The sequence below is a fragment of the Leucoraja erinacea genome, unplaced genomic scaffold (genome assembly GCF_028641065.1).
Source record: "Leucoraja erinacea ecotype New England unplaced genomic scaffold, Leri_hhj_1 Leri_862S, whole genome shotgun sequence".
Classification (NCBI taxonomy): domain Eukaryota; kingdom Metazoa; phylum Chordata; class Chondrichthyes; order Rajiformes; family Rajidae; genus Leucoraja; species Leucoraja erinaceus.
This window is the reverse complement of record NW_026576798.1, coordinates 1-68,843: the sequence shown is the minus strand read 5'-3', so window position 1 is coordinate 68,843 and position 68,843 is coordinate 1. Positions and strand designations below refer to the sequence as shown.

The 68,843-nt window shown below is 43.9% G+C and overlaps 1 protein-coding gene across 1 annotated transcript; it reads left to right on the top strand.

Annotated features, from left to right (window-relative positions):
- Positions 1-24,272: 24,272 nt before the first annotated feature.
- Positions 24,273-55,893, top strand: LOC129694925 (single-stranded DNA-binding protein 3-like). The gene is made up of 7 exons (XM_055631679.1): positions 24,273-24,285; positions 25,508-25,562; positions 44,882-44,952; positions 46,645-46,723; positions 46,987-47,015; positions 50,838-50,939; positions 55,772-55,893. The coding sequence occupies exons 2-7, from the start codon at positions 25,547-25,549 to the stop codon at positions 55,799-55,801; spliced, it is 327 nt and encodes a 108-aa protein (XP_055487654.1). The 5' UTR covers positions 24,273-24,285; positions 25,508-25,546; the 3' UTR covers positions 55,802-55,893.
- Positions 55,894-68,843: the final 12,950 nt, after the last annotated feature.

Genomic DNA, 68,843 nt, shown 5'->3' with positions numbered 1-68,843 from the left:
ATCACCGAAAAATAAATAAGGCCATTCGAACCTGATCAAATGCCTTTTTTCAGCACCGTCTACAAGTGAGATTATTGCTCTAAATCTTCATTAATAATTCTCTTGGAATATATAGATATTAAATAATACTTCTTCTTCGATTATAATATCTGATACGTACCGCTTCGCTGAAATAAAAGCCTGTTATTGGTCAGCCCAGGCTGTATACAACTTATTCCATCACTGCGACTTTAATGTCTGCCCAGCGCTAGACGTCAATTTAGTTAGTAAGCTTTTTGTCTGTGTGGTATTCAGACTCACGAGTGCAATTGCCTCTCGTTTATCGAATCACGGATCGGTCCGACCTCGAATCCCGGGTCTTTACATCAGCTTTAGGAATAAGCAGTTAATTATAGATTCATTTAAGGTGTCTGGAAGTTTCTGTTGGATGTGTAGATAGTAAACTTCATAGTAGTCTTTGCAAGCGTTTGGCGGCACAGCAAATCATGTTTTTGTAGTCGTTTTGATAAATTCGGAACCCTAAACCATCATAGGCCTCTACTATCTGCAATTTTACCATTTTTTTTATAGAGAGCCAATAGTAGATCCTCAATATCCTTTATCGTAATTTCCCTTTCTAATAATGATCTCTATCGTTTGATCCTAAACCTTTTAACGTACCATTTTATTAAAAAATCTGCTATTCCTGTCTTGATTGCGTGCTACATGTTTTAGTTGAAGTAAAGGTTTGTGAGATAGTATTGTGAAAGCTATCATATTTATATCCGTTGGGCCCATCTTTTAATAAGCTCTCCCTTTCCTCTTGTGTCTTGAATTTTATGATTATTTTTTTCCCTTGAGCGCATTTTTTCCGCGAACTGGCCGTGTCTAATAGTTTTTGACGTGGTAGTGGTTTGTCTCGCAAATTCACAACAAACGTAATTGTTTGGTTTTATTTAATCTGACATCAAAGTTTTCTACTGTACTTCTGAAGTACATTTTTATTAATTCTATATTTCAGTACTACATCAATTGTTGCTTATGATTTTACCGTCGTGGCAGTTCATCCTTCTTGCCTTTTCTATAATCTAGGTGGCTTGCTATTTAAGCTTGTCCAGTGCTTGTTGGCTTTAATCCTTGTTTTCTTTATATTAGAACCTGCTATGGGCAAGAAGATTAATGTGACACTCGAACATCCACGCCTTTGAACGTTTCCGTACATAAGAGACATAGCACGCAGAAGCTGTAGTCAAGCGGTGTCATTTACCTCAAAAAAATATTTGGATTGTTTTCGATAATATATTCCTGGCTGATCTTTCGTGCAAGATTTGTTAGGCCGTTTTAAGTCTCCAATAGCTTTGCATTTCTCGCGACATTCCATTTAATTTAATCATGAATGTTAACGGATGCGGGATACTGAGATTTGATGTTATGATATTTGAATTATAAGTAATGGAATAAATGTAGAGTCCACTAAAAAGTAATTATTCTGAGCTATGTTTTGCTGTTACTGGTGAATCAAATGAATGATAGTACCGTCGCGTTGGTGTTTCTATTCTCCAGAATCCATAATAGTTAGTGCGTATTAATTAATGAATTTAAAAATACACTTGAATTGGATGTCTGCCCACTTTTTTTTGCCCTGAATCGATATATCTAAGTATGGACCGTAATAAATGCTACATGAAGTCTCCTCCAATTATTATTTGTATTGTGCAAATTCAGCGAATTTTATTAAATGTTTTAGTTTAAAAAAAGTGGCGTTATCGAAGTTAGGCCCCATAAACAATTTAGGAAGGATCACTTGTTCTCCCATGTAACTCTCCAACCCACTAAATATATTGCCATCCATATCCAGATATTATTGAAGAGACGACTCGCAAAGCCGTTATTCTTACGAATTACTATTGTGATATCTCCTCTTGACTTGTGGGAATGGACTTGCGATGCCACGAACGAAAAAGAGGAATGATATGACGTTCAGCAGATCCACTTAGCCTTTAAGTCTGTAGTTGAGCATTCCTTTGAAGATTGTGTCTCTTGAAGAAATATTATACTTTGTTAATTAGCTTTAGTGGATGTGCAAAACTTATACTTTCTCTTAATGGAGCTTCATTGATTCCCTATGACATTCAATACAAAATGTTCTTCCCGACCCCTGCTTGTCATGTAGCATCTATGCATATTTGCATCTGAGGTGTCTATAACCCCTGAGGCAGAGAGACGAACACACATAAATCTGACCCTTGCCTCCCAAACCTCAATAGTAATGAATTTAATTCGAATACATCATTCTTGCGATCATATCTCCTTAGCCTTGCAGCTCTGTTTTTCGCATTCAACCTTGAGTTAGAGTAATGAAATATTGAAGAAACGAAAAGTGATAGGTAGTTGGTTAGTTGTAGGGGTGAGCGAAAAAAAGAAGAAGGCTACATCTAGCAGCGATAGTGTAGTTAGTGAATAGCCACACGTAACGTGGACTGAGAAATCTAAGGACTTCCGTATAGCCCTTTGTAAAACAGAAAACAAATATCCGCCCTCGGCCGCCCGCAAGAAAGAAGGACAAGAAAGAAAAAAAAAAAAAAAAAAAAAAAGAAGGAAATTATAATTTAAATACAACAAACTTCTTTGAGACGAGTACTCAAATCGGATTTACCTAGTCACGTATTGTATACGACCACACTAATATATTTGGCCCCCGCCTACCTACGTACAGATATATATATATATATGGAACATACCCCACATTGCCATACTAGTATCAACATTAACCCTGCAGAAAGGATCTCAAGCCAGCAAAATGATATTAAATGGAAAAGACTACTAAGAGCCCCGAAACAAAGAGAAAGGCAACCGTCTATCTTACTTATGACTATGGCTATTGTACCTCTCTTACATAATCTTTTATCATACTATCGATTATGTGGATTCCTTCTCATATTATCAGCAAGACTATTTAACGTATTGATATGTTATACATTCGCTGTTTATACATCCGGGTTACCTTTTTATAAGAATTTATAAATGTTAATAATGTAGTGGAAGCTAAGCGATAGATTAATAAGTATATAGTTGGTATACCTATATAAGTTAGATATGAATTTACATATAATAGTATTGTTGTTTACATTGTAAAAGCCCGCAAAAGAGCAGAAACAAAAATGAGAAAAAAGAGTCGAAAAACCCTCGAAAAATCACGAGTTTTATCCAATGCTCCCCAGCATTTCGCGCCGGTTCCAAGTGTCTTTAACGTCTGAACGAATTTTAAAGGTCCTTTTCGATCCTGCACGGTCATGCTAGTCCATGCGCTCCTAAGCGAACTGTGCCAGGATGATAGATTCTTCAGTCTGTGGGAACCGTTAATGACTCCTTGGGATCATTCGAGTAATGCTTTTCTATGGTCGATAAAAAGATAACTAATGGGAATTGTAGCGTATGAACTCTTAGTACTTAGCGGGGATAGAGCAGTGCTGTATTTCAAATCCCGCCGATACACTCTATCAATATTATTTTTGCGTGTATCATTGCCCAACAGCTTCTTATTGCTTGAAGACCTACTGATCGACGTATCTCCGGGTAAATGAATTCCTAAATCTACGCCTTCAAAATAAGTGAACGCTAGCCCCCGAAGCCCTGCGCACACTTTTCCTTCATTATACTCATCAAATCATGATCCTGTAGCGACTTTTACGGATAATTTGTCTTGGTGAATGGGCAACATCTTGCTGTACGACCGCCGCTGAAGCTCTAATAGGGCTCGGCCGAGTAGAGGGTGTGATCCACATATTTTAAGAATTTATATAGAAGCGGCTCGCCGCACGAAATCCCACCAAGGAAGGCCCATTTTCCCTCTCGTTCCTTCTTTCACCCCCTAACATTCTTAGATTCTATACGTCTTTGACGCCCCCCCACCATCACGATCAATACATTACATTTAATTTGCCCCTCACCATGATTTGTGAGGGTTGCCGTTTCAGTAAGGAGCCTGACCCTGACTGTATTCCGCACTTGCTCGCAGACCCATTTACTCAAGCACTCGGGTTACGCCCTATTCTCTGTTGAGTCAAGTTGCTGGCAGAATGGGAGTCCACATCTGCTTGCAACCTTTGTTCTCTTGGTTTTTTTGTTTTTTGTTTTTTTTTTTTTCACCGAAAACGAATCTAGCTGCATCATTCTTCTCCTTTCCCCTTCCTAATTCTAGTGTCTTGACTCGTTCGCCCCTCACCCTTCAATCGTTGTCTGTCTTACAGCTTTAAAACATTTGTTGCGGACTGTGGCCAGAGCAGTTGATGCTCTGAAATCTACCTTGAGTGTCTAACTATATTGCACTCTTGAAAGTTCTCTCCAAAAATCTTAATTAGCCAGCCAGAAAGATTTTAAGATCTTCCATTCCGATCTTACTCCCTTTAGGTTTTCTTTGAAGTTCTTCATGGGCCATCGCTGTAACTGAGGCCCCGACCGGCACAAATTATGCTATTGGGCTTCTTCTTCATCTAGGGGGTCTTCATTACCCGCATTTTCTTCAAGACCGGAGGGGGCAGTCTTATTGTGTTGCACTTTCTACTAGCGACATACCTTAAGTCGCAGGACCTCGATGAGTCACGCAGGCTTGCCGTTTCGATTACGCCAAATTCGCTGCCAGGTAGGTCCAGTTTTCATCACGGTTTTTACTTCTCCTTTGGGTCTGACGGCGCCGTGGTTGACGCTGTTCGACTTAGTGTCTCGCCATAGCCCCGCCCACCGGAAAAGTAAGCTCCTCCCAACAGTCAATTAAATTCCATGCAGCCACTTCCTACCACTTTACCTTTGATCTATATAGAACCATAGAAACATAGAAATTCAGGTGCACAAGGAGTAGCGCCATTCGGACCCTTCGAGCCTGCACGCACATCAATATGCATCATGCGCTGACTCATCCAAGCTCGCCGTATCCCGTACCTTGCTTACTCTCCATAGACCCCCTCTCGATCCCCTTAGACAACCAAGGGCCACGTCTATCTCCCTCTTAAATATAGCCAATGAAGTGGCCACGTCAACATACCCCTTGGTACACAGAGAGTTGCAGAGATTCACACCCTATAAGCTTCTTCTCATCTCGGTGGTTTAAAGGCATTTTTAAGATTAGATTCAGATGTCAATTTTAATGGTCAACATTGTCAGTGCTACAGTACAGAGACAACGAAATGCATTTGCAGCCACCTCCTTGCTAAGCATGCGCTGACATCCATTAGCAAACGATTTGAATAAAAAAATAAATAATAAGTGTCTCCGGGAGGGGGTGGGGTTGCAGTCAGTCACCGAGGTACGTTGCTTTAGTAGAGTGCAGCCGCCGCCCGCAAAGAAGCTGTTCCCTGTGGACTGCCTGGTTGCAACGAAGAGAGACGGCTAGCGCCGTAGCCCCGCAGGATGGGATAGGAGCGAGCTTGTAAACAGTCCATGGTTGTGGGTGAGAGCAGTCCTTGGCGAATGCTGAGCGCCCTCGCCAGACAGCCGCTTGCTTTAGCGACAGACTATGCTATCAATGGAGGGTGTGCAGCGTGTGAACAATGGTGATGCGGTTGCGGACACATTTTCACCCCCTCTGCAGGCCCTCCCGAGTCGGAGACAGAGCAGTTGCACACAATACCATACTGTGATGCCAGGGTTGGTAAGGCAATGCTCCGCGATTGGTGTTATGCACGCAGGAAGAAGTGTTCCACCCAGGATCTCATGAGGAGAGGGAACAAGGGATGGACCCTTGTCTTTCAGTCTGCATCAGGAAGAAGAGGGAACGATGATGAGGGGCCTTCTTGAATCAGAGGTCGAGAGTAGAGGTAATTGTGTCCAAGAGAGGGGGGGTCATCGGAAGATTGTTTGGGACTCCCAGGAACAAACCTGAAGCTAGAAAACACGGTTACGCACCTTCCGTTCCCGTTAATGGGCATGGAGGGGGGGTGTGGGCGTGCCGGGCCTCTGGGGGGACTTCCTTGGAAAAGGGGTCTACAATGAGGCATCACTGGTCTTTCTTGGAGTTAAGGGGCCCGCGTTGTTGGTCAGCGCACACCATATGCCTAAGTGGCCTGGGGGGGGGGGGGGACCTCCTCCCTGTAAGGGGGCAACAGCATATAATCCGTGTTGTTGCTGATGGAGGGCAACACACCAAACGTTGTATTCTATTTTCTGGCATACTTGATTGATGGGTGGTTTAAGTAGCTACAGTCGCTACAGGTGGTGCAGGCCATAGGTTGAGAGGGAAGGTAGAGGAGGGGGTTCAGCCACACGGGACCTGAGGCCCGAAAGGGGCTGGTTGATTCAGGGGTGAGGGTTTCGATTTTGCATAGAGGGTTGTGCTTGTCGCTACCTCCACAGACTGGGGGGTCTGTTGCGTTAGAAAAAGGTCCCCAGTATTCTCCAGTTGCCAGAGGGGAAGGGGGCATAGACCGATTGTTGCGAGATGGGACACAAGGGGTTACCGACGTTTGTGTGCGAATTGCAGGTCGTTTACATCTACCGAAGATAATCTGGGTGTGTTGAAATTGCTGGAGCTGTCGAATCGACGATGATGAACCGAAAACCAGCATTTTTGTCTCTGTACAGAAGTTGTCCTGGTTTGTCAAGGTGGAGGAGGGGAGGGCGAGATGAAGTGCCGTGCATACGTTGCCGTTGAGTTGCATTTACTCCGCTACGCCTGTTGCTTGCGCGTAGGGGAACAATGAAATAGGGATTCCAGGGTGGGGCGGCGGTAGTAGCAGCCTTTATTTCGAGGAATGTTGGCCAGGACCAGGCCCTCTCGATAAAAAAAAAGGGCACTTGGGGATGAATGGGGCCCAGTAAAGTGCACAACTGGGCGGAAGTCAGTTTGAGCTTTGCCAGTCAGAGTGGAGTTGTTTTGGGCAAACTGGGGGGGCCACGGTGGGGAGGTGGGCCTCTTAGAGTTAATTGTGGGCCATGACAACTGCAGTGGGGACAAATGCTTGGGCCACAGTGTGGGGAGCAGGGTGAAAGGAGGACCAAGGTTTCCAGGAGGGGACGTCTGTTGTGTGCAGCGCGCAGCCAAAGGCCACATGGAGACCAACGCCGGGCCCGGGGGGATGCCAGTCCAGGGGCCATGCAGGGCCCTTACCGTGGCATTGTAGTACGTGACATCAGTGCCCTACGGTTACGTTCGGTAGCGTAGGGGGTGACGTGATGAGGGGGGGGAACCAGTGGTGATAGGGATAGGTAAGGCACAAGCCCTAGAATGGGCCTGTCCTCTAGATTGGCTCACCCTGTCGAGTAGCGGGCACATAAGAACGTGTTAAGCTCCTCCAAGCGCAAGGGAAGCGCCGTCGCCTGGACTGCTGGGCACGGGATGTGGGAGGGTCTGTAGTCGTTTCGCATGCCGCGATGGATAGCCTTGCCAATGCTAGCGAGGGTCGCGATAGAGCCGCAGTTGCTTGTTGATAAGGGCCCCCTCCTCAATCATGAGTATTATGGCAGTGCTTGGCTTCCTGATTTGCCCCCTCACTTACAGGTTAGCCCCTGCGATGAACTGTAGAGCCTCGAAGCATCGCCTGACCTGAAAGCGGTGACCTCCCGACACTGCTTTCAGCAGTAAGCCTGACCCTCGACTGTCATCATGGCTTCTGATTCGGCCGTTATGGGCACCTAGTACTATTGATGGTGAGAGTTTATAAAGTCCAGAACAGAGGATGTTTATAGGAATCAATAGTCGTCTCGATGCTGAGACGTCAAGGGTGCGCTGGGCTGCAAACGCGATCCTTCACAGCTCAGGTGCTTTCCAAAACACGTGCAATGAAGGTGTGTGAGATCCGCTCCTCTGACCGACTTCTTTAACTGTCCTTACAGTTGTTTAACCCGTCTGTATGAGTGCGCGGAAAGTACTTAGGGAGCAGGTAACAATGAGAAAGTGATCAGAGACTAGACCAAGGTGGGGGAGGGTGCTATGGCTTTGTACAGCCATCTTCAGCCATGTAGGTGCTAGACTTTGTACCAAAGTGTCTTGATCTAGCTCTAGTGGGGAGAGGATACATGTTTGGGCGACATTGCGGAGGAGATAAAGCGCTTCAGAGTTGGAGGTGATGCAAGTCACCGCCCCACGCTACAATAGAATGCTAGACCATCGGGGTTGTGAGTCTATGTTGTTTAAGCTAATGAGACCCAGTATGAAGCTCTTTCATATGCAAGCTTAAGGAATTGAGCCATACAGGAGGACGAATGTAGGACTGCAGTCACAAACAGTAGGAGGTGAACTCTCTGCCGGGCAGCATAGAACGAAGTCCGTGCCATCTAACAAAGATGCAATTCAAAGGTTAGCCCACTGAGCGAGTGGACTCTCTGGAATGATAGCTAACGTGCCGAGTCGCTGCACCATGCCTTTGCTTACATAAATGACCAGCAGGCCCCTCCACTCCAGTGCTTACCAGAGTCTGAAGCTCCTGCCGCCTCGCGACAGCTAAATGCACGCACCGTCATAGCCTGCCGATGGCCGCTGGCTCAGAACGTCAGTGCTTGAAGCCAAGTTTCAGTGAAGATCATCGATGATGCCACGCAGTCCTTGATCCGAGTTGTGGCACCGGTCTGAATCGCTAGAAAAAGCAAAAATTCAAAAAAGACCGATCTTTGTTGACCATTGTGAGCCGCACGTTGCGTGAGCAGAACAGGTTTAAAAACCCGAAGTTCATCATTTTGTTTGCCACTGTGAGGCGAATCTCTTGAGGGCTAGGGAAAGCTAGGAACTCGCCTGCCCTGTGTGGGCGAGATCCCACCTCTGACGTTTACCCTACCTCGAGTGTCCCGGTCGGTACTAAAGTACACGTCGCCGTACTGCTTGGTGCATTCTGGTGGGCAGAAGGCTGGCTTGGTGCCAGCGCACCTGGTGACGTTCTGCCGCCTACGATTGCTCTGACGTCGTCGCCGTTACTCCGCCAGGCCCGCGTCTTCAGCCCCGCCCCGGCTATGCTGAATGCCGTCTCCGCAGCCCGCGGTCTACCTGGCGCTTCTCTCAGCTCCATGGGCCTAGGCCCGATGCCGTGAGTCTCCAGTCTCCAAGGCGTTCGGGATGAACGGTTCTCCAGACTCATCGGGTCGGGGTGGCGTTCTCCAGCTCCAAGCGGCTGGCGATGGTGGTTCTCCAGCTCCACGGACGGTTCGTGGGTGGTCTACAGTTCACGGGTGAGCCACGGTCCATGGGTGCGGGGTGCGTGGTCTCCAGTCTCCCGGACCAGGTCGGGTGGTGCCGTTCATCCAGCTCAAACCGGGCTGCGGTGCGAAAGGTTCTCAGACTACAGGCGTGGGGGCCAGCGTCTCTCAGCCTCCACGGGTCGGTGTGGTGAGGATACGTCACAGCTCCAGGGTTGCACGAGTGGTAGATTCTCCACGCCTCCACGAGCTCGGTAGCGGTACCTGGCTCCCAGTACTCCAGTAGGATGCTCTTATAAAGATACAGGGCGTAAGGAGAGTGGTGCCAGGCTATCAGCCTACCACGACGGAATCGCGGTCATGTGTATCACGTACTCGAGACAGCGGTGGAGGTTCTAAGCTACAAGCGTCGCGGTGGCAGCATGAGTCTCCAGACCACCACGAAGTGTCGCGGTGGGTGACGTCTCCAGACCTCCACGGGTCGGGTGGTGGTCTCACAGCGCCGCGGTCGCGTCTGTGGCAAATCCAGCTCAACCTGTCGCAAGGCGGATATCGGTCCACGCCTACACGCACGTTCCTCCGCTCGCGGACTCAAATGTAAGGTGGTGGTCACCATGCCCTACGCGTCGCACGCCCGTCTCCAGCCGCCACGGGATCGAGGTGCTGAGTACCGGGAAGTCGCGGCCAGGAACACGGGAGGTAAGGGTCACGGGCGGGCGATAGCGTGAGAACGGGAAGCTCGGGCGTGGCATTGGCGTCGGCGGCCGTCGGGCGCATTTCTGGCGTCTGGGATCACGGTAGGGTCAAGGGAGGTGATGGACTCCGCGGCGTGGCCGCGAGTCGGGCGAGGAGGAGAGACCCTCCACGGTAGGGTGCATTCTCCATCTCCCCCCCCCCCACACACACCCCCCGCTCCTCGGGGATCCGGTGTGGAGGGCCATAGAGGACGTCGGGCAGTGCGGCCGGTATACAGAAATACGGGTGCTGGCGCGGGATCAGCTGGACCGGTTAGGTGAAGGAGGTGGTCGCAGCTCCACGGGTAGCGCGAGAGGTCCTGCGCTAACGGGACGGGTGGTTGGGTCTCAAGGGCGACGCAGGAGAGGGTCTTCTTAATTTTTTCAGAGAGAGAAACGGAGTCGGGACCTGTGCCGGGAGTCGGAGTGGCGGTCGAGATCTCCGACGCTCACGTGGGGCCCGGGACATGCATAATAGGACTGTAGCGGAAGAGGAGTAGAGTGTTTTAATGGGTAATATCGAGTCTCCTAATTTTTGGCGATTGCCGCGATCGATTGAGGCCGGAGTCGGCGAGGGTAGAGGAGGGAGTCAGCGCCGCGCGTCTTTTCTAGGCCGGGAGCATAGGATGTCTGCCGAGCGTAGGGTCGAGGACCGCGGAGTATGGTCGGCGCCGGACGTCGGCGCGATCAGAGTGTTAGGCAGGGGGCGAGCGGGCGTACGGGCCGGAAATCGACCGAGTACGGGATCGCGAGTCAGGGTCCGAGGGAGCTCGGCGCGGTTGCAGAGAACGGGAAGTGGGCCGCCAGAGGAGTCCCGAGAGGGTTTCGCCCGTGGGACCTCCGCGGGTCGGATGCGTCGACCGTCTCCCAGAATCCCGGCAGACTCCTCGGGCAGCGGTCTCAGCTAGCCGGTGCTCTGAATTGCTCTGATTGAGCCTCAGGACGAGAAGAGGGGAGAGATTGTCCAAAGTTGTTGCATGCCCGCAGCAACCGAAGTTCTTTCAGAGTTCCTGTCGGCTGTAAGAGATGAGTACAAAGACTGCTCCGAGTGCAGCAGCCTTGCAAGCAGGTAATGAGGTGAACTCGTTGCCTATTTTTCCATTACTTAGCGAGACACAGCGGCGCGTCGCCCGGTGCGCACCAGCCGACCGCCGCCATTTGCCGCCCTATATCCTTATCCTATCCATTTGCCATTTTCCCCTATCAACTTATCCTTAAGCTGTGACATTGCCTCCTGGACTTCCTAAATCTCGGGCCAAGCAATCGTCCATGCATCTAGCCGGTCCAACCCCTTAAGAATTTTGTAAGTTTCTATAAGATCCCCTCTCAATCTCCTAAATTCTAGAGAGTATAAACCAAGTCTATCCAGTCTTCCTTCATTAGACAGTCCTGACATCCCAGCGAATCAGTACTGCAGATGAACCGTCTACGTTTCTCTCCCACTCCCTCTATGCGCATATAATAGCTCCTATTCCCCAGAGTCTAGAGCACCAAACTGACTACGCCCAATATCTCCAAGGGTTCGGCCTCCTACCAAGCACCATGCTACAACTCGCCAGTCAAACCCCCCTGCCTCCTGATACTCCAATCCATTTGCCCCAATGCAAAGCTCAACCTAACATTCACTTTCTTCACTGCCTGCTGAAATGACCTGAAACCCTAAATTTCTAAGCGCCTGACGGGTGTACCATGACACCCAGGTCTCGCTGCATCATCCTCCCCAGTACTTACCAATCGCGACGCAACATGACACTAGCGGAGTAATAGCTCTGCACTTTCCCGTTTTTACACACAAAGCGGCCAGGGGGGACTATGTGTTTAAACCATCACATTTATCTCAATGATTAGACTGCAGATCTGCCAACCATTAGCTCGCCCCACGTAACCCAGCCTATACCAAGGTACACCCTTGCAGTCTCCTAGCATCCTCCTCACAGCACTAACACTGCCCCAGCTTAGTGTCATCCGCAAACTTGGAGATATGCCATTCAATTCCCTCATACCAGATCATTAATATATATTGTAAATTAGCTGGGGTCCCTATGCATCTGAGCAGACCTTGCGGCGGGCTACCCCCACTAGTCACGAGCCTGCCATTGTGAAAAGGACCCGTTTACTCCTACTCTTTGCTTCCTGTTTGCCAGCCAGTTCTCTATCCCCATCAATACTGAACCCCCAATGCCGTGTGCTTTAAGTTTGTATACTAATCTCTTATGTGGGACCTTGTCGAAAGCCTTCTGGAAGTCCAGATACACCACATTCACTGGTTCTCCCCTATCCACGCTACTAGTTACATCCTCGAAAAATTCTATAAGATTCGTCAGACATGATTTACCTTTCGTAAATCCATGCTGACTTTGTCCAATGATTTCACCACTTTCCAAATGTGCTGCTATCCCATCTTTAATAACTGACTCTAGCAGTTTCCCCACTACCGATGTTAGACTAACTGGTAGACGTGCTAATTCCCCGTTTTCTACTCTCCCTCCCATTCTTAAAAAGTGGGGTTACGTTAGCCTACCTGTACCAATCCTACAGGAACTACGTCCAGAATCTAAAAGAGTTTTGAAAAGATTATCACTAATGCACTCCATATTTCTGGAGCTACTTCCTTAAGTTCTCTGGGAATGCAGCCTATACTGCGCCCACTAGGGGATTTCTATCAGCCATTAATACATTCCAAATTTACCTAACACCATTGCCCAAATAACCTGGATTTCACACAATTGCTCCAAGCTCTTGCTGACCCACCGCTCCCCTGCCTATATCCGGCAGATGTATAATAGGATATTCCTTAAGTGAAGACGAGACCAAGGTAGCTTATTTCAATTGGTCCCTGACATATCCTTGCTTCTTCCCATGATCATATATCACCTGCTTTACTGACTGCAAGGATTATTTGGACCTACATTTGTTGTAACTAATCTCTTTCTTTTCACACCTCAAGTCTATAAAAATCTTTGCAGTCAGTTTTTATGCTTCCCTGCCCAGTTTTTCTTTCATAATCCTTTCAATAATCTATTTATCCATTTCTAATTAAGCCCTTTGTCCTCTCTCGCTGTACTTTGAATTACTCCCTGTCCTCTGGTTAGGCTGCTTTTATCTGGACGAATTTGTAAAGCCATCATCCTTCGCTTGATACTATACCCTGAAATAATTTTTCACTTGTTATCCATGGATGTACTATCTTACCGGACTGATTTATGCTTGCCAAACTGCGTATGTAATTTCCCCCCCCCTTTTGATTACCAACAATTGTTGTAGTTCATCAAGCCCAGTCTTCAGATGTACTCCATTGACAATCCACCGTAAACTCCTTTTAGAAGTTAATGCCAGTCAATCTGGCCAATTCACAGCTCTAGACATCAAAGCTTAACCTTCTTTTAAGTTCAGAATCATAGTTTCTGAATTACAACGTACACTCTCCATCCTATTGAAGAACTCACCATATTATAGCGTCACTCTACGGACTCCCAAGGGCGGCCGTTACAACAGATGCTACCTAACACTTACCTCATTACTCAATACCAGTCGAAAATAGCCTGCTATCCGCGGCTTCCTCCTACATGTTGATTCTATATAACTATCCCGAATATTAAATTCAAGAAATACTCTTCCTCAAGCACCCCTGCCAATTTGATTTCCACCCAATCTATATGCACTAGATTGAAGTCACCCATTAGTCACTTTGCCTTTGTCGCCAGCAATTTATAATTACTGTCTGATACATCCTTCTCAAACTCACTACTAAATGTTAGGTGGCCTGTACACAACACCCACCAGCGATTTCTGCCACCCTTAGTACGATATTCGCAGACTACCTACCAATACCGATCCACATCCTCAAAACTAATGTCCATTCCTTTCCATTGCATAATCCCCTCTCTAATCAGTACGCCCCTACCCACCTCCTGATCTTCTTCTGTCTATCTCTCTGGAATAGTTGAATACCCTGGATGTTCAGCTCCCCACCCAGCCGTTGTCACCCTGCAGCCATCGATCTCCGATCGCCATCCCAACTGATATCATAGTCATAATAGCTATCTGCACATCTCAACTCATCCACCTTATTACGCAATGTTATTGCCATGCACGACACAAAGCTTTCAGGCCCTTGTTTTATACAACACTCTTACCCCTCTGAGACAATTATGCTTTGAAAGGGTGGCCCCTTTTGATTTTTGCACCCTGGTTTTGTCTGCCTGCCACTTTTACTTTTCAACTTGTACATATTTCTACTCTACCCTCATTTATTCCTGCGTAATCATCTGATACTAGAGGAGTTTATATTCACTGTTCACTGACTGTACCATTAATTCTGGACGGAGTTAACTGCAAAAACTTACCAAATCACATCATCGCCATTATCAACCTAATAAGGTGATGCAACAATGACGAGGCCAGCCAGCACTGATACCCTACGGCCATAGCCATTGCCCCGTTTGCATCAATCTCAATCTGGAAAAACAATCTTACCGTTACGATCGTTTCTTCCTGCCTAGAAATCCAATCCATTATTTTTTAACAAAGTAGCCTCAAAGTCTAGATACCAGAGCGTTCCAACGCTTACGAGACCAGCTACTCTTGAGGGTGCGACCTTGCCAAAGGCCTGCTTAAAGTCCACATCAATGAAGAAACGTTGGAGTGTTAAGGGCCTGTCCCACATGGGTGATCATGTGCGCCATCACACGGATGCGAACACGCAAGATTTGATACATCCCAAAATTGCTAGGGGCCCTGCGGGCCGATGCGACCCGCACGATCAGCTCGCCTAGTCACCACGCCGCAATAGGTGCATGCCGTTGTGGAACGACCATTAAGATGAATATTGCCGTAAAGGTTACGCGCTTCCCAAAGTGGGGAACGGCCCAAATGTGCCGCGTCCGGGGGGACAGGCCCCTTTAACTTGGAACCATTTGAAGAAGATTGCTAGATGCAACCTTAAAAAGATTTTTTAATCAAAGAGAGAAATTCGCTAAAAGACATACTCTACTTAGATGTGCCTACTTTTTGAATGGAATCTGCCATTTTTGCAATAATAAATAAATAAACAAATACATGATTAAATAAAGAAATATCCACATTCAGAGCCTGAACGGCAACTACAGTTGACATCCTACATTGCAACCGATTATTATTTGCTTTTTGCCCCGATTATGCGATCCCAGCTGGAATTTAGGAACGTTATGTTTCCAAAATTGCCCCTTAGGGCAAACTCCACGAGCCGAGGGATACGATGCTTCAGAAGGGCTTCGGCTTTTCATCGACCTATCCAGTGCGCCCTAACCAGCTGTAATAGATTGCTCTCAAACACTTTGGATTTTTGATGCCATGCCAGCAGCAGTTGCCCCAAAAACGCCCCCAACTTAAACACTTGCTACTTTGCTTCACACACAAGATGACACACTTGGAGCCCCGAAAGCATCAGCTGGCGATTCATAATTTTTGCCAGGCGTGCTGCGTAGGAGGCCGAGAAATCAACTAGGCAGAGGAGGAGGACACAAAGCGCATCGGAAGAACACAGAGCAGTTGATTTTGAACTGTTGGTGCTTAAGTATATGTCATTTCATGCAAAAACTGGGTTTTTATTAATTGCTTCATGATACTAAAAAAACGAAAAAAAAACCACAAAAAAAAGATGTGCAATGTTAAAATGATATATTATAGTAAGTTGAATGCCAGGAAATCTGCAATGATTCATCCTTTGCTAGCCACTCCTACTGACGAACCTGCGCACATTAGCCTTGCCTGCGCACTCTCCTTCATTAACCATTTGGAGACTATAGAATATCCCTTAAACGCGCCTTGAGTAGAGCGGAGCCCGTTTGTCAACTAACTTGAGCCAGTGATGATAATTCATCGCAATTGCTTTTTTAGACCTCCAGGTGGTGCTCCCTGCCGCTGCCACAGACCATTGCCTACCAAATGCATTGGGCATCCACACCTGGCAGCCCAAGGTGCAGATAATATCCCAACTCCATTTAGGAGTCGAAATAAAATTCTGTGGTGTCTCACTTAATAATGTTTGTTCTCCCTCCCCCATATTACAGCAACATCCTCGGCTATGGGATAGGGCAAATGCAGAGAAATGAACACATCCTCCACAAAAGAACTAGAAGGCATGCGGCCCAATGAGCCGACAGCAGCAGTCAAGCCCAGCTACAGAAAACAATCTATCAACTTTTAAGTCTTGCAGTACTCGAGGCGGCTCATAGGCTCAGAAAGATCTAGAAGGACATTCTTTTAGGAAGGACCGATAAGAGAGAAGAAATTAATTTGGTCAAGAGGCCGCTGTTGAATCAGGCTCAGAATTCTTGCCCACAGAAGCCTGTGAGGCCGCTCGCATGGATATTTTAAAGGCCACAGGCGAAACGATGAGATCTCTGCATTCGTACAGGTGCCCAGCACGTTATAGGGCTCACCAGAAGGCCAGGAGAGATGTGCGTTAGGCGAGAGAGGGATAGATCAGCCATGATTGCAATGGCGCGATTGTAGGCATCGATGCGGCTGAGATGGCCTAATTCTACTCTATATTACTTCTGACCCCCCCCCCCCATTATGACCTGAAGACCTCTGGATATGGTCCCGCATTAGCCTTCTTCCTAGCCTTCCTATGGATGAGGGTGTTGATTTTAGGGTAATTTAGGGCCTTAATAGCAGCATCAGTTGAAAATGACCCCCCTTGTTTCATTTAGCTGAAAGTTAGGTATTTTTTCCAATGAGCCACTGAATACACAATGCATGCCCACTAAAGTCTCAGCTATAATCTTAGATGATCCGGTCTGGATTTGGTCATCTGTGGCTGTTCACAGGTGAGCCTAGATCTCGGCGAGATGAAGGAACGACTAGGCAGCAGGAAATGTTCCTAGTCTCAGCCCTGGTTCTTTGGATATTATTCTCACTTATCATGTCAGAAAAGGTTGGGGTGTTCAAATCCAATACCTAAAAAAGTGAAGACGACTCAATGTTGAATATTAAGCATATACCACCATTTTTTCCTACCTATCATCTTCTACAGATTCAGCCTAGGATTTTAAAACATGCCAACTTCCAAATGAACCACCCAATACTGTTGAAGCTGCCAACTTGTAATACACTAAGCTGCCGGAATTTGAAGGCATGACATGTTGTTGAACATAGGCATTGTTCAGCCTCAATCTTGCACCTACTCCAATTGGATATTTTTTTCTCGGGATTACCTTTAATAGCATGCATTACGCGGTATTTTAGAAGAGCAGGGGGTGTGGATGGGTATGCGGGAGGAACAATACACAATTGATATTTGCTGCTTTTATTACTTCCGAAGGCGGCTGATGTGCTGATAGTGCTTATAGACACCCTGATTAACAATTTGGGTAGATGCCAGATCGATCAAGTAATTATCATCTTAGGGAATGTAAGATCCCTTGGACGTTTGAAATTCAAGAAAATGACTGCAAATTGAGACTGAGAATCAGAGTGACATACAGTTCGGCACTGTTTTCTTTTGGCACGTATTGGGAATGATGTGTAAATAACATTAACTTTTTTTTCTTCCCTTCCTTGCTCTTGACTGGTTTCCTCCTCTGTTCTGAGTATGTACTGATCATTGGGTCATTGTTGCAGAGCTATGGCGAGCTTCATGAGAGACTCTCCACCCAATTCAAGTAAGAAGTCCGCACAGTCATGGCGACGAGGCCCATGAAACAGGTATAGTTTCTATGTTGTGTTCCACATTAACTGTTAAAAAGTGGAGATAAGTAGGGTATAAGACTTCCAAGATTTTGTTGATTACAAGGGATTTCCCTTTGCACTTGCATGACTTCAAACTCTGTGAAGGGTAAAGAACATGTTTATCATTTTTGTCTCTTTTTACAAAATACTTGCGATAGTATTTTATACAATTTTGAAGATTGCCACCAGGGATGGGTTTAGTTGATCATGAAGATTAAAGATAATTGGAAGGTTTAATGGAAGCGGACTTATAACGACTTAAGATGACACAAATGGAACCAAGAGAGTAAAATAATGTAATTTAAATTTTCATGGGGTACCGGGGCCTGGATACCAGGGGCCTAATCTTTCTTCATGCTAACCTCAGTGAAGTAAATACTGCTTTTACATGCCCACTGTTCACATGGGTCACAGTATAGTAATAAGGCGTTTTTTTCCCAACAGATCCATCTCGGTGTTTGCAGTCCAACACAGTTTAGTGTGGTCGTCTGCCTGTAATATAACATTCTATGCCTTTAGTTATCATTCCTCCATAAATACCATTTGTGAACTTAGCCGTCTAACGGTATGGAAGAAGCATAAGAAAATAGGGGACTTGCGCTGCCTGCCTCCTAGGTCAGCTCCTTGCTCGTGGTGGCTCCCCAGCATCCTGATCTTACGAACATGTTATTAACTATTTACAATGCCCTGGGACCTGCGCCCTCCGCCAACCTGCGCGGGTAAAAAAGTTCGAAGAGATTCAAATGCCCTCTGAGAAATTGCAACACTCTCATGGTAGATGCAAGCACTCGGGGTCTCCTCCTGGGATTTTGCAATGCTCTTGGAATGCCGTCAAGGGGAATAACTTCATTACACTTTCTGCTGACCCCACCCCCCCCCCCCCCCCCCCCCCCCATAGATACTCCGATTAGAGTCATGCTTGGAAACGTTTGGGATTCTATTGGTATCATCTTCATACGGTCAACAACTCGTCTTGCATCCATTTTTCTTTGTTACGAATATCTAACGGCCAATGCTAATAAAAGAACTACTATAAGATTGATAAAATAGAGAGGACCATTAAGGCCCATCATGTTAGTGGATGGCAGAAAGAGGTATAATCCCACCTTCCACCACTAGGACTTTTCGTCAATTAAGGAGCGACCCACAACATCTGCCAGAGATTTAACTCGGTCAAGAGTGTACTGCTAGTGCGGGCAAGTTGAAGGGGGACTCTGTTAGACAAAAACAAAAAGTCAGTCCATCAGTTACGTACGGGTTACCGTGCCAGGGAAGTGTACATAAGCCAATTCTCTAATAGCTCCGGAAACAACATTTTCTATAGTAACGCCACATCTTATCAGTTTGTGCTAAGACTTGCTAGTAATTTAATTGAGTAGCCACCTTAATTATAAGCATAATTTAATCTAAAAGAAACATGTTTGTTATCCAAGACACCAAGAGAATATTGCTAGTCTCAAAAATAGATTTACAAAATGTATGGAGGAATGTGTAGAAAATCGGAGTTACTGAAAAACATGGTGTAATTGTTACACATGGCAGAGCCCCTGTTACTGGTTGCCAGGTTGGCAAAATTGAAATTGATCATTCCATAAGGATTGAATTGTTTACAGTGTGAATGCGATGACGTTTTGGAGATGGTGGCGTTGTGGACGCAAGCCAAACCATTACGCAAAGCAACGTTAATGCTTTGGCTCCATTTGCCACTCCACACTGCATCAGCAGGCCACCAATCATAATCAAGGAGCAGTCTCACTCCAGGCCACTCCCTCTCTCTCCCCTCCTCCCAATCAGGCAAGAGATACTGAAGTTGCGAAAAACACCTCCATATTAAGGAGAGGTTTTTCACAGTGCATTATTAAAAAGCACTAGGAAGTAGCTGCCCTCTCGTGCTATCTCAGAGGTCATTGCGGCCCGTGATGATGGCAGCATTAGTAATAATACTGCTTCTAAATTGGCAGATAATCACTGGCTAGAGCGGGCGACACAGTTTCGGGAAAAGAAGTCCTCCACTGAATGAGCAACGCCTTGTTATGAGATGAATCCCACAGATAGCACGCACGTTCTGCGCTTCCAAGTAAATATTAAAGATTCCATAGCTCTAATTTGCTCATTCGTGGAAGTGATGTATGTCTTTAGAAAAAGCATGCGGATGTGTGTGGATAAATTCCCGCAGATTATTATCGAACTTTTGACAGGTTCTCCACTGAGTTCAGAATTTTTTTTTTATTCTTGGCCAGAACCGTGGCAATAAGATGATACCTCTCAGACACCAGAGACCTGGGTAATAAGTCAAGTCAAGTCCAAGTTTGATTTGCCCATACACATAACGAGATGCATGCAGTGAAAATGAAAGGGGACAATGCCTCGTGTGGACTTTTGTGCAAAATGACAAACAACAAAAAAACCCAAACAAAATTATAAACACAATCATAACACACATATTTCTTTGACAAAATAAATAAATGGAAAGGAAAAACGTATCTTCTGTAGAGTAGTCCCTGGCTGAGGATAGGCGTTTACAGTCCGAAATTGCCTCTACCTCCGAGGAAGAAACTTCCTCCTCAACAACTCCGTTCTCACCGCCCATGCGAACGGAGGCGTGTGCCATGAACCGTAGCACGGCTGGAACAGTACCGTTGCCAGAGGGTGGAAGGGCGGCTATTCTCCCATGATTTTGTTTGCTCTGGAGTTGCACCACTCACTGTTGTATAAGTTCCTGCAGGGGTGAGAGTGGAAAGTTCCCAATAGTGCGTTCGGCCCGAACGCACATACTCTCCACTGCGAGCCTTCTTGGCACTGGAGCAGAGCCAATTCCACCAAACCAGATGGTAATGCTTACCCGGACAGATGCTTTTCTACCGCCGATGCGTAGAAGCACTGGAGGATCCTCGGAGACACTCTGAATTTCCTATCAATTGCCTGAGGTGGTAAAGGCGCTGCTTGCCCGTACTCACGTTGTGAATGAGGCGGCATGTGATGCCCCATGTCATATCCTCAGTTTAGAGATGTGGACTCCACAAGTGTAATTTTTTTAAACAGTTCACCTATCCACAGAGAGCCATCCCATTTATCCTCAATGGACGGTGTATGCGTCCTCGGATGATGTTCCCTCCTAAAGTTCCATGATCAGCTCCGGCGGTTTTTTTTTGATGTTCAAGAGGAGGCTGGTGTATCCTGGCGCAACCGAGAGTGCTTAGATCAGCCACCTGCCTCCCGGTAGGCCCTCTCATCATTGTCTGCAGAATCAGCGAACCACCATCACAGTGTGGTCATCAGCAAAACTTAATTATTGAATGAGGGAGCAAAACCTTAGCCCTACAAGTCATGTCGTGTACAGGAAAGTAAAGTACAATAGGTGGGATGAGCCGCACGCAACACTGGGGCGATCCTGTGCCTCGGGAGGTGAAGGACCTCCGATGTATTCCCTCCCCATCTTGACTAACTGGGGCCTGGGGGGGTGAGCAAGTCCAGACCCGGAAACACAGGCACACCGAGGCGGTTGTTGAGCCCCAATCCATTAGCTTCCTAGGCCAGGCTGGTGGGCGATATCGTACCCTTTGAAGGGATTGAACGGTCGTCTATTGCAAACAGCATCCTCCCGTAGCCTCCACATCACCGAGGCTGTCAAGATGGGAAGCCCGAGAGCGCTGAGTTGGGCAAGACCTGGGTGACCGAAGTGTCCGTGGACCTTTTTGTCGTGTTCTTACACACCACAGGCGGTAGGCCCCTCATTCTGAGCACGTGCAAAGGCCCGGCATGTTCCACCGGGATGGATTAGGTGCGCCCTATGTGATATCAGAGAGTGCCTAGTACCTTAACCTAAGCCTCCACATGATTGTTGTGAAGGTAGTGTCGCCGTCCAGCACACGCCAGGGGCTAAGGGCCACCGGCACGGCTAAGTCATTCAGACACAGGCATGTGGGAGGCATTTTTTGGGCCCACCGGTACAATGATGGACTTTTTGAAGCAGGCAGGGACCACGGACTTGTTCCAGGGAGAGGGTTGAATAATGTAGTGAGCAGCACTGGAGAGCTAGCCTGTGCGTAGCCCACAGGACATTGAGTACTGCGCCCCGCAAGATGCCATCGGGGCCTGCAGCTTCTTCTCGTGTTCAACCCGTCGTCGTGCCGACTCTCATGCTCGGTGCTCGGACAGCCAATTGTCGTGCACATTCGGACAGCGAGAGTGGTCGGTGTACATGGCATCCCTTCAGCTCCGGTTAGCCAGCCCCACGTCGTGGAGAGGTAATTGTCAGCGATAGTCGGCAGACGGCCAGAGCTAGCGGTGTTGCACTCTCGAAACGAGCGTAAAAAAGGAGTTCAGCGTCGTCAGCTAAGGAGGGAAGCAGCGGAACTACTTGCGGATGAGGGAGGGGTGCGGTGAGGTACGGGTAGTGGTTACAATACCCGTACACCCTGCCCACAGGCTTACTGAGACTGTCATGACTGCCTCCATCTGTAACTCCATCTTGTCCCTGTACTTCTCTGTTTGCGTCAACTTCACCGCCCTTCGCAGTCGGTAGGACTCTGCCTTGTAGACGTCCATGTTGCCTGATGCCAGACCCGAGTTGTAGGCAGCGGTGCGAACATTCAGGGCCACACACACAAACAGACCTGTCTACCCAGGGTTTTTGGTTCGGAAAGGTGCTTACCCTTACCGTGGGGGCGATGTTGCGGTTATTGTTGCGATGAAGTTCGTGACTGCTTCCGCGAATTCACTGACGTCACTGGAACTTGCTTTCGAACATATTCCAGTCGACATCACTCAGTGCATCTTGCAGCATGGCCTCTGACTGGTCGGACCACCGCTTTACGTCCCTCGTCTCTACCCGCTTCCCTGAACTATCCTCTGTTTATACTCCGGCAACAGAAAAAATAGCAGCGGTGGATCAGATTTCCCAGGGGAGGGAGTGAAACGGCCTTGTAGCCTTTCCTGAACGGTGTGTGTAGCAGTGGTCAAAGTTCTCTCCCCCCAACTGCCCGGGTGTGTAGCAGTGGTCCAAAGTTCTCTCTCCTCTGGTGGCACACGTGATGTTTTGGTAGAAGTTCGGCATGACCTTCTTGAGATTTGGTTTAGTAAAATCTCCAGCCACCACCATAGCCGCATCCGGGTTATTGTTTTGATGTCGACATAGCACATCGTGTAGGGCCGAAAGTGCCACGTCGGTGTCCACCTGCGGTGGAATGTAGACGGCTGTGACGATCACTGAGCCGAACTCCCGGGGAAGGTAGAGTGGGCGGCATGAGATCGTCAGGTGCTCCAGGTCCGGCGAGCAGGAATGGGAAAGCATCTTGATATTTCCAGGGTTGCCAGTTGTTATTGGTCATGAAGCAGACTCCTCCACCCTGGATTTCCCAGATGCTTCTGTTCTGTCAGCACGGGGTCAGCCATGTTTCAGTCAGGCAAAGGGTCTTGCAGTCCCTTATGTCCCGCTTGAATCTGATCCTCGCCCTGAGGTCATCCAGCTTGTTTTCCAGGGACTGGACATTCGCCAGAAGAATGCTGGGCAGAGGGGGACGAAAGGCTTGGGCTTTCAGCCTATTCCGAATCCCCCCCCTAATCATCCTGACTTGGGGCATTGTCCGAATGGAGATTCCACATTCCCCCTCTGATCACATGGGCTTATTCCAGATGCTCCAGTTTCACCCCCTCATCCCAAAGACGAGTTTGTAGGTTAATTGGCCTTTGTCAAGCCCCTAGCTGTCGAGAATGGATGAGAAAGTGGTCTAACATGGAACGAGTAGGAACGGGTGATCGATGGTTGGAATGGAGTTGGCGGGCTGAGGGGTTTGTTTCCACGTTGTATCTCTAGCTTAGACAAGCACGGGACAAAGTTTCAATTCCCCAGCATGACATTTGGGAATAATGGATAGAAATATTGTCGCCATTTATTTAGTTCCTTCAGACGTTACTGAAAGGTCTGAATAAAAAAAGTAATTAATAATTAAATAGAACATGTTTTATGTATTATTTAAAAACACTGATGGTATTGTGCTTTTTGATAACTTCTTAAACTTAATCGTTGTAATTTTTCACTTTAAGCTGAACAGCCATCTTTTTTTCCTGATGGTGTTGTCAGACAGCTAAATAAGAAACATGGCTGAATCAAATGTCATTCTTGCGGAGGTTTAGTGGGCCCCACCTCTAGCATCTATCATGTGATATCTGCCTGAAGGCACAGAAGTCTTACCCAGGCAGGAAATTATAACATAATTTGGTTATTATTATATTGCTGTTTGAGATTTTTGTACATAAATTGGCTGTTGAGTTTTTATTACATTAATTGCAAGAGTACATAAGATTATTCATTACTTTTGGGGGTGTCATTTGCAAAAGCTGTTACAAAGACATGTCCCTTTGTTGATGCTGATAGGCAGGAGTGGGATTATATTAGACAAAGAAAAATCACCTTCACATTAATTGTGCCAAGAGAATTCCAATAAGCAATGCCTGGCAGGATTGTGATAGACCCTAAAGCCATCCGGTAAATAGTTTGACCATGTTTTTGATTGGCTTGCCTGTGAACACAGGACATGTGGACTTCTGAGGATTTATAAAGAGAAGTGTGCCTATGAAGCAACAGGGAAAAAAATAATCTCTCACACACACACACTTTATCCATAAGAGATTTTAAATTTCTGTTCATTGTTAAGCAAGTATGATCTGAAGTCTCTAAATAGTGTTTTTTTTTACTTTGCAGATTCCGTACTCCCCTTCATCTCCTGGTACATATGGGGTATGTATTTGCATTTTTGGGAATATCTTGCATGAGGCAAATAAGTGTAAATGAAGGAAAATGATTTGTCCAAAGCAATTGATGATAGGTAAAAGGTTCACTATTGACTGATCTAAATGAGAAAGTAGAAAGAAGGTAGCTTCTCTCCACACCCAAGGCCAAGTAAAGTATGTCTTGGTAAATTTTTAAAAATGAAGTAATTTGTCTTGGCATTTGGAATCCTACATGTGTTATGTTGGTGGAGCTGCTGTCTCACAGCACCGGAGACCTGGGTTTGATCCTGACCTCGGTTGCTGTCTGTGTGGAGCTTGCACGATCTCTCTGTGACTATGTGGGTTTTCCCCGGGTGCTCAGGTTTCCTCCCACACCCCAAAGGATGTGTAGGTTTGAAGGTTAATTGGCCTCCATAAATTGCCCTTGGTGTGTTGGGAGATGATGCGAAAGAAAGTGGGATATCACACAACTAGTGTGAAATGCGAGGACTTGGTGGACGGGTAATTTCAACCAAAGAGGTGCAGGTTTGTACGTCAATTGGCCTCTGTAAATTTTCCCTAGTGTATGGGTGATTGCTGGTCGGCGTGGATTCGGTGGGACGAAGGGCCTGTTTCCACGCTGCATCTCTAACCTAAACCAGAGGGGCAATTCTATGTATTTGATATTTTACTGACTTGCTGGTGTAAAATGCTGAACTTGGTAACTATTTGTCATTGGGTGCAACAGAAAAGTTGTCAAAGCAAAGGGATTTGCCTCCAGTATAAGGTGCTCCAGGTATAACACGTTCAGTTTTGCTCCCACTGAAGTTGGCTATGATAATAGAACAACTGGAAAAAAGGTGGGAGTTGCAGCTTTGTGTTAAGTATTGATTGAATTCCATCTGTGACTCGGGCAGAATTGCCCCCCTGCTTTAGGTTAGAGATGCAGGGTGGAAACAGGCCCTTCGTCCCACCGAATCCACGCCGACCAGCAATCACCCATACACTAGTTCTATCCTACTAACTATGGACAATTTACAGAGGCCAATTGACGTACAAACCTGCACCTCTTTGGTTGAAATTATCCCGCAGTTTTGTTTGTGGTCTTTGGAAAAAACCCATGTCTACTGCTTTCTAGTATTCTGTTGAGAGTGTTCAGTGACCCAACAATGCCTTAGCCCAGTTACTGACAGAAGCATAACCCAGACAATCAATGATTCAATCAAAGCTGATGTGCGTTTTGTTCATAGGGGCCCCCTGGTGGCGGAGGTCCTCCAGGAACACCGATAATGCCAAGTCCAGCAGGTACAGCCTCCCTATCTCATTACTCCAGTGTTATAATATTAAATACATGCTAATTTTAACTACTATCTGAGATTTATATTAAAATGTGTGCATTTTCCACATTTTAACCTAAATGCCCTGGCAGTATTTTTTTTTTCTCTAAGATTGGAACCCTGCCTGCTTTTGCTTTTTTTGCTGCCTGTATTTGCCTGTAAGTGCTGATCACACAGTTTTATCACTGACTGGGAGAAAGCCAACACTATGAAATTAATAATTCTCTATTAATGGGTTGCCACATGTGTTGGCCAAAATAAGTACCCCAAGCTAATTCCCTAAATTGTGTCATCAGCACTCTCAGCATGATTTAATTACCGCCTTAATTGCACAGTGCAGATGCAGTGGCCTCCATAATGTTTGGGACAAAGAACTGTCATTTATTTATTTGCTTCTGTATTCCACAATTTGAGATTTGTAGTAAAAAAACAATCACATGTGGTTAAAGTACACATTGTCAGATTTTAATAAAGGCCATTTTTATACCTTTTGGTTTCACCATGTAGAAATTACAGCTGTGTTTATACATAGTCCCCCCACTTCAGGGCACCATAATGTTTGGGACACAGCAATGTCATGTCAATGAAAGTAGTCATGTTTAGTATTGTGTTGCATATCCTTTGCATGCAATGACTGCTTGAAGTCCGTGATTCATGGACATCACCAGTTGCTGGGCGTCTTCACTGGTGATACTCTGCCAGGCCTGGATTGCAGCCTTCTTTAGCTAATGCTTGTTTTGGGGAAAGTCCCCTTCAGTTTTTTTTCTTCAGCATATAAAACACATGCTATATTGGGTCAGATCGGGTGATTGACAGCCACTAAAGAATTGACCATTTTTTAGCTTTGAAAAACTCATTTGTTGCTTTAGCAGTATGTTTGGGATCATTGTCCTGCTGTAGAATGAACCCGCTGGCCAATACGTTTTGAGGTATTTGTTTGAACTTGAGCAGATAGGATGTGTCTATACACTTCAGAATTCATTAAGCTACTACCATCAGCAGTTGCATCAACAATGAAGATAAGTGAGCCAGTACTGTCAGCAGCCATACATGCCCAGGACATAACATCCCCACCACTGTGTTTCACAGATGAGGTGGTATGCTTTGGATCTTGGGCAGTTCCTCCTCTCCTTCATACTTTGCTCTTGCCATCACTCTGATACAAGTTAATCTTCGTCTCATCTATCCACATGACCTTTTTCCAGAACTATGGTTGCTCTTTTAGGTACTTCTTGGCAAAGTGTAACCTGCCCATCCTATTTTTGCAGCTAGCCAGTTGTTTGCATCTTGCAGTGTAGCCTTTGTATTTCTGTTCACCACCCGACCCGTGGAGCTGGAGACCACCACCCGACCCGTGGAGCTGGAGACCACCACCCGACCCGTGGAGCTGGAGACCACCACCCGACCCGTGGAGCTGGAGAACGCCACCCGACCCGTGGAGCTGGAGACCACCACCCGACCCGTGGAGCTGGAGACCACCACCCGACCCGTGGAGCTGGAGACCACCACCCAACCCGTGGAGCTGGAGACCACCACCCGACCCGTGGAGCTGGAGAACGCCACCCGACCCGTGGAGCTGGAGACCACCACCCGACCCGTGGAGCTGGAGACCACCACCCGACCCGTGGAGCTGGAGACCACCACCCGACCCGTGGAGCTGGAGACCACCACCCGACCCGTGGAGCTGGAGCTGGAGACCACCACCCGACCCGTGGAGCTGGAGACCACCACCCGACCCGTGGAGCTGGAGAACGCCACCCGACCCGTGGAGCTGGAGACCGCCACCCGACCCGTGGAGCTGGAGACCACCACCCGACCCGTGGAGCTGGAGAACGCCAGGTAAGCCCCATGACAATTAAATTGACTCTTGACTCTCTCTTGACTCTTGGCTGGAGACCATCAGCAGAGCCGCGGGGCTGAAGACCGCCTGCGGAGTAACGCAGACGCGGAGCAACGGAGCGGCAGAACACCAGCGCGCACCAAGCCAGCTCGGCCCACCAGAAGCACCAACAGACGGCGACGGGTACGAAAACACCGCCGGGGACGCAGAGGTGGGTTAAAGGCCAGGTTAGAGCTAGCCCCACACAGGGCAGCGATTCCTAGCCTTTTCCTCGCCAACGTGCGCTCACTGGCAAACAAAATGGATGAACTCCGGCTAAGGATCACCTCCCACAACCGGATCAAGGACTGCAACATCTTGATCTTCACTGAAACTTGGCTCAACACTGACGTTCCTGACAGCGCCATCCAGCTATCGGGGCGTCATTTACTCCGAGCGGACAGGACATCAGACTCTGGTAAGACCAGAGGGGGGGGGGGGTCTGTGCATTTATGTAAACAAAGCATGGTGCACGGACTCCACCATCATCGAGAGTCACTGCTCAGCTAACCTTGAATTCCTCTTGGTTAGATGCAGACCGTTCTATCTGCCCAGAGAGTTCACCTCCACTGTTGTGACTGCAGCCTATATCCCTCCTGATGCTAATGCCAAGCTTGCAATGAAAGAGCTGCATACTGCCATTAGCAAACAACAGACGCACAACCCTGAGGCAGCCTTCATTGTTGCGGGTGACTTCAATCACTCCAACCTGAAGACTGTACTCCCCAAATTCCACCAACATGTATCCTTCCCCACTAGAGTAGACAAGACACTGGACAAAGTCTACACCAATATGGCTGAAGCTTACAAAGCCATCCCCCTCCCCCACCTTGGTCAGTCTGATCACGTCTCATTGTTCCTGCTCCCTAAGTACTCCCCACTCATCAGACTGGTTAAACCAACTGTAAGGACAGTTAAAGTCTGGTCAGAGGAAGCGGACTTCACACTTCAGCAGTGTTTTGGAAACACTGACTGGAAGGCGTTTGCAGCCCAGGCCACCCTTGACTCTCACACGGACATTGATTCCTATACATCCTCTGTTCTGGACTTTATAAACTCCACCATCAATAGTGTCACCTCCCTCAAACAGGTGACCATATACCCGAATCAGAAGCCGTGGATGAACAGCGAGGTCAGGCTACTGCTGAAAGCACGGGACACCGCTTTCAGGTCAGGCGATGCTCGAGCCTACAGTTCATCCAGGGCTAACCTGAAGAGGGGCATCGGGAAGGCCAAGCACTGCCATAAGCTCAGGATTGAGGAGCACTTCAACAACAACTCCGACCCCCGCCGCATGTGGCAAGGCATCCAGGCCATCACGGACTACAGACCCTCCAACATCACCCCCACATCCAGCGACGCCTCCTTCCTTGAGGAGCTTAATCACTTCTATGGCCGCTTCGACAGGGACAATCTAGAGACAGCCATCAAGGCTGTGCTACCTGCCGATCACCAACCCCTCACACTCACCCCCTACGACGTGTACGTGGCACTGAGTAGGACTAATGCACGTAAGGCTGCTGGCCCTGACGGCATCCCCAGGGCGCGTGCTCAGTGCCTGTGCTGCGCAGCTGACAGACGTCTGGACTGACATCTTCAACCTGTCACTTGCCCAAGCAGTTGTCCCCACTTGCCTTAAAGCCACCTCCATCGTGCCAGTGCCAAAACACTCCACTGCGGCAAGCCTCAACGACTTCCGCCCAGTTGCACTTACCCCCATCATCACCAAGTGCTTCGAGAGGCTGGTCCTGGCACACCTCAAAAGCTGCCTACCCCCCACACTGGATCCCTATCAGTTTGCCTACCGCAAGAACAGGAGTACGGAGGATGCCATCTCAACGGCACTTCACTCCGCCCTCTCCCACCTTGACAACAGAGACACTTATGTAAGAATGCTGTTCATCGATTACAGCTCAGCATTCAACACCATTATTCCATCAAAACTGATCACCAAACTCGGTAACCTGGGCATCGACCCCTCCCTCTGCAACTGGATACTGGACTTTCTAACCAACAGACCCCAGTCTGTGAGGTTAGACAAGCACACCTCTTCAACCCTCACCCTGAACACCGGCGTTCCTCAGGGCTGTGTGCTGAGCCCCCTCCTCTACTCCCTCTTCACCTATGACTGCACACCTGTACATGGTACTAACACCATCATCAAGTATGCAGATGATACAACGGTGATTGGCCTCATCAGCAACAACGATGAGCTGGCCTACAGGGAGGAGGTCCAGCACTTAGCAGCATGGTGCACTGACAACAACCTGGCCCTTAACTCCAAGAAGACCAAGGAGCTCATTGTAGACTTCAGGAAGTCCAGAGGCGGCACGCACACCCCCATCCACATTAACGGGACGGAGGTGGAACGTGTTTCTAGCTTCAGGTTCCTGGGAGTCAACATCTCCGATGACCTCTCTTGGACCCACAATACCTCTACTCTGATCAAGAAGGCTCATCAGCGTCTCTTCTTCCTGAGGAGACTGAAGAAGGTCCATCTGTCTCCTCAGATCCTGGTGAACTTCTACCGCTGCACCATCGAGAGCATCCTTACCAACTGCATCACAGTATGGTATGGCAACTGCTCTGTCTCCGACCGGAAGGCATTGCAGAGGGTGGTGAAAATTGCCCAACGCATCACCGGTTCCACGCTCCCCTCCATTGAGTCTGTCCAAAGCAAGCGCTGTCTGCGGAGGGCGCTCAGCATCGCCAAGGACTGCTCTCACCCCAACCATGGACTGTTTACCCTCCTACCATCCGGGAGGCGCTACAGGTCTCTCCGTTGCCGAACCAGCAGGTCGAGGAACAGCTTCTTTCCGGCGGCTGTCACTCTACTAAACAACGTACCTCGGTGACTGCCAATCACCACCCCCCCCCCCCGGACACTAATTATTTTTTTTATTCAAATCGTTTGCTATGTCGCTCTTCAAGGGAGATGCTAAATGCATTTCGTTGTCTCTGTACTGTACACTGACAATGACAATTAAAATTGAATCTGAATCTGAATCTGAATCTGTTCATGAAGTCTTCTGCGTACAGTGGTCATTGGCAAATCCACACCTGAAGAGTGTTTCTGATCTATCGGACAGGCGTTTGGGGGTTTTCGTTTATTATAGAGAGAATTCTTCTGTCTTCAGCTGTGGAGGTCTTCCTTGGCCTGCCAGTCCCTTTGTGATTAGTAAGCTCACCTGTGTTCTCTTTCTTCTTAATGATGGACAGTTGATTTTGGTAAGCCTAAGGTTTGGCTGATATCCTTGTTTCCTAGTCTCATAAAGGCTTCTTTGACTTTCATTGACACAACTTTTGTCCTCGTGTTGACATACAGCAATAAAAGTTTCCAAAGGTGATGGAAAAACTGGAGGTGCTGAGAGCTCTCATACCTGCATTAAGGAGGCAATTAAACAAACCTGAGCAATTACAAACACCTGTGAAGCCATGTGCCCCAAACATTATGGTGCCCTGAAATTGGGGGACTATGGATAAACACAACTGTAATTTCTACATGGTGAAACCAATGTGTAAAAATGTCCTTTATTAAAATCTGACAATGTGCATTTTAACCACATGTGATTTTTTTTTATTGTCCCAAATTGTGGAGTACAGAGGCAAATAAGTAAATTATGGGTCTTGGTCCCAAACATTTTGGAGGGCACTGTAAATTAACCTTTTGATCATGCCATGTTTTCTTTAAAGCACAATGCAGTTCAGGAACAAGTTCAAGTGAGTTTATTGTCATGTGTCCCTATATAGGACAATGAAATTCTTGCTTTGCTTAAGCACACAGAAAATAGTAGGCATTTACTACAAAACAGATAAATGTGTCCATATACCCTGATCTAAATATATACACACATGAATAAATAACTGGTAAAGTGCAAATAACAGAAAGTGCTTGTTAATAATCAGAGTTTTGTCCGAGCCAAGTTTAATAACCTGATGGCTGAGGGGAAGTAGCTATTCCTGAACCTGGTTGTTGCAGTCTTTAGGCTCCTGTACCTTCTACCTGAAGGTAGCAGGGAGATGAGTGTGTGGCCAGGATGGTGTGGGTCTTTGATGATACTGCCAGCCTTTTTGAGGCAGCGACTGTGATAAATCCCCTCGATGGAAGGAAGGTCAGAGCCGATGATGGACTGGGCAGTGTTTACTACTTTTTGTAGTCTTTTCCTCTCCAGGGCGCTCAAATTGCCGAACCAAGCCACAATGCAACCGGTCAGCATGCTCTCGACTGTGCACCTGTAGAAGTTAGAGAGAGTCTTCCTTGACAATCCTACTCTCCGTAATCTTCTCAGAAAGTAGAGGCGCTGATGTGCTTTTTTGATAATTGCGTTCGTGTTCTCGGACCAGGAAAGATCTTCAGAGATGTGCACGCCCAGGAATTTGAAGTTCTTGACCATTTCAACCATCGACCCGTTGATATAAATGGGGCTGTGGGTCCCCCTCCTACTCCTTCCAAAGTCCACAATCAGTTCCTTGGTTTTGCTGGTGTTGAGGGCCAGGTTATTGCGCTGGCACCATATGGACAGTTGCTCGATCTCTCTTCTGTACTCTGACTCATCACCCATCAGTGATACGCCCCACATTAGTGGTGTCGTCAGCGAACTTGATGAACAAGCTGATATGATTTAATTTTCAAGTAGCGTGTTTAATTTTTGTACATTAATTGTTCCGGTTTGTTACTGAAAGAGCATTTAGATTTTTTTTTATTATAATAGGTGAGTTTTGCTCTAAATAATCAAAGGACATGTATGAATCATTTGAACCAAATTGAATACTGTAACATAGTTACTGACTTTATATGGGCTTTGTGTTTTTTCTGAGGTTAGTAAGTTGATGGAGATGGTTTAAAGTAATCACTCATTGATGCCTGCTTTCACTGGTTAGGTTCATCTCATTGAATTGGAGGTAAACAATTGTTCAGTTGAAGTGTTTCACTCATTTCAAGATGATGGATTTGAAAAGTGCGGAATTCATGTTGGATGTATGAAATGTTAATTGGAACACAGTTTGGACACTGAACAGATTGTTTCCTAAATTTAGAATAGCATGGGAAGAAGTGAAAATATCTCAAAATGTGATACCAGATTTGGGTGGGTATACCGTGGCAAAACTGAATAGTGTCTCTGTCCTGCAGAAAATAACACACAGTGATGGTCCCATTGATTCAGGATGAGGAAATCCTTTGACAGAGTAGACATGTTTCAATTTCAGGACAGGTGGACATAGGAGGGGAGTCTTGGAAGTGACCTTGGAGGGGGACAGATGAGAGATAAAGAATAGTGATTATAATTATGAGATGATCCCTGATAAATGCAGTGGCGACTTTGAAAGCCACATTTTATGCAGGATGGTCCAGGGCTGTGGAGTCAATACCCAAAACACCTGACTCCGACTCCTTGATGTCTTGTGTATCCGACTCTGATCCCGAGGCCTAGGTATATAATTCTAAATCTGCTTTGATGACATTACACAAAATGGCACAAGAACGACATGAATCATTGGAGATGTCCTCATTCGTTAAGGAATGGGGGTTCCCCTCTTCGACTATAGATGAGGCTCTCACCAGGGTCTCTTCTATACCATGTAACTCTGCTCTCACTCCCCATCCCTCCCACTCGTAACAAGGGCAAAGTCCCTCATCTCCTCACCTTCCACCCTACCAGCCGTCACATACAACAAATAATCCTCCAACATTCTTGCCACCTCCAACGGATCCCACCACTATCCACATCTTCCCATCTCCTCCCCTTTCGGCTTTCCGCAGAGACTGTTCCCTTCGTAACTCCCTGGTCAATTCGTCCCTTCCCAACCAAACCACCCCCTCTCCTGGCACTTTCCCTTGCAACCGCAGGAAATGCCACACTTGTCGCTTTACCTCCCCCCTTGACTCCATCCAAGGACCCAAGCAGACTATCCAGGTGTGGCAGAGGTTCACCTGCCCCTCCTTCAACCTCATCTATTGCATCTCCTGCTTCTAGGTGTCAGCTGCTCTACATCGGTGAGACCAAGCATAGACTTGGCGATCGCTTCGCCCAACACCTCCGCTCAGTTCGCAATATCTCCCGGTGGCTCAGCACTTCAACTCCCCCTTCCATTCTGAATCTGACCTTTCTGTCCTGGCCCTCCTCCATGGCCAGAGCACCTCGTATTTTGCTTGGGCAGTTTACACCCCAGCGGTATGAACATTGACTTCTCCAATTTCAGGTAGTCCCTGCTTTCTCCTTTCCCCTCCCCTTCCCAGCTCTCCCACAGCCCACTGTCTCCGCCTCTCACTTTCTTCTTACCGCCCCACTACCCCACATCAGTCTGAAGAAGGGTCTCGACCCGAAACGTCTGCTATTTCCTTTGCTCCATAAATGCTGCCTCATCCGCTGAGTTTCTCCAGCATTTTTGTCTACCTTCCAATTTCCAGCATCTGCTGTTCCTTATTAAACATGAATCATCAGGCTACCTTTTAAACCCGGTTTTGAGTCTAATGGTTGTAGCTATGCTATTGTGGCGTTTTTATTGTATACGCTTGAAAAAAAAAAAACATGATTCATTATGGTGAAAGAAAAATAAATCACATAAAGGACTATGACAAAATTAAAATTCCATTGAATTAGATAAAAAAATTATAAAAGCATTTCACCAAAATTTATTAAACTAAGGCCACAGGTATTTACTAAATGGCTAAATTATGACAAACAAAAAATCTCAAGTGCAATAGAAATTAAAACTAAATGCATAGGTAGTTAAGTTTGCTACTAAGTACATACCTAAAATGTATTAATAACGTCCTAAAGGGCCTGTCCCACTTCGGCAAGTGCAGGAGACTCTGCACTGGCCACATGATTGCCACATGTTCGCTGGTGGTCTCTGGTGAGTCTCCTTCATGGTCGCGAGGTGTTCCCGCATTCTGGGAATGAGTCGCGGCCTCAGTGTGATCGCCGCAAATTTTTCAACATGTTGAAAAATTTTCTGTGACCAAAAATTGGTCGCCATGGAGATAATCAATAATCCTGTAGTTGTGGGTGCAGTTGTAGTGTGGTCGCCATGTAGTTATAGGTAGTCGAGGTACTCGTAGGTAGTTTTAGTTCATCGCCTTTGCTGACCGGGTATTTTCATTGGCTCGTTGGGAGAAAAAAAACGTCAGCAGTAGTTTTTCAGAACCAAGGAGAACCGACCGTAAATGTTAAACGTCCGCCGAACTTCACAGTTGTGTACCTCTGGCTTATTAAAAGTTTTCTGGCTTATTAAATATTGTCTCCACTCCTTCTCCCCCCCCCCCCCCCCCCCCCCCCCCCCTCTCCCCTCTCCCCCCCCCCCCCCCCTCTCTCCCCCCTCCCCCCCCCCCCCCCCCCCTCTTTTAAAGGACTTACCGTACACTGTGCTAGCCGTCTTAATTACAGCGACAACCTTCCTGTTGTGCGTGTCTGTATCACCATGGCTTTGCACCGTGTGAATTTCAGACAGCTCTTCCCCCACTTACCCAGGCCCCCGCCTTTGTGATGTGTGTGTGTGTGTGTGTGCGTGTTCCACTCTGACAGTCGCCGTTCCAGTTCCCGGTTTTTCAGGCGACAGCCGGCAACTTGACATTCGTCGGCAATCCGCTGAAAAATCACCTAAGTGGGACAACCCATTAGGAACAGAATTGCTTCAGCCAGATTCTCTTTCATTGATGCCCTTAAATCTGATTAAATTATTTTCAATACAGAGAACAGTCTCTCCACGTTGACCTGAGTAGGTGGTTTGGTTGTTACTATCACAGCCGCAAATTTACTATTTCTGGATAAGCAGGGATGACTTCTTGTGCTGCAAGTTCAGATGAGCAATCATATTTCTCTACTTCTTTTAAACCACCAAGAAAATCTTGCTTAAATTCCATTAGTTTAACATTTTGCCTTTGCACATTTTAACGGGAACACTTTGCTCTCAACAGTTCAATTTTATCTAAATATTTTGCAAAGCAGCTAACAAGATCTGATGGTCAAGTAGCAGACCCTCTCATTTCTTCATTGACAATACAATTCCTTCAGCAATTAATCCTCCAGCTTTGGATAGGTGACACATTAAATGTTTCAATTCCTGTAGGAATGTACCAGGATCCTCTGCTTGCAGCTTTTTGGTGACTGCATGAGGGTGAGCAAGCAGAGCTTCTAATTGTGATACCAACATCCATTGACTTTTAGTCAGTAAGACACTGGGATTATCAATGTCTTCTAGAATGAGTTTTAGGTCAAGCAAATGCTTAACCATCATATGTGCTGCCCCAGCGAGTTGCTTGGTCAAAAATAGCTCCCTTCCCTGCACGTCTCCGGAGGATAGCATCAATTTTAGAGGTCCTGGCTGCTGTAGCTACTTACCTCCCCTTGCCTATCAGAGTAGCTGCATGGCGTTCTTTCAATCCTTATTGCTAGTTGCAATGTATGTACAGCACAATGCATATGTTGGATTTGACAGCTGACATGTTGTCCGCAATAATATCATCTAAAGTTTCATCATTCTGTTCTATTTCTGCTGCTGTTCCGGTTTCAGAATCTGCATCCGAGATCTCCCTTTCAGTAGTAACTTTCATCTTAAACTTTATTAATTTTTTCTATTATGCTTGGCATATTTGAAGCATAATCAGTGACGACGCGTAGAATCTGGTCTTATTTAATTTCAAAATCTTTCAAACTTTCTTCCACTAATTTCTGGAGATAAATGCTCACGATGTGCCTTGGTGTCCTGTACTCCCAATGTCTGTGTTACTATTTTATTGTTTTCATCAACAAATCTAGCATTGATGGCAAAATAGTTAACTCTGTGACGAGTGGCGGCATCCATAATTAATGAGCATGAACTGCCCCTTAAGAGTTTTTTGAAGCTTTTCCTTTTCATTCTTGGCTTCTACAAGTATAGAAAACATAGACATTGAAAATAGGTGGAGGAGTAGGCCATTCGGCCCCACGCAATACTCCAGGTGTAGTCTCACCAAGACCCTGTACAACTGCAGTAGAACCTCCTACATCGCATACATCTTATTACATTCTGTTGTACCACTTCATTTTTTGAGCTTTAAAAAAGATAGAAATAAAAGAAGTAAGGAAAGTAAGCAAGAATCGTGAAGGTGCAGGAAAGTGTTGGGAAAAGAGAACCCCTTAGGGAAGGAATTAGAGAAGGAAGCAAAGAAAAGAAATAAGACCCTAGAAAGAAAAGAAAAAAAAAAGAAGAAAGAAAAATCAATCGCTCTATTGTAACACAAAACTCCGCAAAAAAGGATATACCAACCGTGTTTTTATTAAAAATGTATTTTATACCCCCCGTTTCCAGGTCTTGGTAGCCTTTATGTTATAACTTATTATTGCACCTTATGCTTGTAATAGTTCCATAAATGCAGACCACGTCTTTTGGAAGTGATCTGCTTTGCCTGCTAGGAGGAGTCTCATCTCTTCCAAGTGTAATGTTTCGAACATGTTTGAAATCCACATTTTTGTTGTAGGTATTGGAGCATTTTTCCAAAATTTAAGTATAAGCTTTTTTCCGATTATTAGCCCACAATTAAGTAAATTCTTTTGAAACATATTTAATTCTGGGTTACCTTCCGATATTCCAAAAATGATCCATTCTACTTTGGGTAGTAGTTTTGTTTTAAATAATTTTGTGAAGATTTCAAATATTTCGTTCCAGAATTTTTGGATTTTTATACAGAAAACAAAAGAGTGCGCTATGTTAGCTTCTTGTAACTGACATTTATCACAAATGGGTGAGACATTGGGGAAAAGTTTATTTATTTTAGTTTTTGAATAATATAGTCCATGTAATGTTTTATATTGGATTAGAGTATGTCGTACGTTGATCGAGCATTTATGCACATATAATAAGTGTTTATCCCAGCTCCCTTTTGAAATTTTTATAGCTAATTCTTGTTCCCAGTCTCTTCTAATATTATCTGTTGTAGGTATTTCTATATTCAATATAATATTATATAAATATGATATTAGATTTGCTGATTCAGCCTTTATCTTCATGGCTTCATCTAATAAGTCTGGGGGCATATTATAATAGTCCTTTGTATATTTTTTCAGATAATCACGGATTTGAAGATATTTAAAATATTGATTATTTTTCAAGTTATATTTCAGTTGTAATTGTTGAAATGGTAATAATTTCCCTAATTCATACAGGTCTCCGAGCGTTTTGATTCCCGTTCTTTCACATTGTGTAAATGATTTATCTATAATTGAGGGTTTAAACGAAGGGTTATTGGCTATTGGCATTAGCAGAGATAGATTTCTTAATTTTAAGTTCTGTTTTATTTGTTTCCAAGTTCTAATTGTACTATGTATCATTGGATTTTTATTATAATATTTGTTATTCAAATTCGTTGGTGAGAGGAGAGTCGCTCCTGTATTACCAGGAGCGCAGTCCTCTCTCTCCATTATAATCCAGTCCACCTGCTGGGCAGAGTTGTCCAGCAGGTGAATCATATTTTTAATATTTACCGCCCAATTATAGTACATGAAGTTAGGGAGCGCTAGACCACCCATCTCTTTTGGTTTACTGAGGTGTGCTCTTTGTATTCTGTGGGATTTATAATCCCATATAAAGTTTGTGATGTCTGAGTCTAATTTTTTGAAAAAAAATTTTGGAAGATATATTGAAATTGATTGAAATAAATAAAGGATTTGTGGTAAAAAGATCATTTTTATAGCATTGATTCGACCTATTAAAGACATCGGCAGCGTTTTCCAGAATTTAATTAGATTGTTTAATTTCTTAAGTAAGGGGCTATAATTAGCATTCAACATACCGTGATAATTTCTAGTGATTTCAATTCCTAAGTATTTAAATTTTTCTGTAGCTATTTTAAAGGGGAATTTCAAAAGATGTGTTGAGTCTTTCGGTTTTATTGTCATAATTTCACTTTTGTTCCAGTTTATTCTGTATCCTGAGAAAGATCCGAAATCCTCGATTAGGTTTAATATGTTTGGTATACTGATTAAGGGTTTTGTGATATATAGTAATACATCGTCTGCGTATAAGGATATTTTGTTATTTGAATATTTTGTATTATACCCATAGATGTCAGGATGTGTTCTAATTTTATCAGCTAAAGGTTCAATTACCAGAGCGAATAATAGCGGTGATAATGAACACCCTTGCCTATTACCCCTTGTTAATTGGAATTTCGTAGATAATATGTTATTAGTTAATATTCTAGCCGTGGGTTTGTTATATAATAATTTTATCCATGCGATGAAGCTCTCTCCCATTTGAAATTTTTGCAATACTTTAAACATATAATCCCATTCTACTTGATCAAACGCTTTTTCTGCGTCCAATGAAATGATAGATAACTCTTGTTCTTGAGATTTGTGAGAGTGCATTATGTTAAGCAGACGTCTCAGGTTATTAAATTAGTGTCTCTTAGGTATAAATCCCGTCTGATCCTTATTTATTAATTTACTGACATATTGACTTAGTCTTCTAGCTAGTATTTTCGCTAATATTTTTTGATCAGTATTTAACAATGCAATAGCTCTGTATTATCCTGGGTCTTCTATATCTTTATCTTTTTTAAGTATTAGTGTGATCGTTGATTCTGCTAGTGTTTCAGGTAAGGTTTGTTCTTTAAAAGCAAATGTATACATTTTCTGTAGACGTGGGGTCACTGTATCGTAAAAACATTTATAAAATTCATTACTGAATCCGTCTGGTCCTGGTGTTTTTCCATTCTTAAGTGTGTTTATTGTGTCTTCTATTTCCTTAGCTGTAATTTGTGCTCCCAGTTCCTCTTGTTCTTTCAATTCTAATTTTGGGAGGTTACAATCGTTCAAACATTCTAAAGCTTTGTTATTGTTTATTAGCGTTTTCGATGTGTATAAGTTCTTATAATATTGAGCAAATCTTTTATTGATATCCTTAGGTAGTGTTAATAATTCCCCTCTGTCTGATTTAATCTTTAAAATTGCATGATCTTTTTCCCGTTTTTTCAGATTGCGGGCCTAACGTTTATGGGGTTTATCCCCAAATTCAAAACATTCTTGTTTGGTAGTTTGGAATAATCTTATAATCTTCTCTGATAGTAATTTATTTAGCTTAAATTTCAGAATTAAAATTTTATTATGTTTATCCATAGTTGGATCTTTAGCGTTATCTATATCTAATTGTCTGATTTGTGCTTCTAATTGTCTTTGTTCATTTTTATTCTTTTTGTTTTGAAAAGCTTGATACGAGATAATGACTCCTCGAATAAATGCTTTGAAGGATTCCCATAATAAAGTAGGCGAAATATCTGGTGTATCATTTATCTCAAAACATAGATCCATTTGTTTTTTTAGATATATACTCCCTTGTGGGTCTTTCAAAATTTGCGAGTTAAACCTCCAGAACGATTTGTTCGTAGAGATTCCTTCCAGTTTTAAAACAAAAGATAGCGGGCAATGATCTGAAATCGTATTGATGTGGTATTTAGGGTTAAGAGTATAAGGGATTAGTTTTGAATCCACTAGGAAATAGTCTATACGTGAGTATGTTTTATGCACCATTGAATAAAATGAGTATTCCCTTCCAGTCGGGTTCGCGATCCTCCAAACGTCTGCTATATTTGTATTTTTTATATATGTATTTAAGAGTTCACTAGTTTTAGATTTCATATTACCTCTTTGTTTTTGCGTCGATTTATCTAAATACGGATCTAAAGCACAGTTGAAGTCTCCTCCAATTATAACATTTTGATAGTTAGCTTCTGCGATTTTATTCAGAATTTTATTAAAAAATTGAGGATTGTCAAAATTGGGCGCATATATGTTTACCAAGGTGATTGGCGTAGCATAAATCTCTCCTGTGACTATAAGGTATCTCCCTTCCTTATCTGATATAGTATTCTTTGATTTGAATGGGATTCCTTTGCGAATAATAATTGTGGTGCCTCTGGATTTCGATGTGTATGAGGAGTGAAATGTTTGGCCTATCCATTTCGCCCTCAATCTCATCTGGTCTTGATGATTAAGGTGGGTTTCTTGTAGAAAAGAAATGTCCGCGTTATATGATTTCAACTGAGCTAGTATTTTGCCCCTTTTAATTGGTTCATTAATACCTCTTATATTCCAGCTACATAATGTGATTCCTCCCATTTTCTTTTGTTTATCATCTTGCATTTTCTCTGATTTTAGTACCTTTATTTATTATGGTGCATCCGTAGCTCAAGACTCTGGATAGTTGGGGGGCGTTTATATTATTAACTTCCTTGGTATATCCCTTTTGCGATTTTCCTTGAAAAAAAAACAGATAATAGTGACATATTGTGAAAAAAAAAAAAAATTGACAGATAAAATTACAGTGTCTGGAGTGTTCGACACTGTAATGCGTGTACCACACGTCTGTGGGGTCCGACATTTATTCGACTTCCGAAATTGATGATGTACTGTTAGCTCCGCTCTTTTTATTATTCTATCCCTAAGAAGGCGGTGCCGTTTCAAATTCAGCTAAATTTAACCCATTACCTTATCTATATCTGTATATTTATATATATTTCATTAGCCAGTATCCGATCTATGTTCAGCTACTGTGAAATTTATTTATCTAACGCTTTCATCTACTATTTATTTATAGTTAGTTATATCTTTGATAAAAGTAAGCTGTTAGCTGTAAGGGTTAACCAGAAACAGGCTCCTGGAATTATGCCAGGTGCCTCCCTTCTTCACACAAACTACATATCCCTTATCATTTCAATGTTATCTACTTTAATTCTAAAATTAGTCATCTCTATATATGGACTAGTCTGTCTTATAAGCAGATTTTTACATTTTACCCATTATATAGTTCAGGTTAGTTTCCATTTATATTTTTATATTAGTATTTGTCAGTTATTGTTGATTCTCTATATTTTGTAAAAGTGTTTAAAAATCTTGATTCGCCATTCGACCTTGGGGTGTTTTCCACATTCGGCTCTGATGTTCATCTTTGGTTAGCTCATCAGTCTTTCCTTCGTTCTGAACAAAGGATGTCCTTGAGTTAAATTCCAGAGCGTCCAAAGGCGATAAGATGTCTAGACAAACGCACGTGGAAAAGGTTCAATTTTAAACTTTTAGAGAGTGTTGTTTCTTCCCTTGTCTTCGGGTGTTCTCTGTGAGATAATACAAGGCAAGAAAATGTCCATATCCTCCCGCTGGTGTGGTTAATCTTCTGTTTCTGCCTTTGCGACAATCTCTTCGGCATATTTATAAGATGCATCCGAGTTAGTGAAGGTTTTCTCTTTTCCCTTGTAAGTAATGCGCATTCTGGCCGGATAAAAAACGCCACATCTAACATCTTTGACTCCATAGAGAATCTGTCTTGTCTGTTCAAATTTTCTTCTCTTTTGAACAATCTCAAAGGGATAATCCCGCAGGAGTTTGATAGTGTCTTGTCCGAAGGTCATCTTCACTCCATATTTGATTTTTTTCATCAGGTCCTCAAGTGCTGAAATGTCCCGAAGTTTGACAATGATCTGTCGTGGGTGGGCTGGATCTGCTTGTGCTCTTGGCTTAAATCTCGGTATTCGATGTGCCACTTCAATTTCCGGTTCCACAGGTAGATTGAGTACCTGTTTAATTAGGTTGGCAGTGAACCCACGAGCGTTGTCCCCTTCTGCCCCTTCTGTTACTCCCAGTATTCGTAGATTTTGGCGTCGTGAGCGAGCTTCAAGATCAAGGCATTTATCTGAAACTTTCGCCAGTTGACTCTTGAGGCTGTCCACTTCTAGCTTCATTCCCTGCATATCTTCAGCCATTTGTTCAACCGCTGTTTCCATGTCTTTTATTTCGGTTCCATGTGAAGAAACAATTACATTCACAGCCTCAAACTTCTTCTCAGTTTCTTCTTCGCCTTTCTTAATTCTCACCACTAGCTCTTGATGCACATCCTCAATTCGTTTTTGTATAATACCAATGCAGTCAATTATTTTTTGATTACCAGCATTAATGTTTGCCATATTTTCCATTGATTTAACATTCATATTTTCCATACTTTCCAACATTTTTGAGTTTCCAGCCTCAATATCCTTTCTCAAATCTCTTACCGAGCTCTTTATGTCCTCCATTTCATTTTTCTCCTTAGTAGCCATCTCAGTCATGGATCTTGTAGCCATTCCAGAATCCACTTCAGAGGTCTGTTCTTCAGTTTTCTGTATTTTCAGCAGTTTTGTGATGTTTCTCTGAGGGCTCTGAGCTGGAGACGTTTTTTTTCATTTAAACTGCTTTTCCCTCCGTTTTAAATTGCAGCGCTTACTGATGACGTCATCAGCGCGACATCCCGGGGCTCCGGTGAGTTTTTGAATCGGTCCCGACTTCCAAACACAATTTTAGCGCGAAAAATCGCGTTTCCACAGGAGCGGAGCTAAAAGTTGCGACTGCTCGCGTAGCATGGCACAACCTGAAGTCCTGCATGCCTACTTTTAATGACTGGTGTACCATGACACCCAGGTCTCGTTGCATCTCCCCCTTTCCTAATCGGCCACCATTCAGATAATAATCTACTTTCCTGTTTTTGCCACCAAAGTGGATAACCTCACATTTATCCACATTATACTGCATCTGCCATGCATTTGCCCACTCACCCAGCCTATCCAAGTCACCTTGCAGCCTCCTAGCATCCTCCACCCAGCTAACACTGCCCCCCAGCTTCGTGTCATCCGAAAACCTGGAGATGTTGCATTCAATTCCCTCGTCCAAATCATTAATATATATCGTAAATAGCTGGGGTCCCAGCACTGAGCCTTGCGGTACCCCACTAGTCACTGCCTGTCATTGTGAAAAGGACCCGTTTACTCCTACTCTTTGCTTCCTGTCTGCCAGCCAGTTCTCTATCCACATCAAAACTGAACCCCCAATACCGTGTGCTTTAAGTTTGTACACTAATCTCTTATGTGGAACCTTGTCGAAAGCCTTCTGAAAGTCCAGATATAACACATCCACTGGTTCTCCCTTATCCACTCTACTAGTTACATCCTCGAAAAAAAATTCTATAAGATTTGTCAGCCATGATTTACCTTTCATAAATCCATGCTGACTTTGTCCAATGATTTCACCACTTTCCAAATGTGCTGCTATCCCATCTTTAATAGCAGTTTCCCCACTACTGACGTTAGACTAACTGGTCTGTAATTCCCTGTTTTCTCTCTCCCACCCTTTTTAAAAAGTGGGGTTACATTAGCTACCTTCCAATCCTCAGGAACTACTCCAGAATCTAAAGAGTTTTGAAAAATTATCACTAATGCATCCACTATTTCTGGGGCTACTTCCTTAAGTACTCTGGGATGCAGCCTATCTGGCCCTGGGGATTTATCGACCTTTAATCCATTCAATTTACCTCACACCACTTCCAGGCTAACCTGGATTTCACTCAGTTCCTCAATCTCATTTGACCCCTGGTCCCCTGCTATTTCAGGCAGATTATTTATGTCTTCCTTAGTGAAGACAGAACCAAAGTAGTTATTCAATTGGTCTGCCATGTCCTTGTTCCCCATGATCAATTCACCTGTTTCTGACTGCAAGGGACCTGTATTTGTTTTAACTAAGTATATGTTTTCTGATACTCTCCCTTGCCAGAGAAACTCCTAGTTTCTTAGCCATTTCCTCATTTCTCTCGGGTGCAAATAAAGTGTGCGGTATGTTTAAAAAGTGGGATATTTTTTCAATTTACGTAGTCTCTGAAATTTATGTTGAGGTCAAAGTCGGGACTCTTTTTACCGACTCCGACTCCAGCAACACCAAATTTGCACCGACTCGACGACTCCGACTCCACAGTCCTGGGATGGTCAGCACATGGAACCTGCTGCCATGTGGGATAACTGAGATGAACAACATCACTGCATTTATAGGAAAGCTGGATTAACATGAGGAAAACCTAAATTAAAAAAACTGCAGATGCTGAAAATCTGAAACGTAAAATGCTGGAAACATTCTGTGGATCGGACAGTATCTGAAAAGATAAACAATTGATATAGTGTTGGAGGCCCTTCGTTAGAAATGGGAATGATTTGGAGAAGAAAAAAATAGGTTTAGGTTCTTCAAACTTGTGTGGGGCTTCGTTATAGCGATGCAGGCAGCCACAGATGGGTCAGAGTGGAATAGAGAATTAAAGTGGCACCAGTCACCCCCATTGTCTGATGCAGCTGTCCTGCAAAGTGGTCACCCAATCTGTTAATGTCGGCGAGATCACGTGGAGAAGGCTGTGAAAATGTTGGTGTGGAGCAACAACGTGGTCTTGTTGAGTAGAGTGGCCTCATTTTGCTGGAGCAAAGTAACAAAAACTTGGAAAAACACCAAATAACTCATGATAAAGAAACTCTTGATTTTAAAGACTTTGAAAAAGATAAATAAAATAGTTGCCTGTTCAAGTATCACATCTTTGTTCTAATTGAATGGAAGCTGAATTAAACTTGTTTTTCTCATCTTCAAATACAGATTCCACAAATTCCAGTGACAACATGTACACAATGATTAATCCCGTTCCACCTGGAGGAAGCCGGTCAAATGTAAGTTTATCATGAGAGGAAAAGCACATGCAAACTTTCTCCTTGCTTTCACAGAATTGATACAAATACTGTCAAAATGAATGAAACAGGACATTCTTAACATATGGTAGTCTATAAGTGCTCGGTATTTCGACTGCGCATGCCCAGGTCAAAGGTCACTATGCATAATAATATTTAAAAAAATTTATGTGCGCCTTTCAAAAGTCTCAAGGACACCTCACAAAAATTTAGCAGGTAGAGGAAAAACATGTAAGGGGAATGAAATAAATAGTAGAGACATGACTAGTACACAAAGTAAAGACAGAAACAGCCCAGGGAAGCAGTGGACCTTAATTTCTTCAGTTTTTTCCAGCTTTGATTCTTCAAGGTAAGAAAATACAGCTTTCAAACTATGAAATAGTTGTATTTGTTGTTCCTTTGTTAAAAGCTAAGATTATTTTGTCGTTTTTATTGCTTTATTATGCTTTGGTGAGTTTGTGCTAGTCCGTGGTCGATGTTGGGCCTGGGTCTGTTGAGTTGCTGCTGGGCCGTCCACGTCCCGTCCCGGGGCCCGGCCGTAGTTGAACTGGGGTTGGCTAAAGAATTTCATTGGCTTTCACCCCAGCTCAACTCCCGCCGGGCCTACTGACAGCCCCGGACCGATGACACCAGCAGCCCCAGGCCCACAGCCAGCGCGGAGAAGAAGTGCCAACTCCAGCCAAGTCCTGCTCCCTGACGGGCCAGGGCCCGCCAGCAGCCAACCTCCCCAGTACCAGCAAAAGCCGAGCACCAGCCATTCATACAAAGTGCTGCAGCACCCTCCCCATGAAAGCCCGGCCAGACCCCTCCACCCACGTCCGGACACCCGGGAGGGGACGGGGACGGCCCAGCAGCAACTCAACGAACACGGGCCCGACACCGACCACGTACGAGCACGATCTCGCTCACTCACCAAAGCATAATCAAGCAATAAAAATGACAAAATAATCTTAGCTTTTAACAAAGGAACAATAAATACAGCTATTTCACAGTTTGAAAGCAGTATTTTCTTACCAAGAAGAATCAAAGGTAGAAAAAACAGAAGCAATGAAGGTTCACTGCTCCACTGCTTTCCAGGGGTGTTTATGCATAGTGACCTTTGACCTGGGCATGTGCAGTTGGAATACCGAACTCGCTTATTAGGATCCATGCATACAAAAACAAGATGATTGCTGTGGATATAGATCCTATGTCACAAATGGCTATTGGACCTTCAGGTTTGTGTTTGTTCACCCAGAGTTTTGTTGTATTCCTGGATGGTCACCATAAGTATTACCATATTTTGCTGAACTGTATAAGCCACAGTGGGCGGCACAGTGGCGCAACGGTAAAGTTGCTGCCCTGCAGCGCTTGCAGCGCCGGAGACCCGGGTTCTATCCCGACTACAGTTGGCTGTCTGTAATGAGTTTGTACATTCTCCCCATGCCCTGTGTGGGTATTCTCCGAGATATTTGGTTTCCTCCCACGCTCCAAAGACATACAGGTATGTAGGTTGATTGGCTTGGTATAAGTGTAAATTGTCCCTCGTGTCTGTAGCATAGTGTCAGTGTTCGAGGATCGCTGGTCGTTGCAGACTCGGTGTGCTGAAGTTTTTCCACGTGTTTCCACGCTGTATCTCTAAACTAAACATAGAATTTGTTGACCTCTTTACAATTTGCTTTGTTTTTCTTCCAGTTCCCACTGGGGCCTGGCTCTGAAGGTCCCATGGGTGGAATGGGCGGAATTGAGCCACTTCATATGAATGGATCATTAGGTAAGTCACCTTCCTACCAGGAGCAATCATAAATGGGCACTGAAGCCTTTTATGCAACACGGAAATAAATAAATCAACAGGGCTTCTGAATCCTTGTTGGAATGGAGGCATTGGAATAAATAAGCCATACACAGTTGGGTTTTTATGCGCGGATGAGTGAAAAATGAAACCGTTGTCAAAGAATAGAACTTTTCAGTATTTTTCTACCATGGTTATGTCGCGTCAGAAATGTTAATGAAAATATTTGCTTTTACTCTCCCTAGGATCAGGCGATATGGACGGGATCCCTAAGGTATGAGTTTAACTTTGATACAAAGTTTAACAATTAATATAAACATTCAACAGAGATTATGTGATTCTTCGATCACGATCCAAAAGGGAGTGGAATGGAGTGGTCCATAATGTTGCCAGTTCTATACTGAACACGATTCCATTTTATGGAAATATCTACATCTCGAAGTATAAACCACGGCTAATTCCCTATTGCTACATTTTCATTTTATAGATCATGAGTACCTTTAGAGGACATGTACCAACCATCCCAACATACATTTGCTATTCAGATCTAGCCACACATTTTTCTTTGTAATAGTCGTCTGATATTGTGTGTAAATAAATTAAAATCCTAGAAGGATTGATTTGATAGACATTTTCCCCTGAAGGCACAGTGAACTGGTGACAGTATTTTATCCATGTGCTGTCTTGAGAGGTCTACATAATTTATGTGAAGGAAAGAGATCTGGAATGGCTGAGGGAAAAGCAGTGATCAGATGAGAGAGATTTAAAAGGCGTGACAAAAAAAAGAGGAAAGAATAACAATTGCAGTTATTAGAAATAGAAAATAAAAGTTAGAGTCATTGTCATACAGCATGGAAACAGGTCCTTCAGTCCAGTTTGCCCATGCTGATCAAGGTGCCCCCTCTGCATCAGTCCCACCTGCCCAGGTCTGGCCCATATCCCTCTAAACCTTTCCTATCCATATGTCTTTTAAATGTTGTTATAGTTTCTGCCTCAACTACCTCCTCTGGCAACTCATCCACTGTGTGAAAAATTTGCCCTTCAGATCCCTATTAAATGTTTTCCCTCTTACCTTAACATACGTTCTCTGGTTCTTGATACTCCTACTCAGGGTGAAAGACTCTGTGCATCTATCCTAACTATCTCTCTCATGATCTTGTACACCACTATAAGATGTCTCCTCCTCCTATGCTCCAAGGAATCCAGTCCTAACCTGCCCAACCTCTCCCGATACTTCAGGCCTTCAAGTTCTGGCACCATCCTAATAAATAAATCTGTGCATTCTTTTTTCAGCTGAACAACATAATTCCTATAGTAGGAAGACCAAAATCAAACACAATACTCCAACTGTGGCCTCACCAGTGCCTTGTGCAGCTGTAACATAATATCCCAACTTCTATACTCAAAACCCTGACTGATGAAGGCCGAAAGCCTGCATGACCACCTTATCTACCTGTGACACAACTTTCAAGGAACCATGTACCTGCTCTCCTAGATCCCTCTGTTCTACCACACATCAGAATCCTGATTTACTGTGAAGGTCCTGCTCCGATTAGACTTCCCAAAATGCAATACCTCACATTTACCTGCATTAAACTCCATTAACCATTCGTCTGCCCACTTGCCCAGCCGACCAAGATCCTGATGTAACCATTGACCACCATCTTCGCTATCTCCAATACCACTCACTTTTGTGTCATCTGCCAACTTACTAATAATGTCTTGTAGGTTCTCATCCAAATCACTGGCTCTGGTGAGACCACATCTGGAGTATTGTGTACAGTTTTGGTCTCCGAATTTGAGGAATGACATCCTTGTAATGGAGGCAGTGCAGCGTAGGTTCACGAGAATGATCACTGGGATGGCGGGACTGTCATATGAGGAAAGATTGAAAAGACTAGGCTTGTATTCACTGGAGTTTAGAAGGATGAGGGGAGGGGGATCTTATAGAAACATATACAATTATAAAAGGACTGGACAAGCTAGATGCAGGAAAAATGTTCCCAATGTTGGGCAAGGCCAGAACCAGGGGTCATAGTCTTAGAATAAAGGGGAGGTCATTTAAGACTGAGGTGAGAAAAAACGTTTTCACACAGAGAGTTGTGAATTTATGGAATTCCCTGCCACAGAGGGCAGTGGGGGCCAAGTCACTGGATGGATTTAAGAGAGAGTTAGATAGAGCTTTAGGGGCTAGTGGAGTCAAAGGATATGGGGAGAAGGTAGGCACCGGTTATTGACAGGAGACGATCAGCCATGATCACAATGAATAATGGGCCGAATGGCCTCCTCCTGCACCTATTTTCTATGTCTATGTCTAATAGTTGCCATAAAGTTCTAGAGAATGTGAAAATAATTGCATATAATAGTCAATTGGAAAGAAATTTGGAGAATCTGATTTACTGGTGAATGTTAGAACAAATGGTGGACAACATGGCTGCAGAGCTCCCAAGTATTCCTAGAAAAGCACTGGTGTGTTAGCCCATGTCATCTGAATCTATTGTAAGGCTCAGAGAAATGTGTAATTCCCAGAATTCTTCTGACGGCAACATTCGTGCATTGTAGAAAGTTGTGGTAATTCCTCAAACTTACATTGGAATCACTTTTGGAAGCAAATCACTGATTCTTTAAAATTCCGCTTCTGTTATTTCAATTCTACACAGGATTATTTAAATTCTTGCATTATGCCGGGTCTCCTGTGGTTAACTCCCTAGGACTTTCTTCTGTCTATATATCTTCCTTTGAACAGCTTACCTGGACCAAAGTTCCTCTGGTCCTTGCCTTACACCCCACTACCCTCTGCCTCCAACACATAATTTTCCAACATTTCTGCCACCTTCAACATGGTCCCATTGCCAGTCAGATTTTCCCATCCCCACCTTTTCTGCTTTATGTGGAGCCTGCTCCCTCAAACTCCTTGGTTCACTCATCCATTCCCACCCAAACCACCCCTCCCCAGGTAGTTTCCCATGCAACTGCAGGAGATGCAACACCTGTCCCTATACCGCCTCCCTCACAGCCATCCAGGGACCACAGCTGCACTTCCAGGTGAGACAGAGGTTCACACGCACCTCCTACAACCTTGTCTATTGCCTTGTCTATTGTATTTGGCGTCCTTTACATCAGTGAAACCAAGCATGCTAGGTCTGTCGAGGCCTGCTGGATCTCCCGGTTGCTAACCATTTAAACTCCCCTTTCCATTCCCATACCAACCTTTCTGCCCTGGGCCTCCTCCACTGCCGGAGTGAGGCCACACGCAAACTGGAGGAGAAGCATCTCATTCCGCTTGGGTAACATACAACCCAATGGTGTGAACATTGAATTCTCCAATTTTATGTAACTTAACGAAGAACATCCCTTTCCTCTTCTACCTAGTAACTTCCTCTGACCACATTCTTCTCTTTTCGCATCTCAACCCTTTGTCATCTACCCATCTCTATCCTTTGTCCACCCATCAGCCAATCTACTCCTGCCCCCCACCCCCCTGACATGTATCCACCTATCACTTGTCCTGCCCCTACCTTTCGCCCAGCTTGCTTCCCTCGACTACAATGAAACTGAAGAAGGGTGATGAGCCGAGGCATCACCTATCCATGTTCTCTAGAGATACTGCCCCACTGAATTACTCCAGCACTGTCTTTTTTTTAAACCAGCATATGTAGTTTCTCATAACAGTGTATCACCTTTCTGTTGTTCTAATCCTACCTACCTATATGTACAGATGATGTCCAAGTAATTAAAGTATATCCACTTTCTAACATCAGAAGAGATTGGTATTTTGGACTTTGGTTTAGCAGTGGATATAATACCAGCTCCTGGGGTCCTAACTGGTGGATTATAAACAACTGATGTGATCAATGGCAGATTCTTAAATGTATCAATGTACACATGATGAAATTAAAACCTGGTCTTCAGGGACTATTGAAGGCAAAATGAGCAATAAACCTTATCAAGACAAACATTTGGAATTAACTCAATGTGATCATCTCTGAGAATTAAAATTGCCACTTAGCAGCTCTGTGATGTGGTGTTCGCTTGCTTTGACTCTCTTTGGGAGAGAAACTCCATGTTTTAATGAATGAAATTATGTACCTTCCAGAATTCTCCCAACAACATGAGCAGCATTACCAATCCTCCAGGCACTCCAAGGGATGATGGTGAATTAGGAGGCAATTTTCTTCACTCCTTCCAAAATGATAACGTGAGTATGTGAGCATACTAGATACAGTGCCCTCCATAATGTTTGGGACAAAGACCCATCATTTATTTATTTGCCGCTGTGCTCCACAATTTGAGATGTAGTAGAAAAAAAATCACGCATTTAAAGTGCACATTGTCAGATTTTAATAAAGGCCATTTTTATACATTTTGGTTTCACCATGTAGAAATTACAGCTGTGTTTATACATGGTCCCCTCATTTCAGAGCACCATAATGTTTGGGACACATGGCTTCACAGGTGTTTGTAATTGCTCAGGTGTGTTTAATTGCCTCCTTAATGCAGGTACAAGAGAGCTCTCAGCACCTAGTCTTTCCTCCAGTCTTTCCATCACCTTTGGAAACTTTTATTGCTGTTTATCAACATGAGGACCAAAGTTGTGCCAATGAAAGTCAAAGAAGTCATTATGAGACTGAGAAACAGGAATAAAACTGTTAGAGACATCAGCCAAACCTTAAGCTTACCAAAATCAACTGTTTGGAACATCATTAAGAAGAAAGACAGCACTGTTGAGCTTACTAATCACAAAGGGACTGGCAGGCCAAGGAAGACCTCCACAGCTGATGACAAAATAATTCTCTCTATAATAAAGAAAAAAAAACCCAAAACACCTGTCCGACAGATCAGAAACACTCTTCAGGAGTCAGGTGTGGATTTGTCAATAACCACTGTCCGCAGAAGACTTCATGAACAGAAATACAGAGGCTACACTGCAAGATGCAAACCACTGGTTAGCTGTAAAAATAGGATGGCCAGGCTGCAGTTTGCCAAGAAGTACTTAAAAGAGCAACTACAGTTCTGGAAAAAGACGAGACGAAGATGAACTTAAATCAGAGTGATGGCAAGTGCAAAGTATTGAGGAGAGAAGGAACTGTCAAAGATTCAAAGCATACCACCTCATGTGTGGAACACGGTGGCGGGGATGTATGGCCTGGGCATGTATGGCTGCTGAAGGTTCTGGCTCACTTATTACCATTGATGATACAACTGCTGATGGGAGTAGCACAATGAAATCTGAAGTGTATAGACACATCCTATCTGCTCAAGTTCAAACTCATTGGCCAGCGGTTCATTCTACAGCAAGACAATTATCCCAAACATACGGCTAACGTTTTTCAAAGCTAAAAAAATAGTCAATTCTTGAGTGGCCAAGCCAATCACCCAATCTGAATCCAATTAAGCATGCCTTGTATATGCTGAAGAGAAAACTGAAGGGAACTAGCCTCCAAAACAAGCATTAGCTAAAGATGGCTACAATACAGGCCTGGCAGAGCATCACCAGAGAAGACACCTAGCAACTGGTGATGTCCATGAATCGCAGACTTCAAGCAGTCATTGCATACAAAGGATATGCAACAAAATACTGAGGTCAGTCTGAAGAAGGGTTTCGGCCCGAAACGGTGCCTATTTCCTTCGCTTCATAGATGCTGCTGCACCCTCTGAGTTTCTCCAGCACTTTTGCCTATCTTCGATTTTCCATCATCTGCAGTTCCTTCTTAAACAAAATACTAAACATGCCTACTTTCATTTACATGACATTGCTGTGCCCCAAACATTATGGTGCCCTGAAATGGGGGGGGGGGGGGGGGGGGGGTGCTTGATTGGTATAAAAAAATGGGCTTTATTAAAATCTGACAATGTGCACTTTAACCGCAAGTCTTTGTTTTCTATTACTAATCTCAAATTGAGGCAAATAAATAAATGATGGGTCTTTGTCCGAAATATTGTGGAGGGCACTGTACACGTACATTCTAACACAAATAACTATGATAGATTTTGCTTGATAATTATTTATTATTATTTATTTCATTTCATCTTAGAGCTACTATCACTCAGGCTTCTATTTCTAGTGTGGTTATTGAGATATTTTCTTTAAAATGCAATTAATTTTCAGGTTAAAAAGCAGAGCAGGTACATGATAGCAGCTTTTTCGGCTTTGCACTTGTGCGTCATACACATTCAGCAGATCCTGTAGCACAAAGGCAATATTTTTGTGCATGAGCCTGCTGTCTGACAACACTCTCCAAGTAATCTTTTATCCCCCAACTGTCATAATTTTATTTTCAAAATTTTGATAATTTGCTATTAAATGAAATTATAACTTTTTTCAGAAAAAAATTGCTAGTAAAGTTTATTTCCTTTCTTAATTTCACCAGCAAATTTTCATTTTTTTTTAGGAGGGGAAATCAACTATGATTTATAGTAACTCTTCAATGCATGCCATGTTAACTTGTATACAACTGATCCATGTAAAAAGTCACTTAATACTGTGTGATTTTGATAAGGCAAATCAGGTTGGGAATTTGTTAGTTATCGGTAGAAATTAGTAAACTGCAAAAAATAGCAAATAAGAGTTTAGAACTTGATTAAGATATTTGTTTTGCAAATTAGTGATCTGGATTAGGTTACAAACTAGACTAAGTGGGACCCAATGGGTCCCATGTTCACACGGGAGGGCTGGTCCCTCGACGCAATATTCCACTTCTCCACCAATTCCAATATTCCAATATTGCCAGTGGCCAGCTTTCTGGAGTGCTGGTATGGGTTCTTGGGGTGGCAGCTCAGTCCTTCAAGCCTGATCTGCTGGCAGCTCACTCACGGCTGGTGGGCTGGCAGTTGACTCATGACTATTCCTTGAAATTCCATTTCAAGCAGGGTGCAAGTCCACCAAATTCAAATCCATGTTCCTACCATTTCAAGCAGGGTGCAAGGCCACCAAATTCAAGTGCAGTTTCTTACCACTATGAGCAGGGTGCAAGGCCACCAAATTCAAGTGCAGTTTCCAACCACTTCAAGCAGGATGCAAGGCCACCAAATTCAAATGCAGCTTCATACCATTTCATGCAGGGTGAAACCGCCATAAAACCACACAAAACACCAAACCCACAGTTCAGTAGACATTCAGTGTGTTCAGTTGACTCACAGCTCAGATAGAGTCATGACCTCTCCTCCCCCATCATGCAGAGACTGAGCCACACCCACACTTCCGGGTGTTATAACCCCTCCCCCTCCCACCAGAAAAGGTGTGGCTTTCAGGGCGTGATTGACAGGAGAGAGATTCTCAACATTTTTTAAACACTAATAACACTTTTATTTTTCATTGATGGGAAGAATTCTCTGCACCTGCTCAGCGGAGGGGGGGGGGGGGGGGGGGGGGGGGGACTGAGTAAGATGACCAAAAATCACAGCCGTAAGTGGTAACGTTTTATCTAAAATCAATATACATGTCAAACAGGAAGAAAGTGCATTTGCAGTAGTGCCTTTTAACTTCAAGACAAAGCACCCAAGCCACCATTTGCAGTAAGTAGTGCCTTTCAACTTCAAGCCAAAGCACCCAAGCCACCATTTGCAGTAAGTAGTGCAACTTCAAGCTAAAGCACCCAAACCACCATTTGCAGTAAGTGGTGCCTTTCAACCTCAAGCCAAAGCACCCAAGCCACCATGTGCAGTAAGTAGTGCCTTTCAACTTCATGTAAAACACCCAAGCCACCATTTGAGGCACACCACTTCCTGGTATTATAGTCCCTCCCCCTCCCTCCAGCAGGTGAAGCAGAGAGAATGGTGATTTTTTTAAACTTCAAGCCAAAGCTCCCAAGCCACCATTTGCAATAAGTAGTGCCTTTCAACTTTAAACCAAAGCTCCCAAGCCACCATTTGCAGTAAATAGTGCATTTCAACTTCAAGCCAAAGCACCCAAGCCACTATTTGCAGTAACTAGTGCCTTTCAACTTCATGCCACCCAAGCCACCATTTTCAGTAAGTAGTGCCTTTCAACCTCAAGCCAAAGCTCCCAACCCACCATTTGCAGTAAGTAAGTACCTTTCAACTTCAAGCCAAAGCACCCAAGCCACCATTTGCAGTAAGTGGTCCCTTTCAACTTCAAGCCAAAGCACCCAAGCCACCATGTGCAGTAAGTAGTGCCTTTCAACTTCAAGCCAAAGCACCCAAGCCACCATTTGCAGTAAGTAGTGCCTTTTAATTTCAAGCAAAGCACCCAAGCCACCATTTGCAGTAAGGCAGTAAGGAGTGCCTTTCAACTTCAAGCCAAAGCACCCAAACAACCATTCGCAGGCAGTGCCTTTTTACTTCAAACAAACCATATTTTCATTTTCAAACCACATTAAGGGTACTCACAGTTGTGTAGACATTTGTTCAGTGTTATTCAGAGCTCAGAGAGGCGTGACCCTTGGCTTCATCCATCTTGCAGAGAGTGAGTGAGGCACACCACTTCCTGATTTTATAGTCCCTCTCCCTCCAGCAGGTGCAGCAGAGAGAATGGTGATTTAAAAAAAAACATTAATATCTCTCTGATTTGTCAACAATGGGGAAAAACCCTCCGCACCCGTAAGGCTAAGGGGGGCTTGGAGCGAGGTGGCCAAAAATGACGGCCGTAGGTGGCGGCTTTCTGTCGGAAATCGCAGCACAGTGGGCCAAAAGCGGTCACGATCAGAGATTTAGTAATATACAGATATATTAAGCCAGTTGATTAGTTCAAACCATTGAGCAGAAGTTTGGTCATGAGAGTGGGGTAAATTGGAGGGAAAGAAGGAAAGAGAGTGGAAGGGAGCTAATGAAAGGTGGCAGGTGTTCTGTGTGTTCATTTGTAGGGATCCATAACTCAGTTGTGTGTTTTCTCAATGATAACAAAACAAAATGTAATGATTTACTCCCTCCACACTAGTGGAGATTGAATTGCAGTGTTATATTGGGGTCAATTTCAGCAAACTATATTTGTAAGTTTGCCATGTTTAGCTGAACCTAGATGCTGCGAGATGTATGGTTCCAACCCGTGTAATCCTTGTCACTTTCTTTCAGTATTCCCCCAGCATGACGATGAGCGTGTGATTTTTCTCCTTCCCCCTTCTCCAGGATCAGAATGATGAGACAGCTGCCCTTTGGAAGATTAAAGAACGTATGCAAGAAGCAGTTCAACGTGTGTTGACGAGAGGAACTGGGGGCAAAACCCCAATTTTGAGTTTCACACAAGAAAAAAGCTGAACTTCTTTAATTCCATAAACATGAAGGACAACAAAAAAGAATCAAGACATAAAACCCTTCTCCTGGAAGGACTGTACGTTACACATCGCATCTTTTTGAAGCAAAGACAAAAATGTAAACGCCTCTAGCACCCGAACAGACCTCTTCCGCTTCATCCTCTGAACCCATGTATCTTTGTGCTGAACTGAATATGGCGCTAGTCTAGGTATAAGATCCGATGTTGTCCATATTGTAGCCATTTTAACTGGGACGTTTACACAATGTGGTTTACTTTCGAAGGCCTATTATTTGGTGGCACAGATTATTTTTTTTCTTGCTTCTGTGAGACTTCCCCCGCCAGGTGCAAGGTGTTAATCAGTTGTTGTTCCATACCTGTGTAACTGAACGATGATATGCCCAGTGGGTTCCAGTTTGAGAGGAGCGTACATCTTTTCCCCCCAAATCTCATTATTCTCTAACCTCCCGAAACCCAACCCAACCCCCACCCCTGCGCCCACACGTATGTGCATACCTCAAATCTGGATTGCTTCATTCCTCTCTTACTTTATTGATCCAGAGGAAAACTCCACACGTGAGAAAGAGACAACTACAGACGTGATTGAAAAAGAGGAAAATAAACAGTTTTAATGGCACTGCAATGGTGCTGGGATCTCTGTACAATTACACACTACCTGTAGATGGCCTTTTGTTTAAACCCACTTCTATACAATGTGTATCAAGTTATGTAAAATATTATCTTGCCTGGACAACCCTTGTGCTGATTCTTGATAACATTGTAGCTGTTCTGTGTTTCTTACCTTGTAGTCTGGTTATAAAAAAGAAAAACATCTACAATGTAGTTTTGTGTTCAATATTTGTTGCTAATGTTTTATTGAGGGATGTTTTTTCTGCAACCCTTTACAGAGTTTTCAGGAACGTCAACTGTGTTATTGTGCTGACTGCAGGTTATGGGATGTTAACATACTTTGTTTTGTTTTTGGGGGGGGGGGGTGGTGGGGGTTGGGGGCAATAGCAGGATCTTTCTAAATGAATTGCCTTTTTAGATGTGTTTCAAATCAATCTAACTGTGTTTAGCTGTAGAGTTGCTGAACGAGTATGTAAATCTCCTATTTGCAGTCGGATCGGAACATACTGATGAAATTTTGGTGTTTTATTGTAGATTTCAGTCTCCAGGAAATCGTGCATTTTAAACTGAGAAAAAGACAAGTCTGGCAAATGTAATTTTACAAATTCGCTAAATTATTGTCTTCATTGGGATGGTTTTTGAATGAAACGTGTTCTTTTCTCCAATGCTGTAATAAATATAAACATAAACTTAATTTTGATTCTTTTCTGTTAACTTGTTGAACATTTGCTATCGTCATAATTGTTGGAAGAAAAGCTGATATTTCCTGTACCTCATGTTTAAAGGATTTTTTAAAATATGTACAAGAAGCTATTTAAATTATTTCCAAAGTGTACTGTTCATAATACTGAAGTGCAGTTGGCTGTGGCAGAGCTGGGTGTGTAAAAAAAAGGATCATGCTGTCATCAACTCATGAAAGATGGGAAAGCTCTCTGTCACACCAGGAAACGCTCTTTTAAACTGTCCCCTGAATGATGCAAAGGAAATAGATTTTGAAAGCAGCAAGCTGAGAGAACTGTGGGCTGAATTGTCAAATATACACCACGTAAGTGTGCACAAAAGGCACAAATGTGAAGCAACGCAGTCCATGTAACAGTGTAGGTTGCATCTGAAACCAGACCTGGATGATGCTGTCATTCTGTCATCTTGGTTGTGCTTAAAAAGGGTTTGGGAAGACTTGGCTCAATTTGGAGGCCACATTATCTGCAAGGTAGACAAAATTGGCTCAAAGAATACAAGATCTTTTGGGAAATGTAAATCTTGCAGTAGTGCAGCAGATTGGATACAAATGAAAGTCTGTTTGATCAGAAATGTATTCCTGCTTAATGTGAAGCAGCTGAGTTGTCTTAGGAGTCTTTTAAAGGCAAAAGGTCTTTTATTGGCATCTTTGCTACTGTTGAGGATGTTTATTAATGATGGATGCCTAAATTAGGAAGTATCATGTTTTATTCTCGAGTATTAACATTTGTAACCTCCAGTGTAACAGTCATGCTTTAAATAATGAGGCAAAGGCCAAGACCTACCCATTTGGAGAAAGTGTTTTTGAATCGAAAGCTGCAATGGACTGCATTAGGGAAGTGAACTTTAAAATTAACAATTTTGAAATTGAATTCTGGAAGTTAGAAATGGGTATCAGAAACAATGGCAAAATTTCCATCCCTTAGACGAATTGTAGATTTTTATGTAGGAATTTGGCCCAATGCAGCAATGTTTATGTTGCCACCAGTGCCATCTATCACTATTCATTTCCCCTACACGTATATTTATTTTCAAAACTGATTCATATTCAAGTGAATACAACCTTTGCCATTGTATGACTTTGAATATCTTTTGATATTCAATGGACTTATTCATACAGAAAAAAAACAAATGACACTGATCCAAAATGAAAATGGGTGTTTTAAGGGAATGAGAATTAAGCGAAAGTGATGATCTTGTCTACATATTTTGCCTGAGCATATTCTCCTGCAAGCATCAGGTGACTTCACTGATATATATGCTTTATAATTAATGAAGCAATTATGCAACTAGAATAGAGACCGACAAACTAGCAAAAATGCAATTGTGGGGAATAAGTAGAAAACAGATGCACATGTGTTGAAATATAATACAAAGTGAGAGATGCATAAAGAAAAATGAGCTGAAGTAAATATTAAAATTAAATATTAAGACAAGTTGGTCGTGCATGAAAAATTGAAGAAACTGAGGAAGGAGAGAACAAGCAGAGTAACAAACTGATAGAATGTGGTTAGGTATATGCATTTTCAGAACTTTACAATGGGCTACATAATTTTGACATTAATGTAAATAGACCTCCATTTTTTCTATTATCTGTGCATGTTACTGCATGGAATGACCGAGACAACAATAATAATATGATGAAACAACCTTTTGTAATTTGTTAACCAATGGAACATTCACTGTAACAGTGAAGTACAATTGTTGGAAACAGGACAAATGATAATATGGATGAAGTTGGTAAAATTAAATAATTTAAAGTTTTGATGTGTTTGTTTTCTGAAGACAATACAAAACATGCAACAGTATTGAAGAAACTTACTTAAAGAACCATGGTCTAGTCATTTTGAATATTGTAAAGTTTAGGAGAGGAGGTATAATGTGTGAATAAAATAAAGTTATTAATCTCCAACTTTGCATATTATAAGATGAACAGGAAGTTCTCATTTTGAAATGTTCATTAAAGTAAAAATAATAATTTAATTATTTGTTCCTTTTGATGAAATTCTACACACTGTTCTATAATTTTAAGTATATAATGACAAAACTTTCCTGTATTTATAACAGTGCTGCCCTGGGGAAACTGCTCAGCTGTAATAAAACTCAAACTTTCTAAAGTATTTATCAGTTATTATCAGAGGGAAGAACTTTAATGTGGTTTGTAATAAATGGTTTTCAGCTTTTGTATATCTGATTTCTTATCCCCTCCCACTGTGCTTTTCTTGTGATTCCCAGGAAATTATTACTAGTCTTTAGACTCTTCATCCACACTTCTTGTCATAGATTTATGGTGAGAGGGGCAAAGTTTAACAGAGATGTGCGGGGCAGGTTTATTTGTACAGAGGGTGAGTGTGCCTGGAATGTGTTGCCTGGATGGTGGTGGTGGAGGCAGACAGATAGTAGCATTTATGAGGGTTTTAGTTGGGCACATGAAAAATGCAAGAAATGGAGGGGGATAATGGATTGTGTGCAGGTAGATGAGATTAGTGTATCTTAGCATCATGTTCGGCACAGGCATTGTGGGTCCAAAGGCTGTTCTGTTTTCTAATAACCAAGGATGTAACAAATGTGAGATCAGGAGGTAACCATCTTCACTTTGTGGTGTACCTGAAATTATGAATTTCACCAGTGGAAGAGACTTTTCTGTTGAGCCAGGCTAAGCTTATTAATTTAAATGATCATTTTTGGGCAATTTGTAGAGGGCCTGCAATGAAGAGGCCAAACCTTGACCTTTTAGGACATTGGATATGATAAGTGACTGAAGTATCAGCAGGTGAGCCTTTTGGGACCAGTGATCCCAGTTCTATTAGCTTTGAAATATGTATGAACAAGGGCAGGGCTAGTCCACAAGTTAAAGTTGTAAATTAGGGCAAGGCCAACTTTGATGGTATTTGACAGGAATATGCAAAAGTCGATTGGAGTATGGTGTTTTGAGGCTTTAATAGATGTCGGGCACAGTGGAATGCTATGAGTAGAGCTGCAGGACATGGGCATGGTCCTCAGTGAATATTTATCCTGTGATTTTACACAGAGACATGAAGTGTAGTGAACTGAGGACAGTTGATGGAGATGTTTTGCGGACATTCTGAGTTAGCTGAGGAGGTGCTGGACACCTGAAGGTGGATAAAACACCCAGGCCTTATCTGGTGTATCAAATGACACTGGGAAGCTAGAGATCTGGCAGAGATATTTGAATCGTCGTTAGACAGGGTTAGGTGCCAGAAGACTGGAGGGTGATTAATGTGTCTCTGTTGTAGAAGGGCTGCAAAGGCAAACCTTGTAACCATAGAAACATAGAACATAGAAATTAGGTGCAGGAGTAGGCCATTCGGCCCTTCGAGCCTGCACCGCCATTCAATATGATCATGGCTGATCATCCAACTCAGTATCCCGTACCTGCCTTCTCTCCATACCCTCTGATACCCTTAGCCTCAAGGGCCACATCTAACTCCCTCTTAAATATAGCCAATGAACTGGCCTCGACTACCCTCTGCGGCAGAGAGTTCCAGAGATTCACCACTCTGTGTGAAAAAAGTTCTCATCTCGGTTTTAAAGGATTTCCCCCTTATCCTTAAGCTGTGACCCCTTGTCCTGGACTTCCCCAACATCGGGAGCAATCTTCCTGCATCTAGGCTGTCCAACCCCTTAAGAATTTTGTAAGTTTCTATAAGATCCCCTCTCAATCTCCTAAATTCTAGAGAGTATAAACCAAGTCTATCCAGTCTTTCTTCATAAGACAGTCCTGACATCCCAGGAATCAGTCTGGTGAACCTTCTCTGCACTCCCTCTATGGCAATAATGTCCTTCCTCAGATTTGGAGACCAGAACTGTACGCAATACTCCAGGTGTGGTCTCACCAAGACCCTGTACAACTGCAGTAGAACCTCCCTGCTCCTATACTCAAATCCCTAAACAAGCCTACCTTACGAAAGTTAATGGAGAGGATTCAGAGGGATAAAGTAGACATGCCTTTGGAAAGATGGCTGATTAGTGAAAGTCAGCATGGTTAACACATGGGAGTTTTTTTCTGACGATTCTGAGTGTGTTGAAACAGCTAAGAAGGCAAAGCCATAGACATAGTCTATATGGACCAGCAAGATCTTTTAAGATTCTGCAGGGTGGACTGCTGTGGAAGGTTATATCACAAGGGTGTACTGGAAGAGCTAGCTAACTGGATATAGAATTGGCTTTTTGGTAGCAATAGAAGGGTTTTTTTCGACCTGAGGTTTGTGAAGAGTGGGGTGCCTCAGGGATTGGTGTTGAGCCCATTATTTGTCATTAATATCAGCAATTTGGATGAGAATACAAGACGTAATTAGTTAGTTTACAGATGACACTAAAATATGTGGTATTGTAGGGAGTGAACGTGGTTGTCAGGAATTACAATGGGACCTTCATTAGCTGTTCAAGTGGGCAGAGGAATCGCTTATGGAGTTTAATTTGGATAATAAATGTGAGGTGTTGCATTTAGGAAGTCAAGTCAGGGCAGGACCTTCACAGTGAATAACAGGGCCTTGAGGAATGTTGCAGAGCAGAGGGATTTCGGAGTGCAGGTACAGTTGCATATAAGTGGCAGATAGGCTGGTGAAGAAAGCTTTTGGCACAGGCTTTCATCAGTCAGGAAATTAGGTGTAGAAGATGGAACGTTATGGTACAGTGGGATAAGATGTTGGTGAGGTCACACTTGAATTATTGTGTTCAGCTTTGCTCACGCTGCTTTAGGAAAGATACCATTAATCTGGGAGGCAGGCAGAGAAGATTTCGAAGGATGTTGCCAGGACTCGAGGACCAGAGAGATTGGCAGGCTAGAACTTTATTTGAGTGCAAGAGGCTGAGGGATGATATTATAGCGGTGTATAAATCATGAGGGGAATAGATCGGGTAAATACACGGTCTTTTTTTCCAAGATGGGAAAATCAAATACAAGGGTTTATGGTGAGGGGAAATATTTAATATGAATAGAGGGGGCAAAGTTTTCACACACAGGGTAGTAGGTATTTGGAATAAGATGCTAGATAAAGTAGTTGAGGGAGCCATTTGATAGGTACATTGAAAGGCAAACTAGAAATATATGGGCCAAACGCAGGTAAATGGTACAAGTTTAGATAGGAGCACCTTGGTCGATTGGGCCGAAGGGCCTGTTTCCGTGTTATTACTTTATGGTTCTATTTTCCATACACACCGACAGGATGTTGCTTCCTCACTTAGTACAGGTCCATAAAATGTTAAGTATTAATTTTCGAGGCAGTTGTGTACATTGGCCACATTTTTTCTGAAATATAAAAAGTTGAAGCTAAAGATTAAGTTTGGTGTAAAGGTTGCAAATAAGAGAATGTTCAATCTTTAAATTGCATTGCAGTCATTTACTGTTAATGCCCTGCACTAAATATCAAAGTCAATCATAAAAGCTCAGTTGCCAACTCGGCAAAGAACAGGAGCCACACTCACAGGATGGTTTGAGAGGTGATTCAACAGCACTTCACCAATTTACAATTGACAAAGCTGGTCAAAAGTACTGCGAGAATAAGGAATATCAGCTTTGTTTGTAATTAGGATTGAAAAATTAACATGCCGAGGTAGAGAATAAATTATTACCAAAAAAACTCCTGGAATTATGAGGTAAAAACAGTTAGAGCTGATAGACAATATGTGCCGGAGTAGGCCATTCGGCCCTTCGAGCCAGCACCACCATTCAATGTGATCATGGCTGACCATCCCCAATCAGTACCCCGTTCCTGCCTTCTCCCCACATCCCCCGACTCCGCCATCTTTAAGAGCCCTATCTAGCTCTCTCTTGAAAGTATAAATATGAGAAATCAGTTCCCAGTCTATTTCCCAACCTTCGTAAATCTGTCAGCTCTCTCACAGATAATCTTTGGAATGGCAGACAGACAGGATGTTTCAAACATTTGATACTTGAACAACAACAAAGGCTTTTAAAATTAAGAATGTTTTGTCCTAATAAACACAAATGTTACATCTGACCTAAGAAACATTTTATTTTTTAAATAAGAAAGTGACAAGTGTGGAAGTGTCTGTTTTTAATTGCCAATAAATTGTATAGAAATTATCTAATTTATTATAACTGATGTAACTTTCTCTGCATTTGCAAAGCTAAATTGTATCTCATGCCAAATACTGAGACATACAATCAGGTAGCATCTAAATGATCTGGGATGTGTTTAAGTCTAAGATGTTTCCAGTGTTTTTTAACTTAAACTGTTCAATGGTTGTTGTACCGTTTTGAATGCTGTTTGCATTGTCCATACACTTATTCATTGTTGCATTTATTCCTTTCATTCTGATCTTACTGGCAATACTTATTTGATTATTAATTGTACCTGGCTTTCTTGCAAATTTGTCAAATACACCACAGTATGTACTTTTCAAATATCTTTAAACATTCCTGAAATCTTAACAACTTGAGTCTTTTGTAGCTGGGGCATCATGTTGGCCTGGGTGTCTCAAAAGTTTATCTGAATTTAACTTTTTTTAAATTATATAATTTTTTTTGTTCCATTCTCTGTCAAAATGGTCAAGTATCGTGAAGAATGCAAAGAGATTTCATTGATTTGTAAGTGATAATGAAAGGAAAAATTACTAGGTAAAACAACGAAAATGAATGATATCAATTTTAAATTCATTCTTTCTGGTGGTAAGGAATTAGAAATTGGATGAGAAAACCGATCTAAGGGAATGATATAAATCAAGCTGTTCAGCCCACACTGACTTCTGTGCACCACATAGAAACATAGAAATTAGGTGCAGGAGTAGGCCATTCGGCCCTTCAAGCCTGCACCGCCATTCAATATGATCATGGCTGATCATCCAACTCAGTATCCCGAACCTGCCTTCTCTCCATACCCCCTGATCCCCTTAGCCACAAGGGCCACATCTAACTCCCTCTTAAATATAGCCAATGAACTGGCCTCAACTACCCTCTGTGGCAGAGAGTTCCAGAGATTCACCACTCTCTGCGTGAAAAAAGTTCTTCTCATCTCGGTTTTAAAGGATTTCCCCTTTATCCTTAAGCTGTGACCCCTTGTCCTGGACTTCCCTAACATCGGGAACAATCTTCCTGCATCTAGCCTGTCCAACCCCTTAAGAATTTTGTAACTTTCTATAAGATCCCCTCTCAATCTCCTAAATTCTAGAGAGTATAAACCAAGTCTATCCAGTCTTTCTTCATAAGACAGTCCTGACATCCCAGGAATCAGTCTGGTGAACCGTCTCTGCACTCCCTCTATGGCAATAATGTCCTTCCTCAGATTTGGAGACCAAAACTGTATGCAATACTCCAGGTTGGGTCTCACCAAGACCCTGTACAACTGCAGTAGAACCTCCCTGCTCCTATACTCAAATCCTTTTGCTATGAAAGCTAACATACCATTTGCTTTCTTCACTGCCTGCTGCACCTGCATGCCTACTTTCAATGACTGGTGTACCATGACACCCAGGTCTCGCTGCAACTCCCCCTTTCCCAATCGGTCACCATTTAGATAATAGTCTGCTTTCCCGTTTTTGCCACCAAAATGGATAACCTCACATTTATCCACATTATACTGCATCTGCCAAACATTTGCCCACTCACCCAGCCTATCCAAGTCACCTTGCAGTCTCCTAGCATCCTCCTCACAGCTAACACTGCCCCCCCGCTTAGTGTCATCTGCAAACTTGGAGATATTGCCTTCAATTCCCTCATCCAGATCTGTAGATTTGGGAGGAACAACAGCAGCAGCAGATTAGCAAGAGATACGACTGATTGGCTCTAGCCCAAGTGGGAGGAGAGGGGTGAAAACAGTTAAAGGCCAAGGACGCACAGTCTTTGTTCAGAACTGCTGTAGATTTGGGAGGAACAACAGCAGCAGCAGATTAGCAAGAGATACGACTGATTGGCTCTAGCCCAAGTGGGAGGAGAGAAGTGAGTCAGAGGGGTGAAAACAGTTGAAAACTGAGGAATTTGCTTTGTAAATTGGTAAATCAGGCAATTTATCAGTCAATTTAAGCAGGACAGCTCTTAGCGAGCGGCAGTGAGTGAGGGAAGTGCCCTGTGAGAAAAGTGTGAGTCTTTGGCTCGAGAGTCTTCGGCGAGGAGGCTGAGGAGAGGAGACCACGCAATACGCTTGAGAGGTAGAGACAAAAGAAGGAGACTTGGTTTATACTCTCTAGAATTTAGGAGATTGAGAGGGGATCTTATAGAAACTTACAAATTTCTTAAGGGGTTGGACAGGCTAGATGCAGGAAGATTGTTCCCGATGTTGGGGAAGTCCAGGACAAGGGGTCACAGCTTATGGATAAGGGGGAAATTCTTTAAAACCGAGATGAGGAGAACCTTTTTCACACAGAGAGTGGTGAATCTCTGGAACTCTGCCACAGAGGGTAGTTGAGGCCAGTTCATTGGCTAAATTTAAGAGGGAGTTAGATGTGGCCCTTGTGGCCAAGGGGATCAGAGGGTATGGAGAGAAGGCAGGTACGGGATACTGAGTTGGATGATCAGCCATGATCATATTGAATGGCGGTGCAGGCTCGAAGGGCCGAATGGCCTACTCCTGCACCTAATTTCTATGTTTCTATGTCAGGCAAGCTGATTCAGTGCGATGCTTGCAGTATGTGGGAGGTCAAGGACACTGCTGGTGCCTTCTGGATGCTACAAATGCGAAAAATGCATCCAGGTGGAGCTCCTGAAGGGCCGTGTTGGGGAACTGGAGAAGCAAGTGGATGACCTCCGGTTCGTACGAGAAACGGAGTAGTTCCTCGACAAGTCCTACAGTACGATTGTTACACCTAAGGTACTGGAAGAGAGAAGGTGGGAGACAGTGAGAAAGGGAGGGAAGCATGGAATGCCAACGTCCCCGGGTGGTGTACCTCTTGTAAACAGGTTCATCCACTTACAAGCTGTTGGGACAGAAGACGTGAGTGGCGGACTGGCTTGAGATGTGAATAGGGCTGTTGAGCCAAAACCAAAAATGCCTAAGGCAGGCAAGACCATTGTAGTGGGAGACTCCATCGTGAGAGGTACGGACAGGGGTTTCTGCGGCAACAGACAGGATGCGAGGATGGTGTGCTGCCTTCCCGGTGCCAGGATCCAGGATCCAGGATGTCACGGACAGAGTGCAGAAAATCCTCAAGGGCGAAGGTGAACATCCGGAAGTGGTAGTGCACGTCGGCACAAACGATGTCGGAAAAAAGGGGATGAATATTCTGCAGCGTGACTTTAGAGAGCTCGGGAAAATGTTGAAAAGCAGGACCTCCAGGGTTGTTATCTCCGGTTTGTTTCCAGTTCCCCGTGCTGGCGAGAGCAGGAACAGGGAGATACGGGACCTGAACGTGTGTGGCTGAGGAACTGGTGCACGGGGCAGGGGATTTAGATTATTAGATCACTGGGATCTGTTTTGGGGTAAGGGGGAACTGTACAAAAGGGACGGATTGCATCTTAACAGGTGTGGGACTAGCATTCTGGCAGGCAGGTTTGCCACTGCTACACGGGTGGCTTTGTAGGCACGGGTGGGGGTGTCGAATGGGATAGTGGAGGATGGAGTTAAAGGGAAAGGGTTTTCTTAAATGTGTGAGCGTAGAGACCAAGGGGTGTAAAATGAGGGTAGAAGAAATAGGTAGCAAGGTGAAAAGTAAAAGTGGCAGGCAGACAAAACCAGGGCAAAAATCAAAAAGGGCCACTTTTCAACATAATTGTATAAGGGGTAAGAGTGTTGTAAAAACAAGCCTGAAGGCTCTGTGTCTCAATGCAAGGAGCATTCGTAATAAGGTGGATGAGTTGAATGTGCAGATAGCTATTAATGACTATGATATAGTTGGGATCACGGAGACATGGCTCCAGGGTGACCGAGGCTGGGAGCTGGACATCCAGGGATATTCAATATTCAGGAGGGATAGAGAGAAAGGAAAAGGAGGTGGGGTAGCGTTACTGATTAGAGAGGGGATTAATTCAATGGAAAGGAAGGACATTAGTTTGGAGGATGTGGAATCGGTATGGGTAGAGCTGCGAAACACTAAGGGGCAGAAAACGCTGGTGGGTGTTGTGTACAGGCCACCTAACAGTAATAGTGAAGTTGGAGATGGTATCAAACAGGAAATTAGAAATGCGTGCGACAAAGGCAAAATCCTGCCATCTGGGAAGAGGTACAGGAGCATTAGTTGCAAAACCAGCAGGATGCTCCTCAGCTTCTTCCCGCAGGCTATAAGACTGATAAACGGACTTAGCCCCCTGCCAAAGTATCGCGCACCAACCGCCAACCTGGACACACTGCAGCAGCTGTCGATCGGAACGCCTGTTGATGTTTAGTAGAGAGTAGAGTGTTTAATTTAATTTGTTCATGATATATGTATTTTTATTTCTATTTACTTGTTGTTTTTTGTACTGCACACTGAACGGACACTGGTTGAGCAACGTTTTTTTGTTTCCTCTGGGTATGTGAGTACTCAGGAAATAACAATAAAGATATACTGATACTGATACTGATAAAAAACAGTTATAATGGGTGACTTCAATCTACATATAGATTGGGTGAATCAAATTGGCAGGGGTGCTGAGGAAGAGGATTTCTTGGAATGTATGCGGGATAGTTATCTAAATCAGCATGTAGAGGAACCAACGAGAGAGAGCAGGCTATTTTAGACTGGGTATTGAGTAATGAGGAAGGGTTAGTTAGCAATCTTGTTGTACGTGCCCCCTTGGGCAAGAGTGACCATAATATGGTTGAGTTCTTCATTAGGATGGAGAGTGACATTGTTAATTCAGAAACAATGGTTCTGAAATTAAAGAAAGGTAACTTTGAGGGTATGAGACGTGAATTGGCCAAGATTGACTGGCAATTAATTCTAAAAGGGTTGACGGTGGATATGCAATGGAAGACATTTAAAGACTGCATGGATGAACTACAAAAAATTGTTCATCCCAGTTTGGCAAAAATTAATAAATCAGGTGGAAGGTAGTACATCCGTGGGATAACAAGGGGGAAATCAGGGATAGTATCAAAAGCGAAGGATGATGCGTATAAATTAGCCAGAAAAAGCAGCATACCAGAGGATAAGGAGAAATTCAGAGACCAGCAGAGGAGGACAAAGGACTTAATTAGGAAAGGAAAAATAGATTATGAAAGAAAAACTGCAGGGAACATAAAAACTGACTGCAAAAGTTTTTATAGATATATGTGAAAAGAAAAAGAGATTAGTTAAAACAAACAAATGTTGTAGGTCCCTTGCAGTCAGAAACAGGTGGTGAGTTGATCATTGGGGAACAAGGATATGGCAGAACAATTCATGGATTAAAGGCCGGTAAAAAATCCCCAGGGCCAGATAGGCTGCCATCCCAGAGTGCTATTAAGGATTAAGCTCCCAAACAATAGTGGCCTGCATTAGTAATAATCTTTCAACAAGCTCTTTTTAGATTCTGGAGTAGTTTTTCTGAAGATTGGTACGTGGTAGCAAACGTAAGACCCCACTTTTGTAAGAAGGGGGTCAGCAAGAGAAAAGTGGGGAATTACAGACCCATTTAGTCCCTAACATTCC

Coding starts and splice junctions, on each gene's coding strand:
- LOC129694925 (XM_055631679.1), top strand. Junction 44,953..46,644: donor CTGGAGGAAGCCGGTCAAAT/GTAAGTTTATCA, acceptor TTTTTCTTCCAG/TTCCCACTGGGGCCTGGCTC. Junction 46,724..46,986: donor TCATATGAATGGATCATTAG/GTAAGTCACCTT, acceptor TACTCTCCCTAG/GATCAGGCGATATGGACGGG.